This window comes from Hyperoodon ampullatus (genome assembly GCF_949752795.1).
Source record: "Hyperoodon ampullatus genome assembly, chromosome: 5".
NCBI classification, from domain to species: domain Eukaryota; kingdom Metazoa; phylum Chordata; class Mammalia; order Artiodactyla; family Ziphiidae; genus Hyperoodon; species Hyperoodon ampullatus.
This window is the reverse complement of record NC_136918.1, coordinates 87,570,790-87,634,436: the sequence shown is the minus strand read 5'-3', so window position 1 is coordinate 87,634,436 and position 63,647 is coordinate 87,570,790. Positions and strand designations below refer to the sequence as shown.

The 63,647-nt window shown below is 40.9% G+C and overlaps 1 protein-coding gene across 1 annotated transcript; it reads right to left on the bottom strand.

The window, feature by feature from the left end:
• Positions 1–12,672: 12,672 nt before the first annotated feature.
• On the bottom strand, positions 12,673–47,230 carry CCDC80 (coiled-coil domain containing 80). The gene is made up of 8 exons (XM_079704999.1): positions 46,417–47,230; positions 44,111–46,008; positions 35,701–35,857; positions 24,956–25,092; positions 23,207–23,355; positions 16,815–16,918; positions 14,269–14,349; positions 12,673–13,178 (listed from the first exon to the last, which is right to left on the bottom strand). The coding sequence occupies exons 2-8, from the start codon at positions 45,995–45,997 to the stop codon at positions 12,832–12,834; spliced, it is 2,862 nt and encodes a 953-aa protein (XP_079561125.1). The 5' UTR covers positions 45,998–46,008; positions 46,417–47,230; the 3' UTR covers positions 12,673–12,831.
• Between the last annotated feature and the right edge of the window lie 16,417 nt (positions 47,231–63,647).

Below are 63,647 nucleotides of genomic sequence, written 5' to 3'. Positions count from 1 at the left end.
GACCTTAATAACCAGCCACAACATTGATTTGAGAGTAGTGTAGTCTGTGCTAAATGTTTTGCCAAAGAAGCAAATTTTTCAACAAAAATCTGAGAATTTTAATTTTTAGGAATTTGTAGGAAATCTTATTTTTAGTGGTTGTCTTTTGATGTTTTTCTACACAAATAAGCTTCCATTTAGGTGAAAGTTGGTTTCCAGTCCCCACCGTTATCACTTGTATTTTACATCACTTAAACCAGCCATGGTGGGTTTTTTCTCCTCAGTTTGACCACATGACTATTGGATTATTCTATTTTGGAGAACTAATAAGCCACTTTTATTAGTTATTAAATAGAACGTATGACTATTTTATATCTTTATATCATACTCTGTTCCTAAAGGATGAGACACTGGCTTCAGAATCATGCCAGGTTGTCAGTAAGACTATTGCCGAAGAGTTCTTTTAAAAGAGTCACTTTGCAAACAAATGACTTTTACTGAAATGTGAATAGTATTACTCTAAAAAGAGGAAGGCCAGTAATAAATAAAGCACTTTATAGTAACCATATTTCACTCTTAAACTGCATGGTATTTTTTGAGGTATTTTTGCATGCATCCAGTTGAGTCTATGAGGTAGAGAAGTCAGGTGATAGATAATTTAAAAATGAGAAAACAGAAATGACTTGCCCAAGGCCATATAGCTGGATGGTGATAGGACAAGTGTTGGCTTCAGCTAATAGACCTGTGTGTTTATAGAGCACTACATTGTAAATGTGAGCTTTAAGTTGTCATTTTCATGCAGTCTGTACATCTCTTCTTTCCCCTAATTTTCATACAGATAAATGTAAGATAATACTATTACATAATCCATCTGTGATATCCAGAGCAATATGAATGGCAAGAGTTGGTGGAAATTTATAAATAAAAGAACTATTAAACACTTACCTTGTGTTGTTATATGAAGTGGAATGCAGAGTATTTTTAATTTCAAAACGTAATTTCAAAAGAACTTTTAAAACTGTCTCTTTTTCAGTAGATCTTGACTTCTGAGAACAGCAAAACTTTACCTTATCATAGGCGTTCCATCAGAGTAATTAATGTGAAACAGGAAGATTACTTTATTATGGCAATTCATTTTAAGGTAAAGAAAATCAGCTATAGGAAGACCTTTTAGGAAATATAGCATACAAAACATACTTATGAAACACATAAAACTGCAACAGTATTACTTGTGAAGGTATTGCCTACGGGATATATTAAATAGCAGATCCCACCAATTCATGGAGATTGATTTTCTCACTTACAGTTGCTTTTTCACCCTCCTTTTCAGGAAAGGATTTATTGCCCAAAGGAAGGTTTACTCATGTTAATTTACAAATTAAGTAGAGAGAGGGAAGGAGCTGGGACTAAAATGTGAAGTTCTGACGTGGATGCACTGGAGTACAGTTGACCCCTCAACACAGGTTTGACCTGTACGGGACCACTTATATGCATATTTTTTTCAATAAATACAATCACCAGTTGGTTGAATCCTCGGATGCGTAACTGCAGATATGGAGGGCCGGCTCTGGGACATGAGCAACCTCAGAATTGGTCCGCAGTGGGTCCTGGAACAAATCCCCCGCAGATACCAAGGGACAACTGTATTTTGTGGGCGCTACTGTTTTAATAGGAGAGTAACTGGAAGGTGAGAGGTCTAGAAACCATATCCTATCATCTTAGGTGCTCTTGGATCAAGTGTGTAATCTGGGGAGAACGAGTGTCTTGTGGAAAAAGAAGTAGACTTCTTTCCTGTTCTAAAGAACAAGTTACAGGGTGATGGTTATTCTTTCCTTATAAGGAAGACTCTCCTAACAAATGATACTTTCCAATAATGGAGAAGGCCTTCCTGAAGAGTAGTAGAGAATAGTAGTAAATTCTCAATCACTGAAGTGTTAAGGAGAGATTGTATCAGCAGTATGTTTTAGAAGAGATTCCAGCATTGGTATAGAAGTTGGACTAAGTGATTTCTAAAGTCCCTTCCTATTTTTAGATTCTCTTCTGAGCAGTTTTGACCTACAACTAATGTGCTGAATAGCCTTTGGTTGGACCACAAGTATGGCCTACAGTGACCTGATTCCAGCTCTGTCACTGGTCCTAGGGTCAAACTTCTATCCAGCAATGTGCCTAATCCTGAGGGGAAGCAGGATGTGGCTGTTGGTTATAGAGGGAAAGATGGCTTAGACCCAGATCCCAAATGCTTGGCCAGCTGTGTCCTGCCGCTGTAGGTTTTCAAGGTCCATATGCAGAGGAGACTCAGGGCAGAGTTACTTTGTTTATAACTCTAAGGCTTTTTGCATCTGAATCCCCATGTGGAAGCCCTGTTGCTGGTGACCTGGGTTAGACTATGTGGGGCTGCAGGGAAACCTTTTGTTCTTGTACAGGCCCAACCTTGACCAGCCACAGCCCAGGTCCTCCTTGGCAACTTCTCCTTTTACTTAAGTCCTGATTTTTCCTGCGAACTCTTACCATTTTAGTATGGTGAAGGGGCAGAGAAAGTCAAACCCAAAGGAAAGAGAGTGGTTTTCCTTCTCTAAAGCCGAGAGCAGACTTTCTAAAACTGAGTTGTATATATCCCTCCTTTAAAGGAAAAAAAAAACCTCTCACAGATCAGTGTTGACCTTTTTTTCACTTTACTGTAATTTAAATGCATATGAACATAAAGTATAAACTTCTTATAGTTTTTATATGAAAACCAAAACAAATTTACAATTAAAGTATAAAGCTATAAAAGCAGTAAATTTTCAATTCAAATAGGAATTTAGTGAGAAGGTGATATTTTGCTCAAATGGAATCACAATAAACTCCCTAACAGATCTGCAGAACTTCTGTCCTCACTTGCTATTTTACTTGCTTCAAGCTCCATCCTGTCTCTGCCAAGAAAGATAACTGAAACCTGCTGACAATGCTGGTAATGCATTTAATCCTGCTGGGATTTATCAACCCGTGTCCCTAACAATCCCATACGGATGTGGTGTGCGTCAAGCTGCCAACTCCCATTGGCCGCGATGCCCTGGAAAGATTTTAAAAACGTCAGCTTTATGTGTTCCCTGAAGCTTTGAAAGAACTCACAAATAAAATTGCCTAGGCTTGGCACTTTTTTGAGGAGTACTTTTTTCCCTACAACATTCTTTGTTTTTTCCTCCTCTTCTTCTTGATTCACTCTTGATCATTTATCTTCAATATTTTGCTAAAAAACTAACCTTCCAGAGTTTCAAATTTATTTGTACAGGAATTCGTGAATCATGCTCATAATTCTTTTACTTATTTCCTCTTTTACTATAGTTCTGTTTTCTTTCTTGTTTTTGATTTTGTGTATGAATGGTGTCTCTTGGTTTTTTAAAAAATAGGTTAATGAGCATTTTCTAATTTTTACTTTATTAAAATTTATTATGTTCTGTTTTTCTAAAGTTTGTTTTGTTCTTTTTCTATCTTCTTCAAATATATTTGTTTTCTTTCTTGCTTGTTAATGAACATGTTTATAACTAGTAGAAAAATTCCTTGGAGTAAGTAGACTCCAGGCCAATCCCCAAAGACTTTAAAATATGGCATTATCATGTTATTTTTTCTAATTCTGTTTAGAGTCAAGAGTAGTGTCACTGAGGATTTTATTCATACTTTTGTTAATTTCTAGTTTTTATACACTTGGTTGGAAAATGAGATCTGTGCTCTTCCTGCTGTTATTTGCATATTTTTATTGAATTTATTATTGTAGTTTGGCTCATCCTTTGTGTAAAAGCTTTTTTGAGAAAGTTGATGTTGGTTTGATATTTTGAACCAGTTTGAAAGTTTCTTGTCATATTTTAGATTTATTCAACTTTCATTTCTAGTCTGTTTCACTGCTAGTAGTTACTTCTACATTTTTAAAAGCAAACTTAGAACCTTATTTATAAATGTTTCAACCTCAAAAATGGTCATTGACTCCTTTCATTGAAAGATGAGGAATTTAGGTTATTATATTTCCTCCCAACTCCTCGTTTTTCTTAATAAGCTCTGAGAATTTTATCTAGGTCTGCTACGCTGTATTTCATCTCTTCTAGGACTCATATGTTTTCACATTACCACCTCTGAAATTGGGGTGTGTTAAGCAATGGCATGTTAATATAGCTGCTGCCTCCTGGCAGTAATGAAATTGTCTTTGCTTGCACATGCAGGCATTTGGCACGTGCTTACAACTTCTTGATGTTTCAGTCAACAAACCACTTAAAGACCATTTGAGGAGAGGATAAGAGTTCTGGTTGTTGTCTGAAAATCTTTCATTGGTACCTCCTGGTTATATCAAGAACATGCCAGCATCAAATTTTACAGAATAAGTGTCAATAGCTTGGAAGAAGACCCTGGAGACAGCAGAGAAACTCTCTTACAATGCTTCATCATCATCACGTCTCCCAGTGGTACAGGGAACTATCTGCCTGGAAAACCTCAGACATCTACGACTCTGTGTCAAAAAGTGATTCAAGAGATTCTGGCTCAAAATGTGAAGATATTCTAGAAATAGCTTAATTTATTTAACTTATAGTTTCCCTTTTTATGTAATCAGAAAATGCTACATGATAAATGCAAAGTCTTTAAAAGCTCTTTAAAAAGAGGTATAAAATGAAAATTCTAAATGACAAGAAAGTAATATGTTTAATTGTGTTTCTTAGCAGGACATGAAATAGTGGCGTCTCTTAGATTTGATGTTGTCATGGATATGATGAAATTTGGAAGTTCTTTTTAAAATGTTTTATTATGCACCTTTTCCTTCAAGAATTAATAGTCTGCCTTTTAGTTTGTAATCCCAATTATCACAGCTAATTAAACTTTATTCGTTCATGACATAATTTGTTTATTCATAACTTTAAATGCCAGTTCATCTCTCAGCTGGGAGCTGTCTTAAAATAGATTTTTCTGTTCTAAAAGTGTTTTCGACTGATACACTTCCTGAGGTTTTAATATTTTTTGGTGTCTAATAACTACTAACTGCAGGTTTTTTCGAGTCATATTATTGTTCAGAGGTTTTGCATTTTTATTACTTTCTATAGCTATTTAATATAATATAAATAATGGCTTGTCTGAAAAATAATTCTTAAGTCACCTTTTTTTTTCCATTTAGAAATCTCCTTTTTTATCATTTAGTGTTGCCAAAAGGTTGTTTCCCTGCTCTATTACATATGTATGTATGTATGTGTGTATGTATGTCTGGGTGTGTGTGTATGCGTATATGCATATATTTTTTTTTTTCTCCATTTTTGTAGGTGAGCTGATTTCTAAGCCTGGGTGCATGGATGCCTCTGTATAGATCTTTTCTTTAAGATTTCTGTGTACTCATCTTTAAACAAAATTTTAATCAGTCCCAGTATTTCCCACAAAATGGTGTAGGTGAAATCTCCCTTACCCAGTTGCTCTTTACCTGGACTCTGAATGGCATCTTTGAAGTAGTGTTAAAGCTAGAAGGTGTTTTAAAAAGGTGGAAGGGAAGCAGGACCATAGAAAATTGCAACGAGGGAACTTAATGGGTGTGTACTTTTCCTCTATCTCGGCTGAAATGCCTGCTTTGAGTGCCAGTTCCATAGAGATAGGGCTAGTACTGTCTCCTGTTGTGAGGAGAGGGTATCACTTGACTTTTAGTTTGTTCCTCTGTTTGAGACTGAGCCCCTTGCTTTGATAAGAAGTCAGGCTAAGTGAAGTGCCTTGAAAGCAGCACACACTTTCTCTACAAATGTGAAATTTGCTACTAGAATGTTTATATTGTATACTTATATATAATTATATAATATTTGTATATATTCTTACATTTAATATGTTACGACACTTAACATATTATATAAAATATTTTAACATTTCATATTTTGTAAGTTTTTTTATGTAAAATTTATGCACACTGCCCTGCTGCAAAGATTTTCCACGTTCATATATTTGAAAGGACTCACCAGACTCCACAGAGGACACTCACGTAAGACTTTTATTTAAGGCGAAGGACATGGTGCCGCAAGAAAAGAAGAGTATAGACACTGGGGTTCCAAGAGAGCCGAAGCCTGAGCTCCCCAGGGTCCTTATTATACAGAGACCGCACTGTCTCCACTGTCTCCAGCTGGAACTACCAAGATCTGTGGGAGGAACCTTGACTTTGGGAGAGCTCAAAGTAGAATTTCCCAGGATTTTCATGGCCTCTCTAGCCAGCTCATCAGTCAGGTTTACGTAATCTATTAGGCCAGTTGGAAACCATCATTAAAGAAATTAACCCTGGGGATCCCCGGGGTAGTTTCAAACTTTAAACAGCACATCATAAATCCTACTGCCCTTAGTTTGGCCAAGAGTCGAAAAAGATTTCATCATGTCCCCAGAGATAGAGCTTTTCCAATCTAGCTGTAAACCAACTCCATCCTGCATATATATACCCTTATCTCCAAACCTCCTTCCTCCAATTAGGAAGTTAGGGGGGAAGAAGGGCAGGGCATAGCCATGTCACTTAACTTTGGCCTCTCAGCTACAGCTGATTCTTGCCTGAGCAATAGACTACAAGTGTATTTCTTATCTTTCCTAGTGCTCAATTTCCCCAAGTTGGGGATAGTAAGTAGACACACATTACTCAAAAAGTTCATGCTTTGAGATTAAAGCTATTCCCTAGTTTCAATCTTGATGAAGTTTTCTTCTATAAATTCATGCTTGTTCATTTTAGTTTATTTCAGGGAGGGGGTAGTGTTTATGAATGAATTAATATTAGTGCCACCATCCTTTCATGGACATCCGGACAACTTCTTAAATCTGGGGGAGGTAAGAAGTTCCCAGGAGAAGAAGTGCCTACACTGTGAGTATCCAAAAGCCATTGACTATGATGACAGTGGAGTCCATATGAGGTACTTGCTCAAATCATGTCGAGGCCGACAGAAAGAGCAATGTAATAATTCTTGTCTCCAGAAGATTGAAGAACTATCATCACTTATATCTCCCTGGTCCCTTCTTTATACCTCTCTCCCCATCATTGATTATATATACTATCTTATACTTGACTGTGTACATGGCTGTTCTCTACTAATCTGTACTGGAAAATATCAGTTTTGTATTACTGGTTTCTAGCAAAGTACATAGAAAATAATATAAATACAATAAATGTTAGAATCCTCATATAACTTGAACATAACCTGAAAATGAGTATCTTGGATTAAGACCTGGAATGACTAGATGGTTCTCTTCACACCTCAAGGCTTTCAGCCATTCTTGATCAAGTCTTGCCAAATTTGGGTATATTCCTGCCTCTGCCTACCCTGTTGTAATTTGGCCCTCTAAAGAGTATTCACAAAAAGAAGCGAGCCAAAGATAGAAAAGAGGACTAAAGGAGACAAACAGAATGATGGTGAAATCCACAGGAGGAATTTAGTCTTTCTCTAACATTTTTGGGAAGGAAAGTGAGGCTTGATTCCAGGGATTAGCAATCTTTCAGAAATGGTTTGCCAAGCTGTTCCCTATGGCCCTTCTTCAAGGATCTCCTTTTGAGCTGCAGATGTCCTTAGAAAGGGTGGTACCTTTAGCATGTCAGTTACACCTAATCAGTTGTAGTCATCTGTGAGCCAGCATGGTTCATGAGAGGGGGCCAAGGAAAGGAGAAAAGGGCCAGGAGAGAAGAAAGGGATGCTTATGGGGGAGGAGGAAAGCCAAAGAAAATGTTGCCCAGGGTCAGTTTTAGCTGTTTAAAATCACCCCACCCCTTCACCCAGCCTCCTTGGCACATGTATCAACCCATGGAGTGGAGGGTGGAGGACCATTCTTTTGCTTTCTAGAAGGAAGTACTAATATTTAAGGTCTCTGAAGTCTGCCCAGGGACTGCCCAGTTTCCAAGCTTCAGGTGATGCATTTGGTCCCCAAATTAGGAAATTTGTGTTGAAGCACAAGCATATGCTGCAACACAAATTTCCTAATTTGGGGACCACATTAAGGGACTCCTTAAATGTTCAGGAAGCTCACAGTCCTTGCCTGCCTGAATTCCTCGGAAGCTCCAGCCTGGCTGTTAAGGTGATGATGAGGGTTTCTGTGTGTTAGAGGTGATGCCCGCTTTAGATCACAGCCACAGCAGCAGTACTGTGCTGGGAAGAATTCAGTGAAGTTGCTTAATACCTTTCCCAATTCCCATAACAATTTGGAACTGGCTTCTGAACTATGAAGTCTGGGTTCTCTGAGAATTAACATTGATTGGATCATAGGAAATCTCTGAGCTTCTCTGAGCTTAGCATTCTACTCCCTAAAGACCAAGAAAGATTCATAAATGTCACAGAGTTAGAAGAAACTTAAATGTCTAGTCCCACTCTCTCATTTGGAGGTAAGAATCTGAGTCCCAGAGGTAAAGTGACTCATCTCAGGTCAGGGCAAGGACCAGTAGTTTTCCCAAGTCCAGTGGCCCTTTTAAAACACCCATCGAATTCTGTTACAACTCGCCCTTTGCGCTTCATCACCTTCTGTGTAAGTGCCTGACAATTAGCTTTTCTGAGAGTAATGTAAAGGCTTAACATTAATCTTTTGATTGTTAAGGCATCCATGTCAAAGAATCCATCTCGAATAAACATGTTGCCAGCTACACAACTACCTAAAGATCCAGCAACCCCCATGAAGTTCCCCTATTGGAAAGCCCTGGGTGACCTACATAACTGACCCCTTGAGTGACCCTACTTTTCCCTTCATGTGCCTAAATTCCCACTCTTAGGTTTAAATTCATCAATAAAAAGTAAACCGGTGAAACCCTAGGCACCTCACCCTCAACCACAATACAGGCAGAACCCCAGGTCTCTGTTCTCTACCTGCAGCCTCGCTGTGTGTATCCTCCAGGACCTGTGAATAATAAATCTTGTTGGGGTTTTTTGGGTTTTTTTGTTTGTTTGTTTGTTTGTTTTGCGGTACTCGGGCCTCTCACTGTTGGGGCCTCTCCCGTTGCGGAGCACAGGCTCTGGACGCGCAGGCTCAGCAGCCATGGCTCACGGGCCCAGCCGCTCCGCGGCACGTGGTATCTTCCCCGACCGGGGCACAAACCCGTGTCCCCTGCATCGGCAGGCGGACTCTCAACCACTGCGCCACCAGGGAAGCCCATAAATCTTGTTTTTTACAAAGTTTCCTGATGGTTGATGAAATAAAATTCATATTTTATGGCAAGATGAGAAAAACTTAAAATTCTTCTTTGCCTGGTTCGGCCTCCTCCCTCCCCTTTAGTGTGTATTATGCACTTGCACAAACCAGACCTCCTTAGGAGATAACCTTCCTACTTAACCTCGTAAGGGGCCACTATGACCCATGACCCACTACTCATTTTGTACATGTTGATCTGTAAACTGTCAAATGATGCATAACCATTTGTCTCAAAACAAAGTATGTAACCGAGCTTTGACCTCTAATTGGTAGAACAAACCTCAGAGCTTTCTGAACGACTGTCTCCCAGATTATAATTGTCAGGTTGCCTTGAATAAAAATTTCCATTTCTTTCTTAGATCTGCTATTGATTAAATTTTCATCAACATGGTTGTTGCTGAAGTGCACTTTGCGATCATAATAAGAACCACAAAGGCCAGTCCAGCCACAACATTGGTTCCTATGGGGAAATGTCTGTAATACAGGCCCAGGTGAGTGCCCCCGGGCATTCCTGGCTGATAGCATCACTATCGACAGGTTGAGACCATCAGGAAGCACCACTCCGACCTTGATTCTTGAGTTCTTAATAACTAATAACGTGTACAAAATGAAGAGGAAAGTCTGGCATTAGGGGCTTTGCACCAACCCTGAGAGGACTGAAGAGAAGTAGTTAGCATTTTAACTGAGCTTCACTTGGAGTTAAGAGTACTCACCAACCACACCCTCTGTCCACACACACCAAACCATCAAGTACTGAGCAACCATGGAGCAGAAAGGATTCCTCAGCAGGGAAAGGGGAATTCGTGGTGGCACAGAATTGGACAGAGGTTCTTTTCAAGAGGCTTCTCCTTTTCTGGAATCTCCCTACAGTGCTGAGCACTGAGATCATCAATCAAGGTCAGCTGAGGCCATCATTCACCCTGGTCCTGAGCTATTTTTATCCTCAAGGCTCTAGGAGTTGAGAAGGTGTGAGCTTCGTTATTAACTATAATCCAGAAAATGGGACCAGTGGGTTCCACCGACTCTGCTGTGTCTGGGCCACCAGCCTCTGTAGCAGGCAGGAGAAGGATCTCTGCTGAATTAATATTCACCTTAGAGCCCTGGTATTTCTCTAGTGGAAACCAATTCTTGGAAATTCATGGAAGGGAATTATGACAACCAGCAACTTTGGTGAGGCTGTGTCCTTTACAGAGTTTTCCAGATTTTCCTAACTCAACTGGGTGCTTTTCTTTCTAAATACAATAAACTTTCTCAGAAACTATATTTTATTTATTTCTTACCTTTTGTTGTTGCTGTTTTGGAAAGGAAATGCTTTTATAGGAAAAAAACAATACTCAGATTTCAAACAACCTGACCTATACCCCTGGAAGACAGAGATTCAGGTTACCTAATTCTCCAATCCTCCCATTTGGTGAGATTTACTCTGTATTTTTCCAGATTATAGAATTTGAGGACATTTACCAAAAACATCTTCCTCTGAATGTGTCCTTTTGCTGAGCTATGGCTTATACTACAGTCCCCCAAATGATTATACACGACTTCTGCATCCACTCATTAGGAGTCTTCAAATGCCTTTGCTAATGATCATCTCAGTGTCACTGAAACCAGAAGAATTCTTGAAAAAGTAATCTCAGGTTATGAAAAAGTGTTGTCTTTCTTTGGGTGTAGGAACTAGAACCTTATTCATATTATTCTATAAGTAAATGTTCTATTATCCCTACATAGTTTCCTTGGGAGATGAAACACCCTCATTGTTATATTTCCTGAAATTGAGACAATTTGGGGCCCTTAGAGATTGTCCCTATGTAATTTCAGAAACAATCATAAAGAAAACCATTATTATTGGCAATTTTAAGCTGTGCTTCACCTTGGCAAAATGTAAGAGCAATGCACATCAACCTGGTTCTTGCACCTTCACCCTTCAGGCAGCTGGTACAGACTGTTCTAGAAGGAGAGAGGAGGAAAGCTCTCCACCATGGAAGAGGGGTAGGGTGGGAGCATAGTTTATATAATAATAAAACTGTGTTCTGAAGTCACTTGTACTTTCTGGACCTCAGTTACCTGTAAAACAGGTAAGAATGAATGGTCTTCATGGAGAATAAGGGACAAAACAAGCGATTCCTCAGGTTCATTGAGGTACAAATTCCACTTTTACTATAATTATAACAAAGTTCAGATGATGTAAAGACAAACTTGTACAAATAGGCACAGATAAGTTAAATGCTAGTAGTATTCACATGTGGCTTGAATGCAGTTATTAATATCTAGGCTCACTAGAGTTAATAACCAATTTCAAGACTATTTGGAGAATTAGTTCTTAATAACAGTGACCAAAAAATAAGCATCCCCATTACTGATAGAGGCTGGCGCTGTCCGGATGCTAAATGCTGGGGAATCTGATCACCTTAGGGCAAGCTCATACATATTAGTTAATGTTACTTGGTCTTTGCTGAAAAAAAAAAAAAGAAAAGTAGGAAAGCAGGAAGGAAGGGAAAGAGGGAGGGAGGAAGGGAGAATATTTAGTTTATATGCCATATGTAAAAGATAAATGCTCTATTTCAAAGACAAGGATTATATTCTGCAATCCAGTTACAATTTTATCCACTGTTAATTTAGTAACATTTTCCTTAGAAAACAAAAAGAACCCCTAAAAATAATCTCCTTTGTAATTTGGGTTTTTTTTGTTTTTTGGGTTTTTTTGCGGTACGCGGGCCTCTCACTGTTGTGGCCTCTCCCGTTGCGGAGCTCAGGCTCTGGACGCGCAGGCTCAGCGGCCATGGCTCATGGGCCTAACCGCTCCGCGGCATGTGGGATCTTCCCGGACCGGGGCACGAATCCATGTCCCCTGCATCGGCAGGCGGACTCTCAACCACTGCGCCACCAGGGAAGCCCTCTCCTTTGTAATTTTATTTTACAAGGTGCCAGTATGATAATGGGCCCATTAGGGAGTCAAATGTGAAGAGTCAAGGTTTCCCATGCTGGGAATTCCATGGTACCTGATAGAACTCTGAAAGTAGCACCTCTAGCTGCAGAGCCAGATTCTGGTGGTGATTTAGAAGTTCCTTTTCCCTGAAAAGACACTAAAAGTTAACAGAAACAGGGCAGGAAGTGGCTATGATAACAAAGCTGAGTTTGGTACTTGCCCTGGCTTTCGTAGCCAATATCACCGGATTCCTGTAGTATCAAACTTCAGGAAAGAAATTCACAGTATAGAGCAGAGCTGTCTTAATCATTTTTAGACTAACATTTCAAAAAGGGTTAAGAAGCTATCTACTCTGTCTGTTCCATCTGCTCAGACGTTCATCTGAAAATATCCGTGCTGTGATCTTTAACTTTCTTTAACAATCATGGTTTTCACTTACCAATTAATACTAAAAATACTAAAAAGAGAGGTATAAATATTTACGCTATAGAATACTGTATTCCCAATCACGTCCACCATATTAAGAAAAGGAAAATATCCATTTTCAATAACATTATTCAGCACCAGATCCTCTCCAGTTAGACAAACAATTCTTGTAAACATCTTTATGATTTAAGGCTTCAGTAACAACTCATGAGTAGGCAAAAGTTTGCTATTTGTTTAATCTTGGAAGAACACTGAAAGAAAAAGGCAGGGAATGTAGGCAGTGTGGAAGAACTCTCCTTTACATAGCTGGCCACATGTGGCTTCAACAGCTGCAGGGGAAACTGGCTGGGGCTAAGGTTACATATTTCTGTTCAGTAAGGGTGTCCATGGTGGTAACTCTCATGATGACGGTAGTCATCCTGGTAACCATCCTGGTATCCTTGATGGTAACTATGGTAACCATAGCCTGCATACTCATCTTCTGGGCAGCGCATCCCCAGTGACTGCTGAATAGCCATTTCCTGTCTCCGGAGTTGCATCGAATCAATTAAATCGTACACAATCACCATGGACCACATTGGGGAAGGATACCAGGATTTCACATTTCCATCTTTTCCAACGAGAAGCATGGAGAAGTACTCTGGGCTCACTTGAAAATAGTTACGTATGTCTTTCACCAAATGGGCTGGTACGTCTTCTCGCTCCACAACAGAGCTCCCTAGAATAGGATTAGAAAAGTTGTTAGCAGATTGAAGAGGCAGCACACAGGAAAGCATCAAAGTGAGAAGAAACCACTGTGAGAATAGAGAGAGGACCCAGGAGTCTCTTCTCGTCAGCTCAAAAGTCCAATTAAAAAAGTTTGCTTGTTTTTTCTACTAGCAAAGAAATGTCCTTGCTGTTCTACAACATTATTAGTGTATCAAACTTTGGGGCACATAATGTCTCCTTATAGGAATGTTACAAAGTATAAAACCAGTCCCTTCATTTAATCCTGGCAAGATCAACTGCTTTAAAATTTGTCACTAACAAAGATTCTATTGTTTATATTTCTAAGTTTACTTCCAATTAGCTTAGTTTCTTCTTTGCGGTTACAGTTTTACTTTTGATGCTGTTGTCTTTATAACAAAACTCTTATTTCATTGTCAAAGGTGAAAAATACCAATTATCTAAGAGCTGGGAATATAGTTAAACTATTATCATTAGTGAAAAGAAGAAAGGGAAGGGAGAAGGGCACTGACACTTTCTGGGTATCTGCTCTGTCCAGCACTGTGCCAGGGATTTATACACATTATCTCAGGTAAAGTGCTTGATCTTGGATGGAAGGACTGGGTTTACTTTCTGAAACTTTTAGTCACTGTCAGTTTCTTTCAGCTTCTCTGAGCCTTTTAGTATATGTCCTCATCTGTTGCAAGGGAATCAGTGAGATATGACCTTTGTGCCTCATAAAACTATTTCGAGAATTAAATGAGATAACATAGATGAAAATGCTTTGTAAGCCAATAAAGCCCCATGCAGACAAAAAAGAATTACTTATTTCAGTTAAGAAAATGGATATTTTTGCTGTCACTTATGATTTTTTTAGTAAAAACAATATTAGTGCTTGTGCTCCCTTTCCCCTTCTTCTACATGCATCCTGTGTACACACACACACACACACACACCACACACACAAACACGGGCAAACATGAGGAGGGAGGCTTTTGTGACCTTTCTTCACCTGAGGGGTACACCCACTGCTTACATATAAATTAACATAATTTAACTGAACTTATCAGTAGTTTATACTGTTTTAAAGTAACAACATTTACCATTAATCGGGAACAGTTCTAAAACTCCACCTACTTCTTCTCCAACACCTAAAAGCTTCAGAACAGTTATGTGGCGCAGACCTAAGAGAAAAAAGAAAGCCGTAGAATCTGTAAGTCTTCATTCACTTCCAAAGACTGGATGTCTGAGAATTAAAAATCTCTAAGTTTAAAAAGAATATAAAACATAACCTGATTAGGTAAAATAATTCATTAAAAATATTTTTTTTCATTAAAAAAATATTTAAACACTTATAAAATCTCGAAAAAAGACTAATTGCAGATTTTAGGATTAACAACAGGGTCAGATGTGGTCTGGTTTTGTTTTGTTTTTGCAGATTGAAATAGAAGAATTTGCTTTTAAACTGTGATTCTCACTCTACTAAATGACAAAACAAAAATGAAGCCATCGGAACTTTAAAATATCTAAGATGATCTAAGCTGATTAGTGTTCTGGAAAAAAGTCATGCCTAAAGTTATAACAGCTTGCATGGATAATTTAATTTTCTCTCAAAGAAAAGACTACAGACCCTAGCCGTTGTGATTGTTTAAGAAATCATTCTGGCTTCCTCAAAGAAAAGTTTGTCAGTTTAAAGGGCAGGTTCTTAGCACTTTTTAAGAAGACTCAAAGGGGTAGCACAGCAGGCACAGCTTGCTTCCCAGCCTCAGCTAAAGTTTCAGGAAAGGAAAGAAGGTCATGCCTTAGTGGCTTGTTGGAATTCTTTTGAAGATGAAGCACATATGAAAAGATTCAGGAGAAAGAACACAGGAGGACAAGGAGGCTCTAGATTCATCCTATTCAGATTTCGTGGTTTTAGACAAAATCCGAGCCTAGTCATGGTAGTAACTTGGAACTAAATATGAATGTTGACGGTGTTGACAGTCCAGTGGAGAAAAGTGAAAGCCACCGTGGAGGGCTCTTTTAAGGAAGAGCTGAAATCCAAGCAAAATGCTATTAGAAAAAAATTTTGTGGCCTTTACTCTTCTCCCAGAGAAGTGAAGCATTTCTATTCTACATGTTGTTGAGTCATGTTTTCAAAAGGGAAGATCATGAATTTAATTATTCTTTAAAAACATGACTTGTTCACATTTCCTGTCTACTGCAAAAGTGTTTGACTTGGGCTCTGTGCAGAGATTCAAAATGAAACATCACCTAATAGCTGCTGCAAAGACATTTTTAGAAAATTAGCAAACCATGATTTTATTGATATTCTTATTGTGAAGGGTCATTAACTGCTCTAAAAACTTCTGTCTTACCCAGCACTGTTGGTGGCTATACATAATTTAAATTTTGCCTAAGAATACTGGCACAATCAAATCTTTACATATATTGATATAAGGTCTTAAAGAATTAACCTTGTTAATAGGAGTATAAATAAAAATTCACAAATTTTCTCATTGTTTTTACTGCTATGAGCTCATTTTCTGCCTTCTTTTGAGTTATTATTTCACATCTTAAAATTGAAATGTATTTATAATGTTCAGGTACTGGGTCATAGCAAGGGCCCAGGCTCTGGTAATGTTTTACAAGACTTATACCACCATACCACCTTTTATAAATCAAACACAGTTTTATAACTAATAAATGATTCTTCTTCCTAATAGAAGTATCAAAATAATACAGATTCATCTATGTTCCAATTATGAATTTTTAATCTGTGGCCCCCTAGCTACTCTTCCCCCCTCTAAAGACTCTCTCAAAATTCTTCCTCTGCAGAGGTGTATCTCACATGAGACTTCAGTTGTGATTTCCACTTTTGAAATTGCCATTATCTCTTTGGTTCAAAACAGAACTTAGTAATAAGTTCTGTGTATTATGCATTTCCTTTCCTTTCTATATGTCCATATTCAAAATGATACTAGCTCTTTCTGACCACTAGGATAATAATGTTTGGTAAAGAAAGCATACGTTAGTTTTCAAAACACTGAGCAATTTACTGCAAATAATGATAGTAATAATAAACTGCATTTCTCTTTGACCTGCTTGTCTTAAAGCATAAGGTTCTGTTTAACAGATCTTGCTGTCTTCCTGGTGCCCAGTTATAGATCAAAATCCTTTCTAAGGGAATGGCAATATAGTACAGTGTGCTTCAATTCATTCATTCATTCCCAAAGCCATTCCTGTTTTACAAAAGATATTTACTCTATGGAGAAGCACACAATGTTGGTACCTAATTATTACCTAAGCAAATGATAATACCTGAGTTTTATGATCTTGAGACAAGATTTTAAAAAGCAAACAAGAAGACAACATAATAGAGATCATTTAAAGTAAAGCAGCAGGTATTTTCAAACACTTTAATGAAGAACCTGAGAAGGCAGAATATTGAGAAAAAAGAAAAAGGAAAAACAGACCCCAGTTGACTAAGATTCCAGTCTGAAGGCAACTTTATCCTCTGTATAACTGAGTAAGTGTCTAGGAATCTACAGTCTGGACTGGGGAATATTTGGATGACCTAATGTTCCATTTTAGAACTGACCAGGAAGAGAGTGGTATGGGAAAGCAGTGATGCTTTAAGACAAGCAGGTCAGTGAGGCTTCCCACTCACCAAAATTGCATGCCTGACCACTGAGGGCAGAGAGCTGCTGTGAATAGGCCCAGTCTTCATCATTAGGCGCTGAGATCACAAGCAACCGCCTCCTCCATCGGAACCTGGAAAAGAAGCAGAAGCCCACAGTTGCTGCTTCAAACAATAGAGGCCAGTGTGAAAACGCAGAGTAACTTCGGCTGTCATTTTTTTTCCTGTGCCCAGAATAAAAAAGTTACCCTTAGAAATATTTCATAGCTCCTCAAAGCCTAATATTAAACTGTATTACCAGATTTCTTGCACTTTTTCTTTTGTAACTTCACAGTCTGCCTACTGTGACATTTGCGTGATGTGTCAGGCATGAGTCTGGTCCCCATGCCTGATGAGGTCACTTAGGGAGAGACGAAGCTCTCAGATACAATGAAAACTAGCCGATATTGTATGTTAAATTGTAGCAACAGAAATAAGGGAATCAGAAAATAACTGAAGAAAACTCAGGTTCTGGTAGAGTTCCCTAGGGTTTTTGGGTGGGGCAGGGAGCAGTGAATATATGGACAGGAAATAGTATGGAGAAAAAGAACTGAATTTTAAGTAGATGACAGTGACAGGAAGAAGGAAAATAGGAAAGTGTCTTAAAGGGTCAAGGAGGGTTCCTGGGAAAACAAAGCCCTATGTACCTTCCTCAATAGCCAGTGGCCCTTCCAGGGGCAAATGTTAGTTCTAAAATGTACCCTATCATCATAGTAAGAACCACCACTTACAGAGTACCCCTATGAAGTAGAATGGGGCTAAACCTAGAGCCATAGGATTTTAGATTATATGATAAACTTGTTTCTGCTCTTACAGCTCCAACACGGCGGGGCAGTGGAAAGAGCTTTTGTCTTACAGCCAGGAAGCTTGGTCCACATTTTGTCACTGCCACTTTTTGCGTTCCTTGAGCATGTCACTCTGTTCATCTAAGTCATAGTTTTTCCTTAGCTCTAGAATCAAAAAGAGCATCCACCTCAAAGAGGTGTTATAAGAATTAAACTCTAAAACCCATCAATGTAAGTTATGCATGTGATGGCATGGATATAGATCATGCCTTAATCTGCAGGCTTCTTGATTTAGAACTTTGACCTACTGATGGATAATGTCCATTTCCCCATTAACAGATCATGGACATTATCTATCATGATGTCATACAACAACCAATTTAATCCTTATGTTTGTGTATCATTTTATAGCTCACTTTCACCTACACAATATGTGATCCTCACTAGAGTTCAGTGAGGGCATGACTTGTTTTCCCCATTTTACAGATAACAAAACGAGACTTAGAGAAGTGAAGTAAATTGCCTAACTAGTAAATCTAAGAGGTGGTACCAAAATACAGATTTCTCTGACTCCTGGTGCAGTGCTTTCCCTAGTCTACCCCCTCAGAGGTGCTGATGCTTGGCTGGCGCGTGAGGGTCCCAAAGAGGATAGGAAGGAGAGAGGGTGTGCATCCAAGGGGCCACTGCATGCATTTGTCTCAAATTCCACCTTCACTGGAGAAGGGTTTTTTGCTTTCTGCCCTCAGTGCTGGTGACTGCTGGGTGTCAGTGCACTCATGGAGCCGGAAGCCAGTTGACTTTATTCATGGTTTCTCTCCCTGTGCCCCTTCAAGCCTCACAGTGAACAGGAGAGTTTTCAGTCCCAAAGAAAATGGCCTCTTAGGGGAATAGTGGTTTGGATGAATGAGAGAAAATGATAGTCTAATGAAATACAACCTCTGAATGGGTGCCTGTAGCAAGGCTCGCCAAGAATTGCTTGCTGTGACATTACATTAGCTTCCTCTGCTTGTTTTTCTTCAAAGGGAAAGAAAAACTAAAATCTCCACTGAGGATAGGAAGATGAATGTATTTGCATAAAGGAGGGGAGAGGAGAGTCTGAGACTGTCTGAGGTTTCCTGGGAAACGGAACAGTGACTGCTCTCGGATCACGAAAAGGGTCTCCTGTATCTTCCCTGCTTCCTTAGGAGGCATGCCAGACCAGCACCGGCACCCCAGCCAGCACCCAAAGCAGGCCAGCCTTCCTGGCCTCACACAGTAACCTGGAGGGAGCTATTTTGGGGGAGGTCTATTTTGGCTTGTTTACCTGTGTGCACCACTGAATGCTGTCAGACTGGAGAAGGATGGGATCTGAGACTCCCTGTCCCAGACACAATCAAGAGAAGGTCATTTCTCCTAAGTGATGATTCTTTTTTTTTTTTTTTTTTTTGTGGTACGCGGGCCTCTCACTGTTGTGGCCTCTCCCGTTGCGGAGCACAGGCTCCGGATGCGCAGGCTCAGCAGCCATGGCTCACGGGCCCAGCCGCTCCGCGGCATATGGGATCCTCCCAGACCGGGGCACGAACCCGTATCCCCTGCATCAGCAGGCGGACTCTCAACCACTGCGCCACCAGGGAGGCCCCCTAAGTGATGATTCTTTATCCCACAGACCTTTACATTAAGATACAAGGCCCCAGCTCCCAGCATTGAAGGACAAATGTTAATGGAACTAATTTCTGTGGGAAGTAACAAGAGATGTGAATGTGGCCCAGATCCTTATTTTGGACAAATTGTTTTTCCGTCACTTTACTTTGTCAGTAAATAGAAAGTCTACAAGGTATGCATGTGTTTGCTTCTTTTAACTGGCATTTCCAAATTAGTGTGCATTTGCCCACTCTTTAGGGCTTCTGTCTCAGAGAAAGGTAATTATAGCCTGAACCATATGAGTGTCACTAAAAACTAGACTGGCTTCAGAATCTGGTCAGCTGAAACCAGGCTGTATAGACCCACCAACAACTCAGCAAATATGAAGGAAAATTCCATTTGGATACTCCTTTATTTATAGAACAGTTAGGTAGAAAAAAAATTTTTTTTTCAGTTCTTTTTGCCTGGGCTTCAGTTCTGAAGGGTTTATTAAATCTCCTCTTAGCTCTCCTTTGATGACAAAGTTCTCTAACTAGGACCTGAATAAATGGCCCTAATACTACTAATAACCACCATTTATTGATTACTTGCTTTGTGCTAGGTTCTAGCTCATTACCTTTAGTATCAAATTTACCTTTCACAACAATCTTAAGAATAGATAAATTTATTATGCCCATTTTGCAAGTGAAAAAACTAAAGCCCAAAGAGATTAAGCAATTAGCCCAAGGTCACACAGCTAACAAGTGGAGAAACCAGGAATCAACTTCAGGGCTGTCTTACTCATGCCTTTAAGTAATACACTATTCTACTTTAATTTTTTTTTTTTTTTTTTTTTTTTTTTTGCGGTACGCGGGCCTCTCACTGCTGTGGCCTCTCCCGTTGAGGAGCACAGGCTCTGGATGCGCAGGCTTAGCGGCCATGGCTCACGGGCCCAGCCGCTCCGCGGCATGTGGGATCTTCCCAGACCGGGGCACGAATCCGTGTCCCCTGCATCGGCAGGCAGACTCTCAACCACTGCGCCACCAGGGAAGCTCTCTACTTTAATTTTTAAGATCACTGATAATTGTCAGCACGATGATTCCATGACCACAGGTCATAGATAGCCATAGGACATATAACTTATAATCATATGCCATTCTGAATATCCATAAAAGATGTATGTTCCTGAAATAGTAGTGAATATAAGAGCTCACAAGCCTCTAACATTAGAAGGAAAATACGTTTACATTATGTAGGGCCCTATCCAGTTCAAAAGACTTTAGATGCAAAATATGTATAATGTCTTAAGAATCAAAAAAAATACAAATTCAAATCAGTGATCAACTTGAATGAGCATTGCAAGCTTTGTGAGTGAACAAAAGTGAGATAATGTCAGTTTTCCCTTTCAAGTTTTGAAACCCATGATTATAAAAAGACCCTCTGCCTGGAAATGGTGAAAATAATCCCTCAGAATGTCTGTAGTTGCAGGTCTTATGGCTGGCCTAAATCCTTGGTTATAAATAATATCAATGAACTGGATGGTTACTGCTTTAGAGATCAGGCTATGCGAGTTTAATGGGTTGGTTCAGTGGGTATGCCTCCTTCAATCCTAGAAGATTTAGAATTAAGAAGAGGAAGTTTGCAAAGAATCAAAAATGTAGTAATAATATATATTTCTGAATTTCTTTATATAATTTATGTTCTTGTGAAACTTAAGAGAATTTGGCTTAAAATGATAGACTTGAAACTCCAAACTAGAATGTGTAATTGAGTATTTGGTTTAGTGGTATAGTTTTAGGTTGAAATCCTACTAAGCGTATACAGTTATTGGAACATCTGAGAAAACTTTAGATTCACTGTATTTACAAGATTAACTTATTAAACTTATGGCTCATTTAAGTACTCAGAAAGTTTTGTTTATTTCAAGGAATTGAAAGAAATATATTAAATGTAAAATGGCTGTTTGGCATAATGACATTGTTTAATTACTGAGTTCATAAGTGAGATTAAACATTATTCAAAGCCCCATAAGAGTGATAGTTAAAATTTGCCAGGTTATAAATAAAATGATAAGATTTAAAAGCCTAACTTAAAAGTTTAAGAGAAAACTAAGGTCTTGAATTTATAAATTGGATATATTTAACACTATTGGTTAAAATCAAAAGTAAACTTCTAAAGAATCTTTTCTGCCTAAAAAAAGGAGAGAAAGGTAAAAGAAGTAAAAAGAAGGGAAGGAAAGGGAAGGGGAGGGGAAGAAAATATCTCAAGGACAACAGCAAGCTCTTATCCTCAATCTTCTAAATCACTGCCATCTAGAAGGATGACCTTGAACTAAAAGTTGATATTTCAGAGCCCCCAGGATTGGATAAGAAGCCATTGGCCCAGTAGAGCCCTAGAGCCCTTTCTCAGCCAGGAGAGTGGACTGAAGACTGAATGAGCCTTATGTCCTTAGGGAGGCATGCACCTTTCATCTCCACTTCAGGTATTTGCACTGTACTGAAAATTTGGATGAAGGCAGAATCTTGGGTTCCTTTCAGCTCTGAAATCCTGTGGTTTTAGGAGTATCTTTCTTCACTTCAAACTCTGGGCCTCTGAGTTCACACTAAAAATAATTCACATTATATTTTCAAAACGAGTGTTAGATAAGAGCGTGGACTTTGGGAACCAGATTATCCTGGGGCCACTAAGCTCTAGAACTGACACTAGCTCAGTGAGGAAAGTTATTTAATCTCCATTAGCCTGAGTTGTCTTGTCTGCAGCAAGACAGTAGTTACAGTGTTTAGATCATGGGATTGTTGTGAAGATTAAACTCAGGAGGGAAGAAGAAGTGCTTGGCACAAAAGGTGATTACAGCAACCCTGGAGTGGAAGTAGGGCTACTTGCTGTCATTATTCTCATGGGTGAGAGATTTTTAAGATAGGGTTAATTGGAAGCATAGGGGCAACATACCTAGAAAATTGTAAACTGAAAATTTGGATGAATGGCAAGTGCTATGCTCTTTACACATCATGTTGTTATCTCTTAAAAGACCCAAGCTTCCTGAATCTAGAGGAATTCAGATTATCCATTTCCTAATCACAGAATTCTTGATGCTTAGGTGAAATTTCTGCATCCTTGCACCTCTTAAGGTCCCAAGGATTTGTAGAATTTTCATCCAACATGAGGGAAGGGATGGAGAAGGGAAGAAGTAGAGTGATGTGCTTCCCTGGTGGCGCAGTGGTTGAGAGTCCGCCTGCCGATGCAGGGGACATGGATTCGTGCCCCGGTCTGGGAAGATCCCACATGCCACAGAGCGGCTGGGCCCGTGAGACATGGCCGCTGAGCCTGCACTCCGCAACGGGAGAGGCCACAACAGTGAGAGGCCCGCGTACCACAAAAAAAAAAAAAAAAAAAAAAAAAAAAAAGAAGTAGAGTGATTTCTTTACACTCTTTTTTGTGTATGTACTAGAGTTTCCCTATAATAGTTTTCAATAAACCATACTCCCCAAGGAATCAGGGAGCTGGGTCAAGAGGATTTCTCCTTTTGAGGTCTTAGTAGAGCTTTTGTTCTCTGCAGAGTTGGAAGGAAGCAGAAAATCAAGCAGTGCTCCAAATCCTGTTTGGAACTAGAAAGGGCCCAATAAATATGTAAAATAAAAGTACAGTATACAAAGCCCTCCAAATTGACTGACTGAATAAACTAAGCCTTACAGAAGTTCAGAATTCTGTATCTGTGCCAAAAAAAAAAAAAAAAAAGGCAGAAAAAAAAAGAAAAGACCTATCCAAAGCCACCAAATTAACACTCAAGCTTGGAGCCGACTCCAGCCAGCCTTGCAACCAGAGCAACTTCCAAAAGGACAAGACTAAGCCTGGTGGCTAGAGTGCTGTGAAGAGAACAGACGTCTCACAGGGAAGGTCACTCTGCACACACCTGTCTGCTCTGTGTTTCTCTGGGGTTTTCATTAGCTCACTCAGAACACTCTCCCGTCTGCCTCCTCGGGGTCTCCAAAGGTGATGTACCTGGATAGGAAGTTCTCCAGTGACTGCTTCTTGTCTTCCTTGCAAACAATGCCCTCCTTCTTCTGCTTTTCCATGTCTTTGATTCGGGACTGGAAGGTATCAATCACATCGAACACAGACTTCATTGCTATAGGCACCTCATAATATTGCTGTTGAAGGAAAAATAAAAAGTATATAATGTATAAAGGTGTTTCTTCCCTATGTCCAGAGGATAGAGAGCTTGAGAGAATTCAGGGTGGCTCCAGGGAAATCAGAGCCTGGAGGGCTCTTTGATTTATAAATTCTCTCCTGCAGTAGTACCTCTGCTGATTTTTTGAGGTTTTGAATCCACGAAACAAAAGCCTTTACCTTCCATGAAGGTCTTAACTTCACTCTTTTTATTGGGAAGGGTCCATGCCTTCCTCACCACACATATTCTAGGCTCACTTCCCTACCTCTGGGACTAAGCTGGTTCCTCTTCACTATACAACTGGAGAGAAGGTCAGAAACACTGTACTAAACACAAGAAAACAAATGGAATAACATGTTAGAGTATCTGACCTGAGCAATAAGGGTAATTTTCCACCAGAAAGAGGCCTGCTCTGTGGTCATCAGAAATCTACACAAACTCTTTGTGATTCCCAGAGATGATTTTATTGAGTGAGCATTACTTAAAATTAGGTCATGTTTGCTTATGTATTCTCAGAAAAAAAGTTGGATCTAACTTTTTGGGGGATAATGAAATTCAGTTTCCTGCATCAAAGCCGTCTGGACTTAGAACAGCAACCTGAGGTGGATTTGAGGGCTGGCTGATCAGCATGATCAGCATAAGTGCCCTCAATGGGAATTTAGTAAATCGTGGAATGTGAAAGCTGGCCGAGACTTTGGGGATCATCTAGTCCAAACTCTCACATTAGAGGTGGCACAACACAAATGTGGAATGAATTATTGAAGGGATCTCTCTCCAGATCCAGAAAAATACTGCAGGTTGAATCAGCTATTCTAATAGCCCAGGCAGCTTTTTTTAAAAAGGATTTTCATGTAAGCATGGGCTCTGGAGTCAACCTGAGGGGGTATGAAGTCCAACACTAACTGGGTGAACTTGGGCAAGTTACTTAACTACTCTGGATCTCTATTTGTCCTCTGTGAACCAATGATAATACTTGCTATTTATCTTAGAGGTTTGAGACAAGGATTGTAAACATCTGAGGTGAGTGCTTGACATAATGAAAGCACTCAATAAAGTTAGTTATTACTGTTAATATTATTATGACTACATGGCACAGTTTTTCAGAGTTCAGAATCTCTGTCCTTATCATAGGAAGAAAGTAGGTGTAAAACCCTACTGTCTTGCCCATGTTGGATCAGGAGGTAAACTTCCAGGCCCTTTCAAAGTAGGCCTATGTTAAGCCTGGGTTTTCTGAAAACAGAAGCTAAATACTCTTTACTTTTTATCACCAGGGCCTGGCTGGTGATAAACATCACAGCTATTCAACAATTTTCTGGTGAATGTATGACTTTGATGTTACAGAAGAATTTAGTCTGAGTCAAGTAGCTGGGCCATAGGTGGTCATCCAATCCAATATTTTCCATAGACTACATTTCTAGACACAAATTCTACAGGACAATGGGAACTATTTGGACCATTTCAAAACTTTCCCATTTATGAAATAACTTATGCTTAGTCATATGTCTAATAGACTCATTGACAAAAAATTGAGTTGCTATCTCAAGGAATGTCACTGCATCATCCAAAACAGGAACCCATACCTTGATTCTCATGTCCACATCGGTGAGCACCATGAAGAAGTCATTGTAGGTCATTCCATACTCCTTCCTCAGCTCGCTGATAAGATGCTGGTCTACCAAGTCCTCATCATCCACAACACGCATAGGTTTCTCATTATCTTAAGGCAAATGAAATGTGAATAAATATGGATGTGACAAAACAGAAATCAGCGGGAAGCCAAAGGGTGGAGGCCCTGAGCCTTCATCCCAAGTTAATTAGAACAGTTTTCGTTAGTTGCACACATCTGACTAACATTTTGTTTGAACAAGCGTTTCCAAAGTGAACAAATAAATATAGAAACAAGTGAATAAACTCATTTTGAAAATCACTCTTCCAAAGATGATCAAACTGCCATCTCTGCCCACCCTGGTCATAGTGAATCAGAAGGAGCAACGTGAGAGTGAAGCTGCTGAGTCATCCCTGGAAGAAGATTGCCAACTCACTCCGGGGATGAGTCATCACCCTAACTCACCAGGGAACCAGACCCAGATTCTTTGGTTAAGTTTTATTTCATTTTAAATTTTATTTTAGTTTTGGTTATTTGTTTAAGTCTAAAATCAGTGCCTGTTCCTCCCACTTAGAGAATCACTTTGGGACTCAGTGAACTATGTCATTGCAATAGAGAAAAATAAAAAGCCTATGTTCAAATCTGGTCATATGGCTCCAAAAAAAGTCAAGCTATTCATAATATAAATTTTGTAAGTGAATACAATTTTAAGTAAAATGTTACTGAATTTATGGAAGTTTTTAGTGTTAGGTATTTTTTCAAATAACAAGCCCTGAAAACAAATTATTATAATTCAGAATGGTTCCTAAAGGTGCTACTGGGTTAATGGGAAGTATGAACATGGCAAATTACTATGTCTGGAAAGCATTTTGGAAAGGATAGGACAGCTTTATTTACTTCTTCTCTCCCATACAGGTCACAGTGTTTCCCTCAACCCTATTAAAATTTTTATCTGCAAATAATCCCCTGTATTTTAAAAAAATGTGCAAAAGTTAAAGTTAGCAAATATGTGATAACAGATCGATTACAGAAGGGAATCTATCAGTTATTATCAATACTGCTACCCAATGAATAGTACTACAGTAGGAAAAAACACAATTTTGCAGATACAGAGGTTATACAGCTGAGTACCAGACTATTACTCTTTTATTGATATAAAGGGGACAATTACAATTTAAGTATTACTTTGGTTTATTTGATTAGGATTGAAAGTATATAAGTTGAAAGTATATAAACAAAAAGCTTCATTCTCCCAAGCAGATCATAATGAGAGGGGAGAGAATGCTATCATTAATAAAATATAAATTAATTTAAAAGAATTGTTAGGTTCATGGTGTTGGTTTTTGTTTAGTATAGCTCATTGAATAAAAACAGCAACTTGCAGAATAAAATGCATAGTATGATGCTATTCTTAAAAGGAAATAAAGCAAAAGAAAACATAATACATCCATATGGGAATATGCATAGGAAAAAGTCCAGAAGGACATACAGCTGATAAAAATGGTTGCCTCTGGGGAGTGGGAAGAGGTGAGGTAGAAAATTTCACTGTTTACTCCATGTAAGTCTATATTATTTAAATTTTAACAAGGAGCATATTTTACTTTGTGATTAATAACAACAACAATAATAATAATAATGAAGGAAATCTTTAAAAAACTGATTTGTAAATGTCCTCAACAACTAATGTTCTGATTCTAAGACTTTACAAACTAGATTTTATCTTGAACCTAGGAATTGCTATTTTTAATCCATAACATACATTCATTTTTGCTTTTGTTCATCGAACAAAATATTTGCTGCCAGTGTCCTAAGCTGATTCTGTGCTGGATGCTGAATTCAGAGATAAGTAACTTGAACAGAGTTCAAGTTCCTAAGTAGAATCAGAGTTAGAACATTTACATCTACCTAACAGATAAAGTCACAAAAACCATTGAATGGCTGAGATGAAAGGAAATTAGAGACTATAGTGGATTTCAAAAATGGTCCCAATTCTCCACCCTTCCCTATACTTACACTTTGCCCAGTAGCTGTAGCTCCCTGTTATGGTGGATGGGTTGAACTGTCCTACCTCTTGATTCTGAGATCATCTATATAACTTGCTTCGGTCAGGGTTAGCCAGTGTTCACATAAGTGACACAAATGGAGGCTAGAAATGGGCCTGCACATTTGGGATTCCTGCTACTTCTGCCATTACCATGAGACTACATCCATGCTAGCCTTGTAGAGGATAAGCCAAGTCAAGTTACTCTGGTCTCACCCCAGCCAGGGCTATCCCAGATCAACTGACAGCCAGTTGACCCCTAACATGTGTGCAAGCCCAGCCAAGATCAGCAGAACCACCTAACCAATAGGCAGCTGACTGCAAACACATGGGCAACCCTAGCCAAGCCAAGCCTAAATCAGCTGAACCTTTCAGGTTTGTGACTCAATGAATGTTTAATGTCATATGCTACTGAGATGTGTGGGTCTTTATTACATAGCCTTATTGTGGCAATAGATAACTGCTACAGACATTATCTGGCCCAACCCAGTCACATTACTGAAGATGAAACCAAGGACTGCAGTGGACATGCTGCAGTGCTGGCCAGATCCTACCTTCAGGAGTAAAGCTGCTGTGAATGTTAGCAGCTGAATCCCTCTCTGAAAACTGCTCTCCTTAGAAAAGTGCTGCCTTTCCCCAAATCACACCCTTACAAAGAGACAGCCCACACTCAGTGGTTGCTGCAGGCGGGGAGGGAGTAGATATAACAGCTGCCCCCTTGCCTCAAAGTGAACAACGCTGAAGGGCCAATTGCATTCACATTCTCGCTCTGTCACTTTGTATCCCTCACCCCTCATAGACATTATTCCTGAGAATACTCCCCATTAACCTCTTGCATGCAAATCTCAGAGTCTGTTTCCCAGAGAACCAACCTATCACAGACACCATGAAGGGAGCAATCTGCTCAAGTTCACATTGCTAGTTAATAACAGACTGCAGGTTAGGACTCAGTAACATGACCTCACTCCCATCCAGTCCTCTCTCTACTTTCACAAAATGCAACACACTCAAGGATAGAGATGACCCAAGACCAAGATTTAAACCAAATTTTATTCTACTAAGATATGGAGGGAAAAAAAAAAAAAACAACTTCATGGTCTGGATTCTCCCTTCAACTAGAATATTTTCTGAAATGATTTGATCAAACTAAAAATGATAAAACATTTTGCACTCCCAGCCAACAGAAAGATCTACATCCCGAAGCAATGTTTGTGCTGAGAGAATCTGCCAAAGAAAAACAATAACAGGCCTGACGAACACTGGATCCAACTGGGATGGGGACAACTCTAGAGCAAGACAGAGTCTACCTCTGGCTGAATTCTGAGGAGGGTAAGCGTGAGGCCAGTTCCTGTCTCCAGCTGCCTACTCCTGACACAGGTCTCTGTTACGCTCTGCATTCTGTCTAAATCAGGGCTGGGTGAACAAGAGGTTCTCTTCAGTCTGGAAAAGCAACAAAAATTTGGCAGCTTCTTATTAAATTTATCCAAGTTCTGCCAAAGATCTCTAGTCCTCCTCAAGGGTGGCAGGGCTTAAAGCAAACATTCTTTAGAACACATCCTATAAATTGTCCATATGGTCCTGATCCACCTAAAATGATTCACAGATCCAAGCCCATTTGGTAGGATTTGGTCATTCCACACAACCTGCCCCTGGACCTAAGATTTTTGAGGAGGGACAAGGGGGAGGATGAACTCTGCTGTGTGCTGATGAGGACTGGCCCTAGAAGAGAAACACCTGCCTAGTTTCCCACCCTTTAAGAACTCCAACTCCAAAAGTCAGTGGTCTTCAGGTAGTAGTGAGTTTCTTCATGTATTTGTTCTTCCATGTCTGACTATGGACAGCAATGACACTGCAGAAAGATTCAGCTCCAATTACAACTTATTAAACACCAACTGTGTGCCAGGCATTGTGTCTGAAGCCTCCCTCTGTGACTGCTGCATCTCTGTGACATCCATGGTTTCTCCTTTTCCTCCTTCTCATCCCTAAGTTCAGGCCATTCCTCCAATGTCCTGGGACCACTTCAGCTCTCCCATTGCTTCAGAAGTTCCCTATTTCCTCTTGCAGTTTTTCAAAGTATGAGTCACTGTCTACCTTCATCATGAACCTGGAGTGCATGTTAAAATTACAATACTTGAATCCAGAGCTATCTGGTTCATGCTCCCCAGGGGACACTATTCCTCTGCTTTAATCAATTGTCTCAATTGTCTAGAAAGACCAATTTGCCAATTTGTCTTGTTTATGAAGAATGTGTCCTGGGGCTTCCCTTGGTGGTGCAGTGGTTGGGAATCCACCTGCCGATGCAGGGGACACGGGTTCGTGCCCCGGTCTGGGAAGATCCCACGTGCCGCGGAGCGGCTGGGCCCGTGAGCCATGGCCGCTGAGCCTGAGCGTCTGGAGCCTGTGCTCCGCAACGGAAGAGGCCACTACAGTGAGAGGCCCACGTACCGCAACAACAACAACAAAAAGAATGTGTCCTGCCAGGTGCTTTTCTGTCCTACAGACTGACTACTAAACCTTAAAAGTTATTTAAAATTTATTTGAAAAATATATTTAGAAATCTTTAGTGACTTCTCATGGTTTACCAAATAAAGTTTGAATTATTTGTCCTGGTATTTGAAATCCTCTAAAATCGGGTGCCAATCTATATTTCTAGTCCTCTCTTCCCTTCTATCCTACACCCAACCTTCTGCTCTAGATCAAACTTAGCTGCAAATCAGAATCCCTTGAGCAACATTTTAAAAACAGATTTCTGGACCCCATCCCCAAACTGGGTCAGCATCTTGGAGTGGGGAGAGGACCAAGGAGTCTGAATTTTCCTTCTGTTTTATAAAGAATGCCTATAAACTGAGATTAAAAAGACCAACAACACAATAGAAAAATAAGCAAAGGACACTAAAAACAAAGAATAAATGTTCCTGAAACATATGAAAATATCTTCGATCATACTCATAAAAAGAGAAATGCAACCTAACACTATATCACACTAAGATACCATTTTTCACACACTGCATTCCCTAAAAACATTCACAAGTTTGATCACACAGTCTATTGAAGAGGTTTGGGGAGATAGACGTTCTCACATATTTCTGGTGGGACTGCAATATGATACAACTTGTATGGAGATAAATTTGGTGATATCTACCAAAACTAGATACACTTTCTGTTTGGCCCAACAATCTTACTTCTCAGAATCTATTGTAAAGATATACCCACATACATAGAGTGACATGTGTACAGGTTAATTCTGAAATTGTTTATAAAAACAATATACTGAAAGCAATCTAAATGTCCATCAAGGGGAATGGTTAAAGAAACTGTGGTAGAATCTCACAATGGCTTAATAAAGAATGAGGAAGATCTCTATGTACTCATAAGAAAAGATGTCCAGGAAATATATTTAAATGAAAGAAGCAAAACGCAAAGTAGTCCATATAGTGTGCTATAGTTTGTATAAAAGAGAAGGGGAAAACAAAAAGAAACTACTTTGTAGCACAGGGAACTATATTCAATATCTTGTAATAACCTATAATGGAAAAGAATGTGAAAAAGAATAGGGCTTCCCTGGTGGCGCAGTGGTTGAGAGTCCACCTGCCGATGCAGAGGACACGGGTTCGTGCCCCGGTCTGGGAGGATCCCACATGCCGCAGAGCGGCTGGGCCCGTGAGCCATGGCCTCTGGGCCTGTACGTGCATCCGGAGCCTGTGCTCCGCGACGGGAGAGGCCACAACAGTGAGAGGCCCGCGTAACAAAAAAAAAAAAAAAAAAAAGAATATATATATATATATATATATATTCACTTTGTTGTATACCTGGAACTAACACAACTTTGTAGATCAACTATACTTCAATTAAAAAAAAAAAAAAAAGGTCTTTCCTAGCCGAGGTAGTAAGTTTCCTGTTAAAAAAAAAAAAAAGAGAGAGAGAGAGAGAAGAGGAATATAGGTATTTATATTTATTTGTGTTTGCACAAACAAGCATTAAATGGATAAACAAGGAATCATAAATATTCCTATGGGGGCAGAGAGTAATAAGGTAAAGGGTCAGAAACGGGTGTAAGACTTGTCTGTGTATGCCTTTTTATGTAGCTTTGACTTTGGAATCCAAAAAATGTATCATTTGTTTAAAAAAAAAGAATAAAAACAAAAAGTACCTATGATAGAGTCATCATCTATCAAAAAAACCGACTCAGTTTCAAGGCCCCTCCTTTAAATCCACCCCCTTTTCAAAATTCTCTGATACATACAGTACTGTGATAACTGCAATTGCAAGAGCTTATTCCTCCACCACATTCTTCAAGCACTTGTTTTATACACTTGACTTATCAGGTGTTTTTCACCCCTTGCTTGCAGGTGTTGATCTTGACACTGATACACTTGATGTTGAATGGGATGACTGGACAAGTTAGGGGCAGCCTCTCCAGCCTCTAGGGCATGGAGTGACTGATAATCAAAGACTGAATAAACAGAGAGGGAGACCACAGGCAGTGTCTGGAAATCTGATCACTCACCCAGCCTTGACTCCCGGCACAGGGTGGCAGTGTCTAGAGAAGGCAGCTGCCGGGCATAGTCACCACTGAAGAAAGGAGGAATTGGGGCAAAGGGTCAATTTTTCAGGTGCTCCTGTGGGAAAGCAGCATTTCTGCATTGTTATGGATCCTGATGGTTGTGAGGCTGCCCATAAAGAACAATTATCTTCAACAGGATCGAAGGTAGAGTATTTTAGGCTGAAATGTATTCTATCGGTCTCACTTAGGAAAGTTGTGTTAGAGATTCACCTAGGAATTCTCTACTCACATGAATAAGGAATCAACACTGTCTCTCCTTGTTGCCACATTACACTTCCATCAACTCTTCCACCTCCCTTTTTTCTTCTTTCAAAAGAAACTATCAGGGCTTCCCTGGTGGCGCGGTGGTTGAGAGTCCGCCTGCCGATGCAGGGGACACGGGTTTGTTCCCCGGTCCGGGAGGATCCCACATGTCGCGGAGCGGCTGGGCCCGTGAGCCATGGCCGCTGAGCCTGCGCGTCCGGAGCCTGTGCTCCGCAACGGGAGAGGCCACAGCAGTGAGAGGCCCGCGTACCGAAAAAAAAAAAAAAAGAAACTATCAAAAACCTCCCTTTGCCCATAAAAATGTCCTGTGTTCTAACTCTTTAAATTTGGTGATCAATACCAGTGTCAAAATATTTTTCGTCTCTACATTTTGCTAAGCATATATATATATATATATATATATATATATATATATATATATATATATATATATATATACATGCCTGCTGTGCTTTCCTCCCACTTATCTTTTCATTCTGCAATAAATGCCTTTAGCTACGAACTCCTTCCCACCTGACAAACTTTGTCTATAATTCATTCTCTTAACATAGACACCAATATTCCTATCTTAGATTGATACTTTAAATATCTCTAACAATTAAGAATGCCTTTATGTGTTAGGTCATTCTATTTTTCCTCTTTTGGTTATGGGGTTTTATTTTGTTTGTGTGTGTGTGTGTGTGTGTGTGTGTGTGTGTGTGTGTGTGTGTTAGGTCATTCTAAACCCTCACGTATAATATACTCTGGGCTGGCAAAACCAGATGGGCTTATTCTGCATTGGAATTTGCTCAAGAATGAATAATGACTGAAACCTTAAAGTAAGTTTCCTGGTGTTTGTAGGTCCATCATCTATAACTCAAATACATTTAGCAAGACAGGCCAACTGATGAGTACAGCCCACACTGTAGTTGGATGTGGGCCTCTGCTTTTAAGGACCAGTTAAAGACTGGAAGAGTAGAGAGTGCTTGATTTATTTTGAGGAAAGTAAGGCCATCTGATAGATTTCCAGCTGAAAATTGGTCAAGGCTGGAGATTGGTTCACTGAGACCATGGCACGTGCCAACTCCTGTTTTCCCATGGCTGACTCCCAGTCTTGGCTGAAAGTACTACAGCCTTTCCCATAAGGGTAACCTGGGACATGACACAAGGAGAGAAAGGCCTTCCAGGAATTAGATGAGGAACAAAATAAAAGGCCCCCAAATCATGTCCAAGCTGCCATTCAGTAAGTGGCAAACACCCAAATCACAATACCTGATTTTCAATCAGGCAGAAAAGAAAATCTCCATCCTCTACAGTTCATATTCAATCCAGATGTCTAAAAGACAGCAGGATTAATGTTAAAATTTTGCCAAGGCAGCACCAAATGCTTGTAACAGTTAGGACCATGTAGAGGTTGAGGTGGAAGATATAATGATTTTTCCAAACTTCTCTGAAATAAGGAATGACAATTCTTTGTGTGAGTTGGTGCCTAACATATTTGACACTGGGAACACCTGGTGGAGGAAGGTTTTCATCACCAGCCGGCATGTTTCTGTACTGGATTGATTACCTACTTCCTCTCTAGACATCTGGATTATAACCAAGCTCACTGGCTCATGCTACTATTTGAAAATCCAGGAAGCCAGTGGTTGACTCCCAGTTAACCACAGAATATGTGGCTTTGTAGTATTAGTCTCTTGGGCTTCAGTTTTTTTTTTTTTTAATACACCATTTAAAAATTTTTTTCTTTTAATATTTGTTTATTTATTTTGGCTGTGCCGGGCCTTAGTTGCAGCACACGGGATCTTTGTTGCGGCATGTGGGAGCATTAGTTGCAGCATGCATGCGAGATCTAATTCCCTGACCAGGGATCGAACCCAGGCCCCCTGCATTGGGAGCACGGAATCTTAGCCACAGGACCATTAGGGAAGCCCCTCTTGGGCTTCAGTTTTGTCACAAAGAGTAGTAATGCAGCCTGACCCTGAGAAGCAGTTGTGAGGGTTCCCTGTCAACCCTGTGTAATTAGCAGAAAGCAGTTACAAGTATTTTTCAATTATACGTGCTCTAGTCCCTGTGACAGCTCATTGATCTCTAGATGCCTGCCAGATCAAATGGTGGTGATGACCACAATAGTAGTACTTATTATGTGACAGGTAATTACATATAATGTCTTATTAAATCCTCACCATCACCTGTGAAATGTATATAACTATGTTCTAAGCTGAGACTTAGGAAGTAACTTGCCCAAAGTCACACAACAAATACATTGTGACTGTGGATTTGAACCTCTTTATTTAACTCTAGAACTTCTTTTGTGTCTTTTGTTTGTATGATTATTGTTATTGTTGGTAAGGACACAATCTCTCTCTCTCTCTCTCTCTCTCTTTTTGTTCTCCCTCCCAGACATACATACAGCACAGAGATAAATGTCCACAAACCAATCACTGATCCACAATGATTTATGAGAGGACATTGGAAAGGATGCTATTTATTTTCCTTTAGAATTATCTCAGGGGAAAGTGAGCTAATAAAAATAGAGAATGCATAACTGAAACTTCAAACCCAAATAAATTTGGGAGACCTGCTGGCCAACACTGTACCTATACTAAACAATACTGTGTTGTGCACTTAAAAATTAGTTAAGAGGATAGATCTCATGCTGAGTGTTTTTACCACAATAAAAAATATGATTTAGAAAGCTAGACTATATTAAAATCAAGTTGACATTATCATGACATAATTACGACTGACATGTGTTCAATGATACCAAGGTCACATGACAGAAAAATATGTGAGGTAACATGTTACATGTAATGAAGTTAAATGTTAACTAATAGAGGGACTTCCCTGGTGGTCCAGTGGTTAAGACGCCACACTTCCACTGCAGGGGGCACGGGTTCGATCCCCGGTCAGGGAACTAAGATCCCACATGCCGCAGTGCGGCCAGAAAAAGAACAGTTAACTAATGGAAAAAGTATGTTTTATACGCTTTCAGATGAAATATATTTTATGAAAAATATGTAGGATACACAAATGGTACAAGAAGAAGGATTTGCATTATAGTTGAAACAACAATAAACAAAAGTAGAGAAATCATGTAAGAAAAAACGTTTTTTTAAAAAAAATAAAGCTCTGGAGATGTAATAGTTATAAAAGAAACTGGGTGAGTTAGAGGTGGGGCTTCTGACCATGAGGCATAATTACTCACAGTAAGTCTTGCCATGTTCCCATGAGAATGCAGTGAGTTAAACCTCAGCTGCTCAACGCTGAGCTGCACGCCTCACACGCATCATTAATATGAAAAATTGTGAAAACTCTACACTCAGCCAAATCCCTCTGCTTTCCAAAAGGACGTGGGCGCCATTCAGTCTGTATTTCCAGTGATTTTTCATTTAGCTTCACAGCTTCTCTCAGCCCTGGCTCATTCCCCCCAAGGCTGGCCAGAGTCAAGGACCCCCAAGGGTCTGCAGGAATCCCATCTGTGAGGGAGTCTCCTGCAGCACAAAGGCTGCAGGAATATCAGATGGTGCTGCTCACAGGCAAGAAGACTCAGGATCCAGAAGAAAGTGTCAGGATACCTCTCTGGCTGCCCCCAACACATTGTATTACTTCTCCCATTTTCCTCCATCTTACTTACTTTCAAACCATAGAGTGCTTGCATATTTTTCATTTTAAAGCGCCCAAAACTTAAACCAGAACCATTCAGAATGACTACATATCAGTAGTTAGGCAGACTGACCTTTCTTACCACAAGAAAAGAGCCCTCTTGAAACCTGAATTTTCCTTTTGATTCCCCACCGACCTCTCCCATAAGGTGTGCCCCACCTTAGCTGAGAGAAAAGCAATAATATAATAAAGTGTTTCAGAGAACCTAGCTGGAAGTGGTCGATTTTCATGGTGCTGTTGTTGACAGGGCCAAAGATGGTGATCACGGAGACTTTCCTGGTGGCCATCTTGCAGAAACTTTCCAGATACTCATCTCGCTGCTGCACATACATATTGTTCTCAGCCTTGGGAGCAGTGATCAGCTGGAGGAGGGTGAAAGCAAGAAAATAGTAACTCACGGTGATAGTTTCACACAGAGGCAAAAGCCAAAGGGATGATTTGGAATAGAGGGTTGGTAGTGACTGACATCTAAACGAAGAAACTAGATTGTTTTGTTGAATAGATAGTATAATTAAGGCCAAAAGAGATCATTTGGAAAGGCCTTTTTTTAATGACTCCAGACAGCTTAGAGTTTTCTATTCATTTCCACTATTGTCTGCCTTTATTACCAGTCTCCGCGTGTCTTGGTTTTCTCATTTGTGAACTCTGCACAGGGATGCTTCTTTCGCAAGGCTGATGTAAGCATTACATGATACTTGGCATGCAACAATTGTTCAATAAATGCTATCTCTCTTGTTTTATGTTTTATTTATTTATTTTTTTAAATGACTGTATTCTCTCTCTCTCTCTCTCTTTTTTTTTTTTTTTTGCTGCACCACCCATGGCATGCAGGATCTTAGTTCGCCAACCAGGGATTAAACCCATGCCCCCTGCAGTGCAAGCACAGAGTCCTAACCACTGGACCGCCAAGGAATTCCCATTTCTTCCTCTATTTTGATCTTCATTATCTTAATTGGCTGCTCAGACATTCATGAATTCAGTGGTTACCACTATTATTTCATGTCTCACGGGGTTGAGTTTCATAGACAGGCCTTGGGCACTATGGAACATTCGACGGCTTAGAATTTTATCAGGCAACCTTGCAGAGAATTTTTAGGACAGACTTTTGGCCCAGTATTGTCACAGAATATAGTCAGTGTCACACTGGGCCTGCATAGAGCTCGTGGTGGATGTCTGATGTTGGAGTCCTCGAACAGCATGGGTTTTACTCTTTCAGTTCAGCCTTCTCTCCAATTCAAAACTGGTATTTTTCACCTAGCCCCTGTGTCTCTCAAACTCACTTTGAACCTCTGACTTTTTCTCGGGAAAGAGAAGATAGAGCAATAGAAAGAGATGTTTTAGTCACCAGCTATCTGGGAAAACATATTTCATTATTTCGGATAAAATGAGGATACTCTTATTTTTTAGGGCTCCTCTTGGACCCTCTCCCTAAGAATGCCTCAGTGTTTTAATCGAGCCCGAAAGAAAAGCCTTTTGACTCTGGTGATTATTTTTGCTGCCTTTTCCTGAGCTTTCTCCAATTTTACCAGGTTCTTCCTGAGCAGGAACCAGAACTGTGTACCACAATCCATGAGTGTCTGGGCATGTGCTGTTCACCCTGGAAGTGGAAGGATGTGAAGTTTTATGCTGATGATGACCAGGTCTTTGTTGACCTCTCTAACCCCATTAGCTCACTAGGCTGATGTCTGCAGTAAACACTGTCTACTCACCCTTTGCAGGCTCATCATTAGCTCAGAGGCCAGGATTGAACTGGCAGTGAAAGCATGGAGTCCTAACCACTGAACCACCGTCTATACGGTTTCTTTCATTTGACCAATTCAAATTTGTCAACCACTTTTCTACTTACCCATCTAACCTTATAAAATATTTCTGAAGTGTGTGGCTATTAGCTTGGCATTTTGCAGAGGGAAAGTCACCATGTTGTTAGCCTCTTTATCGAATACTTTATCAAAATGGTAATAAATCTGGTCCCAGCTCATCCTGCTGTTTATTTTGCTCTGTCAGAGATGTGTTTATTGCTGCCTGCAGGCTTTCCCTTCTAAGAATTCTCTGTGCTTGAGAAGATACTGTCCCTCATGGAAATCAAAATGAGTTCAATAGCTTTTGAGTGGAACATTAACAAAGTTTTTCTGGAATGAAGTTTTGTTTTGTTTCGTTTTTCTCAGATTGTTATTTCTCTTAAATAGACATGATTTCATCTATTTTTTTTTAATATGTAGAGAAACTGGAAGTTCATACACTGCTGGTGGGAATGTACATGGTTTTAGGTGCTTTAAATTTATTTATTTATTTATTTTTTTTTTGGCTGTGTTGGGTCGTTGTTTCTGTGTGAGGGCTTTCTCTAGTTGTGGCAAGTGGGGGCCACTCTTCATCGCGGTGCACGAGCCTCTCACTATCACGGCCTCTCTTGCTGTGGAGCACAGGCTCCAGATGAGCAGGCTCAGTAGTTGTGGCTCACGGGCCTAGTTGCTCCGCGGCATGTGGGATCTTCTCAGACCAGGGCTCGAACCCGTGTCCCCTGCATTAGCAGGCAGATTCTCAACCACTGCGCCACCAGGGAAGCCCCAATTTCATCTATTTTTGATTTTGTGTTTATATACGTCTTCAGATGGACAGGGTGAGTAGGAAATGCTTGTTTTAGAAAAATAATTTCCCAAGAGGAAAATAATAAAATTTCCCCTTATTTATTCATTGACTCATACTTAGTCTTAAAAAAGATTTAAGGTGGCTATAAAAAGTTATAGTGATGGTATTTTCGCTTTGTTTGTTAGTTTTTGGGGTTTTTTTTGCGGTACGCGGGCCTCTCACTGATGTGGCCTCTCCCGTTGTGGAGCACAGGCTCCGGACGCGCAGGCCCAGCGGCCATGGCTCACGGGCTCAACCGCTCTGCGGCACGTGGGACCTTCCCGGACCGGGGCACGAACCCACGTCCCCTACATCGGCAGGTGGACTCCCAACCACTGCGCCACCAGGGAAGCCCTGTTTGTTAGTTTTTTAATTAGCTACATGACATTTGAAAATAATTCTTTAGGTTTTCATGGTAGCCCATATCCAGGAGTTTTGTTTTTAGTTGGTATGTTTTAGGTATTTCTTTCTGGCTTTTTTTGTTCACAGATACACTATTTTAAAATAAATAAAATGAATGTTTAAGTGAGAACACACAAGAGTAAAAAAACGAAGGTAAGGTTTACTGGTAATGAGTCTGGACTCCCTGTTCTAAAAGAAGGATAGGCCCATATTTAGAATATATGCTAGATGACTGATAATTACCTGCCTCTGTAACTTCAAATCCATACATAGACTCCATTCCATTCATGGACCCTTACAGTATATGGACAGACCATGATATGACAGGATTTTAAGAGTCCTCAAAGCCCCCTTTGGTCTTTTTCTCCCCCTTGTGCATAATTGAGAATTTCAAAGACTATGTAATCAAATAGAACCTCATTCTCCCCTGCCTGGCAGCTTCTCCCATATATCTCTGAATACAGTAGCCTTAGGCCCTGATACCCAGTGGGAGCTGTACTTAAATAAATAAAGGGCTCTGATGTTTACTTTCACCTCAGGCCCTTTGCCCAAGGAAGCCTTAACCCACCCGTGAGGTGACATTCATTTAGCATGACTCATTTCCTAGCTTCCAGCCCTCTACAACCTGGCCTCAGGCTTTCTCTAGCTAACTTTCCTCCTATTCCTTCCTTACGTGACCTCCCTTACGTCACCCTGTAGCCAGACCAGCCTAAACTGTGAAATGAGAGGAACCTGTGCAGAGTGGCAAAGAGAAAGGGTGATTGCAGTCAAAATTGGAAGGCCTGCATTTTAGTCCTAGTTCAACCCCTGGCTACTCTATAACCTCAACAAGGCCACTTAACATTCTGAACCTTAGTTTTCTCATCTTTACTATGGAACAACTTCCCTATGAGCTCATAAAGTAGTGAGAATCAAGCATATACATTAGTATATATATTATATATAATATATATACAGGCTGCGTGCACCAGAGCATCATAGATGTATGTTGCCTCTGAATAATTCACTCACATTCCTTCCTCTGCCTTCACCCATGTCACCCTTCTCACCCAGAAAGTCCTCCCCACCCTTCCACCTCATCAGAATCTGAGTCATTCTTCAAATGCAGCATCCTCCTTAAAGTGTCTTCTAGCCCACAATGCTCACTTTCTCCTTTTAATTACTGTTCTTATTGTCTGCACGGCTCACCTGAAATTTATGTATTTCCTTTTACCACTTCATTTTATGTTTATGTCATATCTCCCCAACCAGAGGATCCATTCTTCAAGGCACTGAAGCTCCAGCCCCACCATTGCCCTGCAGACAGTAGAAGCACAATTCTGGCCCATGTTCCTCAGGCTACACAGATCATTCCAGCCAGAGGAGTGGTTCCCTGGTTACGAAAGTCTAGATGCAGCCCCTGAACCATTGGTAAAGACACTCTCCCTTATGTTCAGTCTGCTCCTCGAGTTTGCAGCACAGAAAGTAAAAGAGGCTGATCATCGAAACGTATTTCAGCGACTCTTTCCCTGTGTGTTGACATCTATGTCCCATTCATTTTCTAGTGTGGCACTACTTCAAACAGTGTTTAAAATGGTATCCAGTCCCCGCTTCCTAAAAAGAGCATTCTAGAACTTCTCAGTAAACATTATTGTCTAGCGCTTGGCCTCTTTCCAGTTTGGTGGTGATAAATCAGGGCATGTAAAGTGAATTTAGAATTGTGTTGTTCTTTCTCATGTTTCCGTTCCAACTGGTGTGTTGGCACAAGCAGCCTCAGAGTATAATGAAGCCAGGTTGCAAAAGTAAAGGGCACAAACAGGAATGTGAAGATGTCAGGGGGAAGATAGTTTAAGTCTCAACTTATTCCAAATACTGTGTTAAGCTCAAAATACTAGGACGGGATTCTGAGAAATAGCATCCCAGCTGGTAGTCTGCCTTAGTAAACCGGAGCTTTATATCCTTTTCTAAAATTAAACCAAATAAGTAGATTGTTGTCCCAATATCCAAATTTCTGAGGTAAGGTTAAAAGTATTAACATATTTGAATTACGGGAGATTCAGTCTTCAAAGAATGCTTAAACTTGAACTTGAATCTAGGTACTTTGGCGTGATGAGCCCTCTTGCTCATTGACAAGTAGGTAGATCTCAGGGCACAACGTGATGGCTTTTCAGCTACACTCCGGAGTCCAGTGTTTTAGTGATAAACGGCTCATCTATATTCTCACTGTTGTCATCCCCAAACCAACACCAACCAGTCTGAGGGATTAGGTTAACTGGGATTCAATCTATTGTTCTCCACTGACTGTGTGGAAAGCCGGTGAGTAGAGGTGCAAAGAACTATCTGGGTATTAAAGACAGAAGCTCTACATTGGTGCTCAACACAAAATGTTGACGATTGGTGTACCTCACCCTTTATATGAATAATTCAAGGTTGAAAATGAATTTTAAAACATCCGTATTACTAACGAACAGGTTCATTTCTCAGTTTCCCCTTCTGTTTATGGCATATGCCCATGATAAGCTTACACCCATGGGAAGGCAGAACGGGGAAGTGGTTTGACCCTCAGTTTTAAAAATCAAACAGACCTCAGTTCTAATTCTGGCTTTGTCACGTATTAGCTATACACCTTGGGAAACTTCTCAACTTGTCTAAGCTTCTGTTGCCTCCTCTGTAAATGGAGTCGATTAGTCCTTCCTCGTGGACTGTTGTGAAAATTAATCCACAGTCTCAGCAAAGCACCTTGCAGGATGTGCCCCTTTCAGTTGACAGGCTGAGAGGCAGAGGGTTTGGAGGCTTGACCTCTGGCCTAAGAAGAGGACACCTGGCTCTACCTGAAGCTCCTTTTGAAGACCATTAGGATGCTGTTCACCTGACCATAACCTATACCATCTCTGCCAGTGTTTCTCTAAGTAGTTAAGCAGCAGTTATGTGATGTTTTCACATCTAAAGAATGATATAAATAAATGCAAAGCAGTAGGTTAACTGTAGTTGGGCACCAAGTTACTGAAAATCTGGAAAGGTGAGCTAAAAGGCCAGCACAATTTCTTGGAATGCAAACCTCATTTCAGTTTGAGCACACTGGGTTAGGTTGAGGCCAGTTGGAGGGCTATGTTGTCAGCTGTACTTTAACAGCTTGGAGGCTGCTGAGCCTTAATGAATATTAATTGAATCACTGAAACTTCCTGAATAACATCAGCCATGCTTGACAGGAAAAATGAATGGAAAAAAGATAAATGGCACCAGCAAAATCTTTCACCCAGAGACACTGGTCTCCTCTCTGTCTGGTGAAAAAGACACTTTTCTCTCCATCTTTTGACTTTATGTTGTGTTTCTTTTATCATGTCTTTTCTAATCCATTCTTATTTTAGACATCATTAGCTCTTCAGAGAACACAGTTCTGATATGATCATCAGCTGAGCACACATGGGACTGAAATGCAAGACTGAAATGCCTCCTGTTGGTATTTTCTTTCTAATAACAATCCCAGTTCTCTGTCCAGCCCCAAAGAGCAACACTGCCATGAGCAATCCCAGCTGGTTTCTGTTTTCCCTCACATGACATCAGCAGAACCTGTCGTTTGAGTTTGATTTGCTAGAAATTTATGATCAGGGATACTGCTAAAATCAGAAAAGACCCAGCTGGGCTTTCAAATCCCTGACTAAGGGAGTGGAGAGAAAGAGAGAGAAATGAAAGGCATGACTAATATCAGGGATATAGTATGAAAACCCCTTTCTTCTGACTCACAAGCTAGGGGCGGTGGAAGTATTTGCCAGATGGGTGCACAATTACAATCCTGACATTTTACCCATGATTATTTCCCCCCTGGTTAAAACCTGACCATGAGGAACACTACGTCTGCCCTGCTGGCCAAATGGCCAGGGTTGGGTGATATGCTTTAGTAGGCTGGACAAAGTCCCAGGTACTCAGGAAGAGAGCAATAGAGCACACTACTAATGCTTTCCCATACCCCAAAGAGAGCACTTTGCCCCCGGAGTTTCTGTACTAGGTAGAATTCTATTCTGAAATCAGTGATTCTTCTGGTTCTGACTGGAAACCTGTGTACTCTGGGAATAACCAAGCAGCTGTTAAACTACTCTAACAGTGAGCCTATCCTCTGCTAACCTAAGTTTACATAGTTACTTTAAAGCTCTGGTGAAAAACGAGGTAACAACATACAAAAAAATATGTAAAAAGACACACACATCGCACACACACATCACACACACACACATGAACCTGTAGAATCAACCAAAACTTAGGCTTTGTTCTAATACATAGATACACACACTATGGATGAAATAGCTCAGAGAATCTGGGGATATGCCCCACCCATGATAAATATCACAAGGGACTCTGCTCTGAATAGCATTTCAAATGCACATTTAACTTTTTGAAACCACTAAAGATACATGGACACCAGAGTCACTTTGCTCAGATCATTAATCCAAATTTAGTTGGAAAAACTAAAAGACCCTCTAAGAGATGCCATCTCTTTCGGTGGCAGGAATGCAGGGCACGGAGTCACCTTGTGTCTTCAGCAGGATAGATGCTGTCCTCAATGGCATGGGACAGCTCCCTTCCACCCAGCTAGCTGAGAGAATTATTCCTGACTCAGGTTACCCAACATCCACTTGCTGATCTTTTTCTCTGAATTAACTGCATTATGCCCTTTTCCTCCTAGACAGCCTGGAGTAAAATGTAGCATTAAGAAGCTAGGGGCAAAAAAGGGTTCCTAGCCCCTTTTTAGTGCCCTTCTTGGAAGGGCACTAAAATAGGGGCAAGGAGACACTGAGAGAAGAGGAGCCTTTCTCTACACTGATGAGAACTGCCTGTACGTTTAAGATGGTGCTTATTCCTGTCCAAAGCCCTCTTGGGTCTGACTAGGCTCTGGTATCATTCTTTGGATGGTGGCAAAGCAGTGGGGGAGGCAGCCTTTAGGGGAGAAGATTTTAGCCAGCTGGTTTTAAAAGTATATTCGTGAGGGCAGACCAGCAAGGACCCTTCCCTTTTCCCGTCATACCCACTCCCCACCCAGGCTGCCCTACTTTCCCCTTTGAGTCTTCCAACTGCTGATATATACCTAATTAGGGGGGAAAGGAGATCACCTGCCATTTACCCATACACCTGATTCTAGTTTTTAAGCTCACGCAGAGAGAAACGCTTTTCCTTAATTGTGACCACGGCCAGTGCATTCCACTTTAGGTGTTCTTTTATTCTTCTTTTATTCTTTGCACTTGGCAAAAGGGAGTGGTATCCTGTGTATCTTTCCACTGTCCTGTGGAAGACAGCAGTAAAGTGGGGATGGGCCTGATGGGTTTGGAAGAAGCTAACCCAGAGTACAGGTGCTTCCCTGGGCTCATGGCTAAGATCCCCCAGTCATGGATTCTGTACTTAGGGCCGTGGGTCTGTGTGGATAGAGGTTCATAGAATATCTTAACCAAAAGGAACCACTGGCCTGGCTGGCTTTCCTTGACAAACCTCATGATCTTCCTGACATAGCACCTGTTCAGCCACAGGCTGCCATCCAACAATGTGATATAAAAAAATAACACACCAAGCCCTAACACTGCCTCGGCCCACAAAACAATGGCAAGGAGAAGATTACTTACAAGGAGCCTTCGTTTGCCTTCCAAGGGCCCCAGCAGGTCGGTCACCGACTTCCTGGGACTCTGAGCGAAGTGTTTTGTGGGTTTCAGGTGCCCGTCCTTCTCCGTTCTCCCCGCCTTTTTCTTCTTCTTCTCTTTCTCCTGCCTGCTCTTTTTCTCAGCCTTGTCCTTCTTCACTTGCTTTTCACTCTTGAGTAACTTGTCTGCTTTCTCACTCTTCACCCTCTTTTTCTTCTCCTTCTCGGGTTTCTCAAGCTTGTCGTGCTTTTTAGACTCCTTCGCTTTTTTGGGGGCAACATTCCCCACCTGCACCTCCTCCTCCAGCTGAGAGGCGGTCGGCCGGCTGAGGTCATACTTACCCTCGTACTCATTGCTAAGGATTTTGTCCCGGGCTTTCTTTTGGGGTGGTTTCCCCTTCGAGGGCTTGTGAGGACCCGGCCCCACATTCGGGTCCCGGGGGCCGTGCTCCCACCTGTCCGTGCGGTTGTCCTGGAAACGGCCGGCGCCAGCCCTGGTGCTGGGCTCCGAGACGGTGGTGGGAGGGGCAGCCGTGACGCGCTCGAAGCTGGTGGCCTTGCTGGGCCTCCGGGCGGTCTGCGGCCTCTCCCTGGGCTGCTCCTTCCTGGGTGGAGGGTAGAGGTTCTTGGAGGCCACGGGCCCCCTGGCAGTGGCCACCTCGGCTGTTGCGGAGGTCCTGTGAGGCTCCGAGGAAGGGTGCACCCGGGGGGTCCAGGGCCTCTGGGTGGTCGGAAAGCCCATGGGGGTTGTAGGTCTTGCAGTTACCGTCACCAGCCGAGAGGTGGCCCGAGTCACTGCTGTGGCTGCAGCAGGAGGCGGGGTGGTGGCCCGTGGGGTTGTGGGCGGTGGAGGAGGGGCCCCCGCAGCGGTGGCCGCTTTTCTCAGCGCCTTCAGCCGACTCTCTCTGGTTGGCAGCACTTGTGCTCTCCTCTGCTCCTCTTTCCTCTTCTCGCTGCTCAGGCCTGGCCTTCCTGCCTCTCCGCCATTGTTCCCCTCCTCCACCACCTGGCCCTCTACCCCGGAGGCCTTACATTTTTGCACAAAACCCTTCTGCCTGATCTTCTCTATCCTGCGGATGGGGCCCTGGTCGATGATCTCATACATGGCCTCCAGCCTGACCGGATAAGGGTAGCGCTCCTCTACCTGCAGCGTCTTCTTCAACAGCACCATGCCAAACTTGCCCTTCTCCAGCTTCAAGAAGCTCATCAGCTTTGGGATGAGGCTGGGGTCCAGGGGCTGCTCCAGGACCCGGCCCTCAGTGGTGATCCTCCGCACCTTGCCTCCTTCCTCGCCTGCCTGGTGGAAAAGCACGATCTGCTGGATGTGCCTTTCTGCCAGCTCACAGTACACGTCGTCCTTCAGCAGGCTCATCATGAGCCGGTAGTAGCCTTCCGAGGCGTGGGGGGCCGAGATGACCCACACCCTATTCTTCCCTGCAAAGCTGGCAAGGATGTTGGGAGAGCTGGAGCCAGACGGGAAGCGCAACATTCTTGCCCGAGCTGAAGACCCCTCATCTCGGACCATCTCACGGGGAGAGCTCCGGGCTGCTGGTCTCTGCTCAGTTCTCACTGGGGCCCCGTGGATACCCAGGGAGGCTGATGGTGCCGTGGCATGAGCCACTCTCAACACCGGTACGCCCCTCCTTCTTTGGAGAGGCTGGAGATTTGGTTCTTCCGGAGTGGTTCTCTCAATTCCCTGAGACCTCCCCGTGTGCCTCAGTAACCGAGCTGGCCTTCTGTTGACGGGGGAAACCGGAGGCGCTTTCTGCCCTCCGCGGCTCCCTCTATTCATGGCATGCGCGTGGGGTTCTGATCCGCACACCAGCCACAATGCCAGTAGCATAGTAAAGCTGGGTCCCATTTTCCATGTCATTGTGCAATCCACTTTGGGGAGGCAGCAGGGTCAAAAGACAGAAGGGGGAGGGCAGAGTAAAAAAAGAAAGAAAGAAAATCATTTAATTGCAAACAGAGATGGGCATTATCTCTTTCTCTATCTTGGCCAAGGGGAGGGGAAGGGGGGGCTGGAGAAGAAGGAGGGAGGTCAGGGAATGGAAAGTCGGATGAGATCCTGTTGCATTTAAGTCCCTGTAATTTGTTCGGGCTTAGCAGAGGCAGTTATATTAAGCAGGAAACCCATTCAACATGCTTGCGCTGTTTCAACTGACTGTCTGATGCTCCAGAAAAAATGCACACTGAGCATATGAATTATGACAACATTCCCATTTCATTTCTTCAAATAAGCGACAAAGAAACAAACAAACACAGCAAAGACAGGCAGGATTACACACTTACATGGTGGCTCATGGAGATGGAATGCAGAGGCTTTAAAAAGCAATCTGAAGTATACTCCCAGGACAGTTCCTAGATGAAATACTTTTCCTCCCAACTCTCTTTCTTCTTTGCGAGGCTGTCCGATACAAAGGGGTGTACTGCAGCTCCAGCTCCCAAAGCCACACGCAGACCACTGCCTGTCTGGACCTGAGGGCTGAGCTTTCTTCTTTTCTTTCTGGCTGTGCCTTTTTACCTTCTTGACAAGTAGAATGAGGAGAAAGGAGCTGTCCTTTTAAGTCTTTGCATCTCCATTTGTCTGCAGCTTCTTTCTGCTCACGCTTGTGTGTCTGTGTGTGCCAATGCCCCCGGCCGACAGTACTGGACGCCCCTTAAAGTGGAGCCCCAGCTATTTCTGAATCTCGCTCTTTCTCTTTTTTGAGTTCCAGGATCCTTCTTATCACCCTTTCCCCCACAGTCTGGCTTAGTCCCTTTGTTTCCGAGCGTAAAAGCACTGGGATTAATATAGTTTCCAGGCTGAGGGAAAACACAGGAATGTGATGTTGAAAAAGGACTTTTTTCTTTTCCTTACGCTCCTCTCCTCCCTTTATTTCTTCCCACCTTTTTCTCTTCTCTTTTCCTTCTCCTTTTTCTTCTTCCTCTTGCCTGGATTCAGTCCCAGCAATGCCAGGACAACCTCAGTTTTGATCCAAACCAAACTCAAACAACAGCAGCCACTGGAAATCAAGGAAACTTCACTAAGAATTTAACAGATCAGCAAAACACCGCCTCCTTCCCATTTCAGCATGGTGAGCCTGAGCCTGGACTGGGGGAGAGAGAGGGGCTGTTCTTTGGGGTCGGGCTGGGAGGGGGGGCGAGTTTTGAAACACTGCACATCATCATAAATCACTTTAGAACAGGATGGCTGAGGACTTAACCCCTTCCCCACTGAGTCATCAGGGCACTATCCCTTCCCGTCTGTACACAGACTGCACTTCAGAAAGCGAAAATTCTCAGATTTCTACATCTGACTGCTTGGTTTTCCTAGAGACAGATACTCATTTGCATCAGGATGATTGGCTGTACATACACAGACAGTATGTACATTTATAGTTCCATGCGTATATTTTTATCTCTTTCTCCCTGCTTCATGCATTTCGTTTGAGGTTGGAAAAGCCCATGGAAAACATGGCTGGGTTGTTTTTATTTTATGCTAACTGGGGATCATATTACTGTGTTCTTGTTCCTAGTTTCTCCTTGGCATGAAAGGAAGCTGGTAAAAGGTTAGAAATGCAGGCAATGGCTGCTGTTCCCCTGAGATTGTGGGTAGCCATTACACAAGGAAAGGCCATTATGACCTCCAATTCTGGACTCTGGCTAGAGATGGTAGGCTAAGAACTTCTTCAGAGGGCACGAGTGTATGTGCATGAGTGTGTGTGTGTGTGTGTGTGTGTGTTTCGCAATGTCTTGCTCTCTGGAGGCTTCAGGTGTCCAGAGGGCTTTAGGCAATCCTTAGAAATAGCCATATCAGGTTTCCAAAGGAGATACTGAGGCAGCTCTGTGCATCCACCGCCTGGATCTGCCATGAGGATTCAGCTTTTAGTGGGGAGGGAAGATGCCTTGGATTATACAGATATTTCTTCCAGCCTCTCCAAGTGCATTCAGTCAGCATCAACTGCTACGGACAGTGGTGAGCCAGGGTTTTCAGGAGGTCCCTTGAAAGCTAGGCCATGTTAATGGCCACCCTCTCTGAATAAAACCTGGTCCCTGCTTGCTCTCTTTAATCAGCCCCATCTCCAACTGGTCATTGACTTTTCCTTCACATAAGCTCTCAGCACTGAATTGAAGATCTGTAGAGGGCTGAGTGTCAGGCTCTCATTCCACAGCGTGAAGACCAAGGGGTGCCAAGAAGGAAGGCCCTCCTGTGGAGCCATCTCAGATACTTCTGAGTCCAGAACAAAGGTGGGCTTCAGGCAGAGACCATCTGTCTGTCCCCTGGAGGCAGAGATTTCCCCTTTCATGGGATTCACCTGTTAAGTTGATCAAATGCCTTGTGCTGAGTTGGACAGTCCTAGATGTGATTTCCTTTCTCATACCATAATGTGTTCCACACAATCCCTTACTAGATCTCCCCGCTTCTTTCTTTTCTCCTCCTTTTGTCTTCTCCCTGCTGATAACAACTCCTATTCATTGAGCATTTTCACGTGAGTCTCTTGTCTTGGCACTTTCATATATTCTTTTATCTAACCCTTACAGCCTCCCTAAGAGATAGGTAGGATCATCCCCATTTTACGGATGGACAGCTTGAGACTGAGTGAGTTTAAGTAACTGCCTACTGTCACGCAAATACTAAGAGGTGGCCCTGAAATTTGAACCCAGGTGTAGAACTGTCTACAAAGCATTATGTTATCCTGCCTCTCCGTTTCACTTTCTTCCCAGGCCCTCTCTTTTTTCTCTTCCTTCAATTTCTTTTTGTGTTCCCCATATTCATAGAAGAGTCTCATTTATTTTTCTCAGTCAGAGCACTTACACTTTTAGAGTCCTACTTTCTGGAATAATTGCTTAGCAGTACTTTTTGCCTTTCTTAATAGATCCTTAAACTCTTTTATCCTTTTTCTTGATTGTCCCATGGCTTCCACCAACCTCCCAACGAAGTGCACAACATTTGTCACCTATGCACTGGTAAAGTTGAAATAAAGCCACTTTAGCGACCTGGATTTGACCCAGAGGGGAAGCTTGCCCAACCCTGAGCTGGGTCTTCTGGGGTATTTAGGCTTTCTTCCCTTCTGTGAGCTTCAGCCACTAGATGGCGTGCTAAACACATACGCGGGAGAGGACCTAATACCTCCACCTCAGTGTCTCCCCAAAGCTCCCACACGCCCCGCAGACATATTGGCAACATGTGACTTCTCGTGCCTGCTCAGGATTTTTCAACCTCAACACCCAAAGCCTTCCCTGGGATCTCAGAAAAGCCTCTCAGGGAAGACCAGGGAGCACATGTCTGATAAGGGCCTAGGAAGCAAGTTAGCATGCACCCCTTTCTGAAAAAGCCCATAATGATGTAGGATTTGCAATGACTCTCAATTTCTAGTCCATGATTTAAAAGCCCTGTTTTTAAACGTCTCCCACCTAGATCTTTCCCTTTCTTCTGTAACCTAAGAAAGAAACATTAGCTAATTGCAGAGAAGAGAGAGAAAGAAAGGAGAGAGATTTTAGAGAGGGGGGGATTGATGTTGAGTCAGAGAAAGGTAAAAAGAATAAAATTCAAAACTAGATTTTAGAAATGCTAATTCGGGGATTCACTGACAAGACACTGCCTTGACTTTGGTCATATAGTAATTTGGAGGGAAGGAAGGAAAGAATGTGCAAAACAGATTTGCTTTAGAGACACTGGGATGGGGGTGATTATTTGATGAAAATGAGAGTAAATGTAAGGAGACATTCAGAAGCTGGTGTGCTAACTGATCAGAACCATGCTGACCTAAGGCTGCAGCGACCTGAGACCAAGACTCAGGAAAATATCCTGTCCCAGGCACCCTAGAAGAACTATGGGTTCTGTCATAGTTGGTCCCCTACACAGAGTAAACCTCGGTGGATCTTACTGACTCGATTCAAAACATTGTTCTATTGCCCGAAAAAATCATTTGCTTAAGAGGAAACCAGAAAAAAATTAAAGAGGAAAAAAGTGCAAACTCTTCAGTGTCCTGTACCCCCAGCAGGAAGAATAGCAGAGCCATTTTTTCACATCTTTGTGGCAGAGACACAAACAGTATTCACATCGGGGATAATGCTACGTGGTTTTCCTTTCCATCTGCAGACTGTAATCAATGTTCAGTCTTCAGCCACATTTATGTCATTCAGAATGAAAATTAACTCTTCTCTTTCTCAGCATTCACAGTGTAGGACAAACTGAAGAAATGAACAACAAAGTCAAGGGGAAAGCCCACAATGACCATGAACTCAGGATGCTGCTGCTGCGGCTGCCCAGAGAAATTCTGAGAAAGGGTAATCCCCAAAAAGAAACACTCTGAAATTGTCTCTGAAATGTCAACAAGCTCGCAGGTTTAATCTGAAGTTGAGGTATGTGTATACGTTTTTTAAAAAATAAATAAAAATAAAAGTTACCTGATACATAGTGGCCAAAACTATTGGGAAGAACAGTTTTAATATTCTTTTTTTATTCGTTTAGTTTTGATTACTTCAGAGGTTTTTTTGGGTGAGAGGGACCTTGAAGGCATTTTTTTCCAGATGGAAAGTTGTTTAATTAAGAAAATGTTGAAGTCCTAATTAGAGCAAATTGAAGGTTTTTGCCATAGCAGAGATTAAGGAACTATGTGAATGACTTAACGGCTCATTTTAAATCTTTAACATTTAAATTTTAAGTCTTTAACCCCTCAATTTGCTGCTTGAAGGGTTAGCTGTGAATTGGGAGGGGGTGACTTGTACTGAGTTCAATGTCGGCTATTAGCCATTTAATGCATACAAAAGTTTACATCAATCAGGTTTCAAGGGGAAAATTCTGAATATGTTGCTCTCCATGCCCTTAAGTATAACCAAGTAGAGAGCAATGGTCCAACTTCTTTCTCCTAAATGTTTGCAAGAGTGCAGACTTCATACCAGGAATGATAGGGAATGAGGCAGTGTCTTCCCCTCAGAAGCTCACAGCCCACTGGAGAAGATAAACAAATATTAGTCAATTATACTCTCTGCAGCAGTACTGCCAAATTTATCTTCATGTAAAAATTCAGTGCATGACTATGGCTCCACTCCTCTTGGAGATTTTTGCCTCTTTGATTCCTGGAGCAGGCTTTACCATGAAAGAGACTTCCCATGGCAGCTCCTGAGTGGCACCTGGAAAACTTGCTTGGTATATTCCATTGGCTCTAAAATCCGCTAGGGTCCACAAGAGTCTAAGATACTCTGCCTGGCAGGATGTGCTAGATTGCCTGATAGGCCTTTCATCCTCATTTTCCCAGTTCCCATCTTGTCTCTGTATCCTGCATTTGTCCTGCTAGGATTGCCCTGTCTTTCACTTGTTTCTCTGTATTGACCCCGCACTTCAGGTTTTGATCACATCACTCAGGACATCACCTTATTTACATGAGGAGGGGTTAGCCATAAGGATGGTAATTCATTCATTCAACAAATATTTATTCAATGCCAGGCATTGCTCTAGTCACTAGGGATATAACAATGAACACACCCTGATCTCATGGAGCTTCTGTGCCAGTAATAGGAAACAGACTATAAGAATATGAACAAATAGGAGCTTCCCTGGTGGCGCAGTGGTTGAGAGTCCGCCTGCCGATGCAGGGGACACGGGTTCGTGCCCCGGTCTGGGAAGATCCCACATGCCGCAGAGCGGCTGGGCCCGTGAGCCATGGCCACTGAGCCTGTGCGTCTGGAGACCGTGCTCCGCAACGGGACAGGCCACAACAGTGAGAGACCCGGGTACCGCAAAAAAAAAAAAAAAAAGAATATGAACAAATAAATAGACCTAGACCTAGACATGTGCTTGGAAGAGATTTTTAAAAGGGAAGGGAGTATAAGGTGATGAAAGGAAGGAGGCCGTATTAGATAAGTGTCAAGGATAATGATTCTAAGTGAAGCTAGGGGAGCAAGTCACTCAAGTATCAGGGGAGGGAAAGAACAGTCTAAGTAAGAGGGAACAGCAAGCACATAGACATTGAAGCAGGGGCTATGTCACAGATGTGTCTCAGAGGAGTGATGTTGAAAGACGTTAGGTGAGGATGTGTCAGAACCTGATACATGGTGAGGGCTTTTTTCTTTCATTTTAAAATTTTATTTATTTATTTATTTATTAGAAGTATAATTGATTAACAACTGTCGTGTTAGTTTCAGGTTTGCAGCACAACATTTCAAATTCTTTTTCAGATTCTTTTCCCTTATAGGTTATTAAAAAATATTGAGTAGAGTTTCCAAAAACCTGATACATGGTGTGAAATGGGTGCTACATGGAGAACGGAGTATGGGGGCAAGAATGGCAGCAGGAAGACCAGTGAGGAAGCTATTGTATTAGCGTAAGCGAAAGGTGGGGGTAGATTGAGTTGGGGTGCCAGGGGCCGTGAAGGTGCCGAAAAGTCAGCCTCTTTGGTAGATGTTTTGGAGATAGAGCCAACAAGGGTAGTTTGGGACAGAAACAATCACAATTTTTTTTTTAATTCCCATTTAACACTCTGGTACAAAGGTTGATTAGGCTGTTGGTACATGAGTTAAACTTCAAAGAGGACTGAGTGGGGATTATACATTTGGAAGGTTATTTAAAGTACGAGGCTGGGAGAAATCACTTAAGGAGCAAGTATAGGTGGAGATGAAGAGATCTGTGGCCTGGCATACAATATTTAGAAGATGAGAAGGTGATAAGGGACGGGGAGGAGGGGCAGCTCATGGTGGGAGAAAGGCAGGAGCTCATGGTGGTTTATTCTCTCTCACAACTTGAACCATATGTTACCTCTGGCCCTTTCTCCACAAGTCCTTACTACATGTGTCCACATTCAGTTCATTCTGCAATGTGCAGGCCCTGTAACTATCTCTTCCATGGGGTTTTTCCAGAAACTCCAATATGAATCACTTTCCTTTCTCTGAGAAGGTAATCTGTACAGCATCACTCTTCTGATCTTTTTATACTTCATATATGGGTTCTTTCCTTCCAAGCAGATCTTTAAGCTTCTGAGAACATGGAATAGCATTACATTTATTTTGCATCCTTCACAGCACCCTGCATATAGTTAAGACACAAAAATTTACAGTTAAAAGGAGCAATGGCAAAACTCCAGAACACAACCCAACTACAACATATCACTTTAAAGAAGGAAAAAAAAGAAAAACTACACTTAATGAACCAGAGGGTCTCTTTATCTCTATTTATTAAATAATAATAGTAGAAACAAAAGACATAGCACTATAAACCATCAAAATTAAAACTTATACTTGCATTGAATTATGGAATTGTGACATTGAGGCAAAACATTTTATGTAAAGTAATATAAACCTTCATTTTATTCATTCATTTATTCAAAAACTATTTATAGAGCACCTTTTATGTGTTGGACATTATTCCAGTGTTGGGAATACAGCAACAGACAAAAATCGCTCCTTTCATGGAATTCACATTCTGTTAGTGAGAGATAAGCACTCTAAAGAAAAACAATGAAGGGAAAAGTAATAGTGAATGAAGAAATGTACCATTTAAGATGGGATGATCAGATATGATCGGGGCTAGCCTCATCAAAGTGGTTATATGCTGCATGTCAAGGAATCTTTGGCATATCTTCAACTTTGTCAATTCTTCAACCTTTGATTTTGGAGTTGAGTATTAGTCATAGTCTGAAGGAGCTAAGTCTATTTAATGTGGTAGATGATCAAACTGTATAATTCTGGTTGGGGTCAAAATAATAAATGACTATAAAGTAATAAGTTTCCTGCATGGCTCATTAATTGGTTTTGGAGGAGAAAGCTCTGAGTGCCTGGCACAGAGTAAGTACTTACATGTTTCAATGAATGAATAATTGGAACATCACTATCTACAGTCTCCTAAGATGACTGCTTTGAAGTCAACGATATTAATTTGAACTCTGCTGTTTTTTTTAAAAAAAGTCACATTCATTTGTAATCACATCTGAAAAATCTCTGTTAAAAAATGATATTGTTCTAACTTAAATGCTTTTAACCAAAGTCTGTTGCAAAAACTCCAGAATGAAGATCAAATACAATGTGTTCTTCAAAGCAAGTTAAAAAATTCAAAGTCTAATTCGTTCTGAATATGTTAACAGGTAACATTCCAAAGTTTTAAATAATATTTTTATTTACAAATTAAGTATGGGAAATAAAAGCATGTGGTCCCTTTACAAATAATTTGTGATGGTGGATTTTGGCAGAAACCTTGGCATTAACTATTGGGAAAATTCAGTCAGTACAAATAAATGTTAGTAACTGCATCAAAATGAGAGGAACAGCTTAGATTGAAAAAAAATTCCTGATTAGAGAACAGTTTCCATGTTTGGAGATTTCACTCATTCATTGGATAGGATTTGTTTTGTCTCTGAGAAAGCAGCACAAAATTTGCAGTCAAACAAACCTTAGACTGGAATCCCAGTTTCACTGTTTACTAGTTGTGTGACGTGGGCAAAGTGTCAACCTCCCTGAACTTTAGTTTCTTCATCTATAAAAATGTGAATGGTGGGCTTCCCTGGTGGTGCAGTGGTTGGGAGTCTGCCTGCCGATGCAGGGGACGCGGGTTCGTGACCCGGTCCGGGAAGATCCCACATGCCACGGAGCGGCTAGGCCCGTGAGCCACAACTACTGAGCCTGCGCGTCTGGAGCCTGTGCTCCGCAACGGGAGAGGCCGCGACAATGAGAGGCCCGCACACCGCGATGAAGAGTGGCCCCCGCTCTCCGCAACTGGAGAAAACCCTCGCACAGAAACAAAGACCCAACACAGCCATAAAAAAAAAAAAAAAAAAAAAAAAAAGTGAATGGTTATTTTTAACATAAATAATAGGATTCAATTTTTTTTTCTAAAGATGGTTTTATTACAGTGTTTCGTGTTTCAAATAACAGCAAATTTGCGGCTAACTGCTGTAAATGACGGGAAATTTGTCAGCTCACACAAATAAAACATCCTGAAGTGTGGCAAGCTTTTGGGTTGATTTGCTTCAAAAGTTCTCAGTCTTGTTTGTTTGTTTATTGTGGTAAAATATACACACCTCTTACCATTTCAATGATTTTTAAGTATAGAGTTCAGTGGCATTAAGTACACTCACACTGTTGTGCAACCATCACCACTGTCCATCTCCATAACTTTTTCATCTTCCCAAATTGAAATTCTGTGCCTATTAAACAATAACTGCTTGTTCCTCCCTTTCCTCAGTCCCAGGTAACCACTATTCTATTTTCTGTCCCTATGAATCTGTCTCTATGACTGAGAATGGCTATTTTTAACATATGAAACGTGCCTAATACTCAGCTTAACGGTGGGGGAAATGGTATCCACACAAGAGCAGTCATAAATTCAGACTTCTAGCCTAAGGTAAAAGGCAAATGAAACAACATGGGAAGGAGCTAAAGGGTCAGACAGAGGTGCTAAGCATCAAACACAAAAGGAATGACTAAGCATTGGAAGGAGACTCACCTATTATGTATTTTGTGCCAATCTGTCATGAAATCGGAAGCCAGAGCAATGTTTACACTTTGTGTCTCCTGTTGGCTCTCACTTCTAAGGTTGTAATAGTCTTCCAACTGGTCTTCTGGCCACCAGACTCATCCTTTCCAATCCATCCTCCAAATGATTGTCACTATAATTTTCTTCAAACATCAACGTTTCATTCCTGCTGTAAATTCCTCAACAGTGAGCAGAGAACTTCAGAGAGAAAGCTCAAGGCTCCCCTGGCCTAGAAGTGACATGGGAAAGTAGGCACTGATGCTAGCAGTAATGATGGAAAACTGGTGGTGGTGTGAAGTTGGATCAAGTTGAAAGGAGGAATGAGACTTTATGCCTGCAATGTAATACCCGAGTGGAGCTTGGCACCCTGAGATTTCCTCCTGCAAAGAAGGTTTTGAACTTTAACCAACAGATGAATATGGTGTAGAAGATGCCTTAAGGAGCAAGAGAAATGCATGGCCTCAAGGCCATGGTCTTCAGGGAAAAACCACTTGCTACTTTGAGTGTGAGTGGCACAGAATTTACTGGAATTATGAAACCCCTTAGAGACACATCTCACAGGGTAAATTGAATAGAGAACACCACAATATATGAAGGGAAAGCAGAGCCCCAGAGCCTCTGTTTCCAATTAAAGAGCAGCTCAACTGCACGATTTGGAAATTGAAGAGCACTGATTCCATTAATTATGGGTCTTAACGACTTGGCTATAAGAAAGTTTGCCTGAGTGTAAACCTGGAATAAGATGGAAATAATTTATTTTCACCACGGTAGACCTAAATTAACCTAGTTATATTTAAAACTTTGAAAAAGGAAAAAGGCATGAAGAAGACTGTGATTTTAATTTTATTTTTATAAACAAAATAATTTATGTTATTTTTAAAAGATTGTGACTATTTAAAAAATTTTTTTGACTTTTATTTTTAAAGTCTCAAAATAGATAGACATTATAACATGACATATGTACAGTATTCATAGTGAGCTAGTATGTCTAAATTATCAAGATTTCTGTGTAAGTGATTATAAATAGAAATATAGCATCAAACAATATTTTAAAGCCAGACGTTATTTTTAAGAGGTTTTTCTTGAAAAACAAATATTTTATTATGTGTAACTGAGTAATATTCACCCAGTTTATCGAAATGACACAAGTAGTGAGAGATTTGAAACTATCTGTTTCACAGATATTCAGAGCATGACAATCCGACGGGTGCTTAAAAAACCAATTTCTTTCCTGTGTTGTCAACTGCAGTAGAGCCAGTTAAATGTTCATCCAACTTTTCAAACTCAATTTATCTCAGTGGAAAAAATAACCCAATTGATTTTTTTGTTCCTCTCTTTCCCCACTGTGTTTTTCCAGCATCCTGATAGCTGTACTTTCATATGCCCAAATACTAGATAACATTTCGGCTTGCTAGAAGGAAAATGTTATAAATATTAGAGCTGTTCAAAGATGAAGAGAGATGTATGCAGAAGCAGTAAGCTCCCTGTTGGAGGTGTTAAAATAGGGGTTCCTTAGCAGAGAATTTAAGCATTAGGTGAGTGGTGAACTCAGGTGAAAGTTTAGCCTTAAAGACTGTAGGAGTCGGGTTACTATGATTACTATGTATGAACTGATTAATTTCCCCGGCTTCTTTCCGAGAAAAATTTACTTGAAATGTTTGTTATCAGAGTTTGTCTCTAAAGGCACAAGGTAGAGAAGCAAGTGTCATCATAACACAGAAATATTTACTAGTGGGCTGTTCACTTACAAAGTTAGTTCCAAAACATTTTTCTCCATATAACAACTTTGCCCATCAATTAGCACCTTTATCTAATAAAAAGTGATAAAGAACTGCTGAAATTACATGCAGAGATATTAACAAATAGATCTGGCAGAAGAGTAAATCAACAAGAATGGGAAAAAAATGGTACCTCAAGGGAAAATTATTTGGATATCAACAGATTAAAATAAGTCTTTTAGAATATCAGTTAAGCCATTGAAAAGCTATTGAATAAGCTTAAAAATGTGATCCTCATGGGGACCGTGCTGTAAAAGTCCAACTGTGAAGTGATGGGTACTAGGTCACGTTATGCAGTTTTGTTGCAAAAATCTTACTCTCCCCCAAATCAATAGGTGAGTCACTCCTTCATCATCCTAAGAATTCAGTGCACAGAGTTCCCCTGTGGGCTAGTGGTTAGGATTCTGAGCTTTCACTGCCATGGCCGGGTTCCAACCCCGGTTAGGGAACTGAGATCCTGCAAGCTGTATAGCGCAGCCAAAAAGAAAAGAAATTTAGTGCACATTTGCAATTACAACTCAATTTATTAAATCTGAAATAAACTTCATATTTTCCTTTCAGATTTCAAGATAAGGTTGCAAACAAACTTTAAATTATTTGCTATGACATTTAGTACCTGTTGAGATGGATTAATTCTAATGGCCTCTTTTCAGGATTAAATTTTTGTTGAGCAACATGGACCTCTTGCAATTTCACAAAGAACTCCTCCAAACGATCTGAAAACAAACATGTAAAGTGAGATGCATTGTACTAATAATTTTTAAGAAATTATTTAAACTTTCCTACCATACACAAATCTACAGCAGAAATAGCCGATGTATGTCAACCTCAAAGGGAAAAATCTAAGCCTGTTTAAAAAAAAAAATCTAATCTGAAGCTTTTTTGGAAATCTAAGATAATTCCATTAATTAATTACACCAAAAACAGTTTGTGCAAGGCAGGAAGCATCCCCTGGGATGTCTGTCCTTGAATGCAATGACTATGGCTCATATTTTTAGGTGATTCAGCATACCTACAGTCAGGTATTTCTCCTGGACTAGGTCTGTCCCCCCTCTGCCTATGACCTCTGCTCCATGAACCCTGCCTTGGCCTCTTGACCTACCTCTAGGGTTTCAGGGTCCAGCACATCAGTCTGAGTACCTACTAGAGTCAATTTCTACTCCCACAATCCTCACAGGTATGTTGACCTAAATAAAGAGGTAAACTGAGGCAAACTCAAAAAATGAGTTTACTCGGGAATAGCGGAGGAATTGCAATTTGGGACAAGCAAATTATAGCAAGCTACAGGTGTCAGTTGAGGGTTTGTAACAGGTTGTATTTGTAGGCAGGGGATGTAGAGGGGAGAGTTCAGTTAGAGTCAGTTAAAATAAAAAACAAATGAAGACCAGCCTTGAAAACTTCCTGAGCAGACAAAATCAGTCTAGTCACACAAACAAAGCTTGATCCAGCCCACTTTGTGAGACTGACACGACCTGGGTCATCTCTCGTTCGTGCCTTTGGCAAAACTTCTCACGGTTGATGTGAGACAACCTCTAATCAACCCACATCATCTGAGAGAATTCTCACACTATCAGTTTTCTGTAAATCAGGCGTTTATAGGAAATTAGTCTCTTAGTTCATAAGTTTTATCTTCCTGAGGGCATGTGTGTGAGATTCTCTTTATATCCTCCAGTTTCAGGTTAAATTCTTCCACAGGTATTACCTAGGGTTCTTAAAGTAAATCTGTCTCTACCCCAAGGCTCCATCTTAACAGTAAATTATCAAGAAAGACTTCTTTGGACAGGCACAACTTCTAGTTGACCGGAAGCCAATTTGGTTCTTCCCTAGTTACAGAGTGACGCCCCAGGAGAGAGTTGGGAGGTCAGGAAATCCTGGTACTGATGTGGACATTTAGGTCTTCCATAATTGAGCTAGGAAGACTTTGGAGGAAGAGTCAGAAAAGACAGAGCCTCAAATGTAGACAAGAGCCCAAAGATCAGCCCAAACAGCCTTTCAAGGCACCTTTCTTGCCCTTTACAGAACTTATGACCTCACATGTTGGCCATAAACACACTGGTTTCTGGGCCAAGGCAGCAAGGTGAAGCTTTTGCAGGAGGGCCCTGAGGTAGCGTTCTCCTCTGTGGGAGTTTTTTGCTTATTTGCTCATCACTGGGAGAAAGGGTTTAACCTCTGGCTGCCTTCCTTTATTACATAATCCATTCATCACTGAGGGCCCAACCTAGTTGCTGGTTGCTTATTTGGATGAAAAGAATTTTAAATCCTGGACTTTGAATTCTTTAAAAGCTTATCTGGGTGGCTTAGTGTCATTTTCCTCTATATTGGTAAATTCATTCCAAATGTGTTTATTTTAATGTGATGACTTTTACATGAAGTAATAAGACAAAGTCTTCAGCTACCTATCTTGCTCCTACTTAATTAGATCTCCTTGTGTTGGGAATGGGAAACCCAGTCCCCTGTTTCCTCCTGGCTCTAAATAAACCCAGAGCAAGCCCTGAAAGCTCCTCTGTGGGACATACCAAGGCAGTGTCTCACACTCTCTGGAGTTCATCATGGAAATGTGATAGAGATTAGAAATATGTAGACCCTTCTTCGTGTCTGTCTTCCAGACACCCTGTGAGGGCTGGCAAAAATGTTCTTATTCTCCAAATATTCACTGGCATGAATTTGTGTAATAAAATTATGTTTGGGGTTTGTAGTTGGTTTTTTTTAAATGAACATCTGTTATTCTCTTTCAGTCTAAAGGTTCTGAACCCAGCTGGGCAGGGCAGCTTGGCTTCTTCCACTACCTCTGCAGAGTCACAAATGGAGCCTGTCATCTTTCAGCTGCTTGTTGATTGGCTGACAGTCCACCGCTCATCTCCCACAGCTGTTTTGGCTCTGAGAGGCTCCAGGGTGGGGAGGGAGGGAGTCAGGGTCAGCTTGTTCTGTGCATGTAGCCCATGGGAGTTCCAGGAGTGGGGATATTTAATTAAGCTGCTCTGATCAGCCATTACTGGACTTTGTGTGTATGTGAAGCAGGCAGAGGGTCTGGTCTGTGCCTTTTAGAATGGTGGGTCATAGCAGCTTAGTGCTTAAATCAATTGTTTTTACCTCCTGGTGTCTCTCTTCCCTATGTCTATGATATACATTATAGATAATGTGACCTGTGCTAAGGCAAATGAGAGATGTAGTTGCAATGAGTGCTTTATTTTCACCAAGGAAATATGCTCTTTGGATCTACATTATGAGTTCCATGTTATTCATAAAAGGAAGTTTATTTTCTTTATGCCTCAGCACCAGCAAATACACAAATGCTTCAAGTTCCACAGACCACTCCAACTCTGATAGCTCCTGGCTTTCAAGAGGACCAAAGTATAAGACCCTAAAGCTCTTTCCCCGAACCCTTGAGCCAAATCATACCAGTAGTCATAACCATCCATTTGACACACTGTTGTAGGATGATTACTCTTCCTGACTCACAGCTCCAGTCTTGTTACTGTCTTGCGCAAACTCCTTTAATGACTTGCAGCTGTCGACAATACAGGTCACACTCTAGCTCGGCGTTCAAGGTCCTCTCTGATCTGATCTTAAACTGCTTGTCCGAATTCTTGTTGCCAACTACTGCCATTAGTGCCTTCTTCAATCTGGCCAAAATACACCACATATGTTTTCTTTGTTGCCCCTTGATGATCTCTCCCTTCTGTACTTTTGCTTATTCTGTTGGCTGATCTCAAGTCCAGATGTCCCCTAAATGTCAAGTCCAAATGCACCTGCTGCATAGAGTCTTCCCAGCTGAGCCCACCTCTGCCACCTCCAGATATCCAATGACTCTCCCCACCCTCTCTCAAGGCACATTTTAGTATTGGTAAGGCCAATAAGTTCATTCCGGTTTGTCCATAAGATGTTACAGAAAAACCCAAATGAATTTTTGGCCACCACATACTTTATGTCTGGACTTGTGGCTCACAGCGCCCAGTTGCCTACCTCCCCCGGCAGAAGCAGGGAGAACCTGCATCCCATTACTCTTTCTGCCTTCCCTAGGTCCTTGCAATTATTGCATAGTTGATAAATGTTTGTTACAAAGATAGCCATAGACATTTGTGGAGAGCTTTGAAGTTTCCTGAGTGGATTCACTTAATTCATTAACTCACTTAATTCTCATAAGTGAAAGTAGAAAGCACACGTGTTCCCTTTATTAAAAATGAGGAGAGAGGAAAGGGAATTAATTTTTTGTCAGAATTAACTTTTACTTATTTATCAAACTATTATTTGTGTCTTTCTTAATGTCTGCCTCTTCTGCCACATTTTTAAGCTCCTTGAGAGCAGAGCCGTGTCTGTTTTGTCAGTGTTGTATTGCCAGTGCCTAGCACAGTGCCAGACATAGTGTAAAAACTCACTGAACACGTCTGAATGAATGAATGAGTCGATAATATGAGACAAGCAGTGGGCTGAATGTTCTATATGAACGATTTTACTCTCGCAGCGGGTGTCATCTCTATCACACAGGCAAGGAAATTAGGTCTCCAGGGCACACAGTGCTTACTAGAATTGAAACCCAGATCTCATGATTATAGGTGTTATGTGTTTATCATCACACCATCAGTGCCTTTGGTTGTCTTTCTTTTGTTGCTGTTGTTGTTGTTTTCACCCTTATTTGCTTTATAATTCTATTTTTTTTAAAGAAATTTCAAGAGTTACCTTAACTCTTAAATATTTAACTCTGTTAATTATAAACAGTTACAAAATACTGGATAGTATGTTAGTCACTATTGCCAAGTTCAGCAGTATCATTGAGGGTAGATGGGAGTTCACGCTTGGAAGGGAGGAAATAATTTTTTACAGATTTCTCTGCCTCTGTAGTTTCCTTCTTTTGATCTAAGAATGAAACATAATTAAATTCCCATTGCAATTTATTTTGTCCTAAGTGATCCAGAGGAATATTCATAGTTACATTTTGATCACTGTCACTGAAGAGAGGAAATGAACGTATATTGAGCAATCTCCTCATGCCAGGACTTTCTTTAGGTTAATACCTGATGAGTAAGTATTATTATCTCCTCTATTTTACAAGGGAAGACAGTATTGCTTTTATTTCTAAGCACAGTTTATTTTCGTATCTATTAAAATTCAAATAAAAAATTGAATTTATCATGCAATTGTCCAAATATCCTGCTTTCTCTTTATGTGAAATTTGGACAAAAATTTTCTTCTGATTAAACATTTTTCATACCTAAAATCAAAAGGGGAAACTTTAAATTTGTAATTTTTCAATCTTCTTTCATAGTGTTTTAATACTGTGGTTGGTTAAGTCGTTGGGCTCGAAATTTTGTGTTTGGTTAACACAAGCCTGCAAAAATGGAATTAAGTAAGGTCTGAAGATGATGATGACAATGATTTAATGTGTTTGTTTTCTTTTTGTCATAAGATCTGCATATATCTTTAGCTTCTCCTTCTCAACCCATGTTTGGGAAGTCAAGACTGAAACTACTTGCTTTGAAAGGTTTCAACATGATTTCTAAGAGGAAGTTCAGTTTATTCATATTTTACAAATCTATGTTAATCTACATTTACTACCCATCATCTAATTTGCATCTTTAACATTTAATATTTAATAAGTCTTTAATATTTAATGTGTCTTTAGTCACAGTGTGTTCTGCTTTTTTTTGTGCAGACCTCAATTACTAAACTACTGGTAAGCAGTTAGTTTTCACAAAGTGTATTTGATCAAAACAAAAGACCTTAAGGCCAAAGCTTTATTCTCTAACACCATTCCCCTGAGCCTGCTTGGTTTCCACAGCAAGTTCTTCTTATTATGATATGGATTTAAAGAAAGCTTTTAAAAATATGGCAGATTAGCAACATCTAGTCATTCCTGGATGGAGCCATTACTCTCAAAATGCATCCAAAACTGACATCACAGAGAATCTTTTATAGAAATTTCTGTTCCTGTGGCTATTCTTGCAGTGCAAAATACTTATGTGGACCCAAATTTTTCAAAGTGACTATTGAAACCATATCATCTCATGTCTTCTTACTACTGTCTTCATGGCCTCACCTCAAATTTTTTGCCCTTTTATAGCAAGAGAACCTTGAAAGAAACATCTGCAAAGGGAGTTTGGGACATGGAAATGCCAACTGTAAAAAAATAAAAACATACCTTCTAAATTAGAGTTTTCTAAATAATTGCAGCAGTTTAAATAGAAACAGAAGTTCCTTTTCTGAAGATAGGGAAGTGGTCTTTTCTTTGATGGGCCCCTATATCCACACACATACTCCAGGGCTCTAGGTCAGTTCTGCAGAGTCCCCAGGTCCAGAGA

What these genes read in the sequence shown, in the direction of transcription:
- CCDC80 (XM_079704999.1), bottom strand. Translation starts at nt 45,997, where the DNA reads ATGACATGGAAAATGGGACCCAGCTTTACTATGCTACTGGCATTGTGG. An exon ending in CTGGAGAACTTCCTATCCAG is followed by an intron (nt 16,919 to 23,206) that starts GTACATCACCTT and finishes CTTCTTTTCCAG; the next exon opens with GTTCCGATGGAGGAGGCGGT. An exon ending in AGAACTGTTCCCGATTAATG is followed by an intron (nt 13,179 to 14,268) that starts GTAAATGTTGTT and finishes ATCCTATTCTAG; the next exon opens with GGAGCTCTGTTGTGGAGCGA.